The 72,089-nt window shown below is 40.1% G+C and overlaps 2 non-coding genes across 2 annotated transcripts; both read right to left on the bottom strand.

Moving 5' to 3' along the window:
• Window positions 1-44,097: 44,097 nt before the first annotated feature.
• LOC133833344 (small nucleolar RNA R71) lies at window positions 44,098-44,204 on the bottom strand. Its single transcript, XR_009892726.1, has one exon. It is a non-coding gene; the product is annotated as a small nucleolar RNA R71 (small nucleolar RNA).
• Window positions 44,205-57,697: 13,493 nt separating this feature from the next.
• Window positions 57,698-57,804, bottom strand: LOC133833637 (small nucleolar RNA R71). The gene has a single exon (XR_009893007.1). It is a non-coding gene; the product is annotated as a small nucleolar RNA R71 (small nucleolar RNA).
• Between the last annotated feature and the right edge of the window lie 14,285 nt (window positions 57,805-72,089).

Raw genomic sequence — 72,089 nt, 5'->3', positions numbered from 1 at the left:
TTAGCTAGCAAACCACAATATTTTTTGAGGCTTATAGATGCTTAGCTAGCAACCCCAATGTTTACCATGGACATGGGTTAGAGTTGTGATATATGTTTTATAGTATATGTTTTGATATAGTCTTATGTTTATGTTTTATTTTATATGATTGATTAGTAGATTTTCCTTGCTGGGCATTAGGCTCACTCCTTTATTTTTAGTGTGATGCAGGAAAATAGATACTGAGGTGGAATGATTCTAGGAAGCTTGGCATGTGTGTTGAGGCTGAATGGAATGGATGGGCTGCATGTCGATTCGAGGACGACGTTATTTTTAGTCTTTTAAATTATGTTTTTATGTATTTTCTGCATTTAGTTTTGTAAACAATTTTATTTAATTTAAAGTTATGTTTTATTTTAAAACAATGGGATCCCATACCGCACATCTATGTATTTTGAATATTTACTTTGGAGTTTTTAATAAAGTTACGAATATTTCTTATGTATGTTCTCTTCAAAGTAGTAGCTATGTCTAGTAGTTTTAATGGTCCAAGGTCTTAGAAATAGTTGGATCATTACAGTTGGTATCAGAGCAACGATCCATTTTCATGAAGTTCTCCTTGATACACACGCTCAAGCTCCGAATCTAATCGTCAATGTAAGTGTTTATGTTATAGTTGTTATGTTTATGTGTTTAGTTAACGTTTTAGCCCTTATGTTTTTAGTTAAGAATATTTGTAAATTAGTTTATTTTATTTATTATCTTTGCATTTATTATTGTATTTTGTGAAAACCTTTTTCCAAATTAATATCATTTTTATTTTGATGACACGTATGAGTTTGATTTTTTTCTACAATCATAATAAATAATAAATTTAATAAATAATGACCAAAGTTCGGTGATGGTGGATAAAAATCAATGGACTGGGTTCTATATTGAGAGTTTAGGGGGCCATAGTAGTGGGAAAGATTTTACTAATCCCAACCCTCCCTCAGTATGGTTAACATTGGAACAACGACGAGTTTCGAGCATGAGAATTAAGTCATATAGGATGATTAGAAATAGACTTAGTAAATTATAAATATGGCTTATTTTTCTAAGTTTAGAAACACACCATAATCATAAAGAAGGCTTACATAATTTTTCATAAGAAATCATAATTAATAGGTCCTAGTTATCTTTGCTTAGATTAAGTTTTTCCTTAGAGCCTATTAGGGTAAGTTCTAATATGTTCTCTCGACTATTAGAACTTTGTTGTAGATGTCGCTCAGAAGGTCTGCATGCATGAATGCCGATGCCTCCAGCGCCGCTCATGATACTAATGAAGCCCCTCCAGTTCACAGAAGAGAAGCGTGTGCTACCACTACTGCTACTAACCGAAGTGCACTGCCGCCGCCAGTTGACATCACCACAGAAATTGTCAAGCTACGACAACAAGTAGAAGAGCTGCTGCAGTGACAATGACAACAGGCTTAGCCGCAGCCACAGCCTCAACCTCAGCCGCAACTGCATCCTCAACATAGCAACAATAATAGGCAGAAGAGAAGGCATTCTAATAATAAGCAGGCCAGTAGTGACAAAAGAGTACGAACAAGTGATAGGTCAGGTTAAGTAGAATACCCGCAGTTCTCCAAATTCCAAAAAGAAACATCTTGGGAATGTTGTGCAAACACCAAAGGATGTTACAGTTGTGGCCAGGAAGGTCATCAGAAGAAGGAATGTCCACAACTCAAGTCAGAGGAGAAAAGGGACAACAAGATGGTTCCTGCCAAAGTCTTTGCCTTAACCCAGGGAGAAGCCCCTGCTAGTAATAAAGTGGTCACATGTCAGATTCCTATCCTGCAAGAATAGTTTATTTGGGAACAACATACTCGTATATCTCGTTAGGAATGATAGAGAAATTAGACAAACCTTGTAGAACTAGGCTTTTGACATAGTTGCCTTCGGGTGAAAAAGTAGTTCTATCATCACGAATAGTACGAGGTGTACCGATCAAAATCGAGGACGTAGAACTAGAAGGAGGCTTAATAGAGTTAGAGATCAAAGACTTCGACGTGATGCTGGGCATGGATAGGCTAGCAAGGCATGGCGCAACCATCGACTATAGACGCAAGCAAGTAATGTTTGAGACTCCTGACGGTTAGAGACTATGCTTTATGGGAAAGGTTTCAGGACTACGTACGCCGCTTATTTCATCTCTCAAAGCTCAGAGGATGATAGAAAAAAAAGATGTCACGCATTCTTAGCCAGTGTCACGGATGTGGTAAAGGAAACACCACTAAAGGTTGGAGACGTCCACATCATAAAATAATTTCCAGAGGTATTTCTTGACGACCACTAGGATTGCCACCGACACGGGAGATAGACTTCACAATCGAACTAGTATCGGGCACCGAGCCTATATCAAAGGCACCATACTAGATGGCACCGACCGAACTCAAGGAGTTAAAGACACAGCTACAAGAACTCTTAGACTTGGGTTTCATTAGACCAAGCCATTCGCCATGGGGAGCACCGGTTTTATTTGTGAGGAAGAAGGATGGAAGTATGTAGATGTGCATAGATTGCGACGAGTTGTATAAGGTGATAATTAAGAATAAGTACCCGCTACCCCGAATTGATGACTTGTTTGATCAACTTCGAGGGGCAACTGTGTTTTCAAAGATTGATCTACAGTCTGGGTATCACCAGCTCAAGGTACGGGAAGAGGATATTCCCAAGAGGGCTTTTAGAATTCATTATGGACATTACGAGTTTCTAGTTGTGTCTTTTGGTCTTACCAACGCTCCAGCCGCATTTATGGATTAAAGAATAGGGTTTTTTGGACAAATTCGTCGTATTATTCGTCGCCCATATCTTGGTGTACTCAAACGACGAAGCTGAGCACGAGGAACATTTAGGAATGACCTTGTTACTTTACGCCAAGTTTACAAAATGAAAATTTTGGCTTTCGCAAGTAGCGTTCTTCGGGCACATAATATCCAAGGAAGGAGTTGCTGTAGACCCATCTAAAGTAGATGCTGTGAAGGATAGGCCAAGACCAAAGAACGCGTCAGAGGTAAGAAGTTTTCTGAGACTAGCAGGTTATTATTGGAGGTTCGTAGAAGGCTTTTCTAAGAAAGCCACTTTGTTTACCAACCTGACCCAGAAACAACAAAGGTTCAACTGGACGGATAAGTGCGAAGAGAGCTTCCAGTTGCTTAAGGATAAGATATGCTTAGCACCAGTACTTTGTCTACCGACACCCAACGATAAGTTTGTAGTCTACTGCAATGTGTCGAAGCAAGGGTTGGGTGGTGTGCTGATGTAGAATGACAAGGTAATAGCCTACGCCTCAAGGCAGCTGAAGGAATACGAGCAACGCTATCAAACACACGACATGGAGTTGGCACCGGTGGTCCTTGCGTTGAAAATCTGGCGCCATTATCTTTATGGAGAACAGTGTGAGATTTATACAGACCACAAAAGCTTAAAGTATTTCTTCACGCAAAAGGAGCTCAACATGAGGCAGCGCAGGTGGTTAGAACTAGTAAAGGATTATGACTGCGAAATTCTATTCCACCTGGGAAAGACAAATGTAGTTGATGCACTAAGTAGGAAAAGTTATGGAAGTCTAGTAGCGTTAGCTAGAATAGAAAAGCCACTACATTAGGAGCTGATCAATGCCGAAATAGATGTAGTAATTGGTAAATTGGCTAACTTGTCCATCCAGTCAAGTCTGTTAGAAGATATACGGATTGGGCAAGGGCATGATGACACATTAGTATCACATATGGATGCAGTAAAAGAAGGCAAGGCCACATATTTCTCGATCTTAGGGCAAGGGTTTTTGAGATATAAGGATTAGGTATGCGTGCCGAATGATCATGGAATTAAGATGAAGATTTTAGAAGAAGCGCACAATACCCCATACTCACTTCACCCAGGGTCGACCAAGATGACTCATGACCTCAAGGCATTGTATTGGTGGCCAGGAATGAAGAAAGATATAGTAGAGTATGTGTCTAAATGCTTAGTATGTCAGCAAGTGAAAGCAGAACACCAGCGGTCTGCATGCTTATTGCAACCACTTAATATTCCAGAATGGAAATGGGACGACATAGCCATGGATTTCGTGATAGGACTACCACGAACAAGTAAGCAGCACAACTCAGCATGGGTAGTAGTTGATAGACTAACCAAGTCAGCTCATTTCCTGCCTGTCAAGACTACGTACACAGCAGACCAATACGTAGACATTTATGTTTAGGAGATAGTACGACTGCATGGAATCCCTAAAACTATAGTGTCCGATAGAGGATCGATGTTTACATCGAGATTTTGGGGAAGCTTGCAGCAAGCTATGGTTACAATGTTAAGTCTTAGTATGACATTTCATCCTTAGACAGACAGTCAATCCGAGCGTACCATACAGATTTTAGAAGATATGTTGTGCGCTTGTGTACTTGATTTCAGAGGATCATGGAGTAAGTATTTGCCGCTGATAGAATTCTCCTACAACAATAGCTACCAGTCAATGATCGGGATGGCACCTTATGAGTTACTCTATGGAAGGAGGTGTCGATCGCCGTTACATTGGGATGAAGTAGGAGAAAGGCAACTTCTTGGACCCAAAGCTGTTAGAGAAGCTCAGGATGCAGTAGCACTAATTAGAAAACGTATGCTCGCTACTCAGAGCCGTCATAAAGATTATGCAGATGCCAAGCGGCGTGATGTGGAATTCAAAGTCGGAGATCAAGTCTTCTTAAAGATATCTCCTATGAAAGGTGTGAAGCAGTTTGGGAAGAAAGGCAAGCTTAGTCCCCGGTTTATAGGTCCTTTTGAGATATTGGACAAGGTGGGAACAGTTGCATATAGATTAGCCCTACCGCCAGCTTTAGCAGATAGTCACAATGTATTGCACATCTCGATGCTGCGTATATATGTGTCAGACCCATCTCACGTCCTCAAGTACAATACGATAGCACTCCAGGAAGAATTGAGTTACGAGGAACAACCGATTAGCATCCTAGATAGATGGATGAAAGAATTACGGTCTAAGAGTATTTTGATAGTCAAGGTTCTATGGAGTAATAGTTCTGAATGGGAGGCAAAGTGAGAGTTGGAGGAAGACATGTTAGCTCGGTATCCTGAATTTTTTGATAAGTAAATTTCGGGGACAAAAGTCTTTTTAGTGGGGGAGAATTGTAGAGTCCTAGAATATTTACTTAACTAGCTAGATAGTAGTAATAGTGGTGGTGGTGGTGGGCGTAGCAGCCAGCAGCAGCAGTTAGTATTAGTTTGTAGTATGTTAGATTCCGTGGATTTTGGTTCAAGTCGGGACTTAGTAGTAGTAGTGGTAGTAGTAGTGGTAGTAGTAGTGGTAGTAGTAGTGGAAGTAGTGGTGGTGGTGGTGGTGGTGGTGGTGGTGGTGGTGGTGGTGGTGGTGGTGGTGGTAGTAGTCGTAGCAGTAGTAGTAGCAGTAGCAGTAGGAGTAGTGGTAGTGGTAGTGGTAGTGGTAGTAGTAGTGGTAGTGGTAGTGGTAGTGGTAGTGGTAGTGGTAGTAGTAGTGGTAGAAGTGGTAGTGGTAGTGGTAGTGGTAGTAGTAGTAGTAGTAGTGGTGGTGGTGGTGGTGGTGGGCGTAGCAGCCAGCAGCAGCAGTTAGTATTAGTTTGTAGTATGTTAGATTCCGTGGATTTTGGTTCAAGTCGGGACTTAGTTGGAAATTCGTAGCAATAATTATAGATTTTATAAGTTTAACCTATAGTTTAGAAATATTAATTATAACATAAGGTTTAATATTTTTTTCGTAGTTATGATTATTATAGTATAGTATAGGTTTATGATATTAGTAGTCTTGTTTGTGGAAAATGGGGTGATTTCATAAGAATAAGTTAATTATGATATTATTAAAAAGTGTTATCGATCGACCTTACATAAAGCCCAAAAGCCCAATAAGATTTTGGGCTTAGTAAATTCGAAATCAGCTTAGGGAATTAGAGTTTGTTATTTTATGGTTAGTTAAGATATTTGTAGATTAGGTTGTTATTTAGATAATTAAATAGATTTTCCGTAACTTTAGGGTACTGTAACTTCCGACCTATTTTTGACCCAGTTATATTATGAATTTCGAAAACTAGTATTTCTAGAAAGTTGTAGATAATTGAATTATCTTTCTAAAGGTATAAAGATTGTCTAAATCGGAATCCTACAACTCCAGTTATATTGATTTTACTACAGGTGCGTTTAGAGTTACGAGATTTAGGAAGTTAGAAATTAGGATTCTATTTTATTTAAATTTAAATTTGGTATATAGTTAGAATGAAATTAAGTATTTTTTTTAATAAAATAAAGTTCTAGAAACTTTAGAACCTTCCAGAACCACTAAGAGCATGACACTTGTCATAATCATGTTTATTTAAGGATTTAAGTATTTTTTAATAGGATAGTTTCACTCCTCAAACTCTATAAATAGGACCTAGTGCTCAGCCATTTTCTTCATTCTTCAAGTACTGGATCAGAGTCTCCAAGGTGCTAGTGTTAGTATAGAGAGATACACTTGGGTTTGGGATAAAAGCTTTATCATTCTAAGCTTTCTAAACACTTGGGAAGTGAGATATAGTGTGATTTCGGTGTTGAGGTTTAGATCAATCTATAAGATGAACCAAGGTATTCCTATTCTTTAAGTTCAGTTCTTTATAATCATTTAGTTTTCTTTAGTTTCTTTTATTCAGATCCTAACTCTTGTTTATGATTCTTGATTAGGTATTTAAGTTCCTTCTTGGTAAGTTTCTTCTTGATGGTTTAGTTTTCATATTCTTCTCTATTCCTAGAGATTCTCACCTTTTTCTACTGTTGGTTTATAGGAGTTTTCTAATCCCGTTCTTGTTCTCAAATATCCCGGCTCAAAAGTCACCATCTTCTTCCTGCAGTCTATAGTAGCCCCATATCTGACCAGTCAATTCATCCCCAAGATCATATCAAAATCATCCATACTCAATTCGATCAATTCTACTGACAGTTCCCTATTATCCACCATCACTGGCAGTGCTCTAATCCATCTCCTAGAAACTCTCAATTCCCTTGTAGGCAGTATAGTCCCAAACCTCGCCATATAATACTCACTAGGTCTACACAATCTATCAATTGCCTTACTAGAAACAAACAAATGTGTAGCACCAGAGTCAATCAATACAGTATAAGAAGAGCCAGCGCTAGAAAGCTGACCTGTCACCACCGAGGGACTAGCCTCGGCCTCTGCCTGCATCAAGGTGAACACTCGAGATGGGGTCAAGCTGTCCACCTTCCCTGATTCCTCTTTCTTCGCTGTTGGGCAGTCCTTCTTGAGGTGTCCCACCACCCCTCACAGATAGCAAGCCTTTTCCTGACATTCGCCCAGATGGAGCTTCCTGCACCTCGTCCATGGTAACTCCCAGGGTAACTCCTCCATGTCTCACTGCCCTCCCTGATGGCCACCCTGAACACCCCGACCCCTCCTATCAGGACCAGTAGTGGTTGAAGTGTCATGGGTCTTCCTCTTCAGATCATTGGGGCCTCCGCCCCTACCGAACTCTATGGATGGAGGCACTGCCCTGCGAACATCCCGTCTCACAATGCTCTCCCTCTAGATCTTGTATTCTGCCTCTTCAGCAGTAAGTGCCTTCTCAATCGCCTGAGCATACGTGGTTTTCCTAGTTACCAAGGTAATCCTCACATCCCAAGCTATCATATCATTGAGCCCTCAGACGAATCTGTCCCGCCTGGCCGCATCTGTAGGCACCAAGTTTGATGTAAACTTCACTAGCCTATCAAACTTCAGGGCATACTCCATAACTATCATACTGCCCTGTACCAGTCTTGTGAATTCATTTATCTTCGCGGCCCTGATGGCAATTATGCCCTCCCGACATGCTAATCAAGGCCCTTAAGCCTTATTAGTGAATTTTTGGTCGTTACAACAGGGTTTAACCAAAAATCATGCTAAACAGATTCTTAACAACATTTAGAGCCTTAAGGGAGGATGGAGAATAAAAATAATGCAAAGAAACTTTTGGGGCATCTATTTCGACTTTGGGGAAGATTGCCTCCAGGTCTTAAGAAGGAGACCATGGATCATTAGTGGACAACTTCTTAACATACGAGAATGGCTATAGGATGGGGTTTGGCAGAGCATTAGCATCGATAAGGCTGTGTTTTGGGTCCAAGCTCATGGTCTTCCAACACCATGTCTGAACTGGGAAAATGCTCCTACAATTGCAAATAAAATCAGGGTATACCTAGACACCGATAAAGCATCAAGAGTGGAAGCCTTTCAACGTGGTTACTTGAACATTAAGGTGGATATATTGATCTCTCTCCAACTCCAAGCAGGCTTCTTCTTAAACATTGCTAGGGGAAGGAAAGAGTGGATTCAATTTAACTAATATAGACTCCCATCATTTTGTTACAACTATGAGAAGATATCGCATGATGCAAAGTGATGCACTAATCCTCAAGCCTTTGTTTATCCTCCGATCAGCAAGGTGGTGCTGATGTACGTCCCTTGGATTAAGGCTGAAGTGTCAATAAGGAGTTGTTTTGATACTACTTCAAGTGTACCAAAGGGACGTCGGGGAACAACCAGAAGTTTCAAATTCAGAGCTGCCAACGGAGCCCCGGGCTGGCAAGGTGTACATCGAGGAGCGAATTGGAAGTAAACAAAGGATAGCACAAGAGAGCCAGAAGAAAGTTAGTAGCATGCCTGTTACCATTTTTGGTAATTCAAAGTCTAACAAGAGTAAGAGGCTTAGTATGCATGGAGAACCACACCCGATTACAAAACAAGTGAAAATGAACCCTCTAGATGAAGGTATTATCCACAGCTTCATGGCTAACATGACCCCCACAGTAAGTTAAATGCTATAAATACCACATGTTAAGGTGTGTAAGTTAAGAACCCCCCATGACTTTCCAGAAGTCAACAGATTGCCTTGGCCCAATGATGTGAAAATGGATAAGTTTGTAGAGAAGTTGATGGGCTTTATGGAGATTGGTAAGTATGAGGCCCGAAATACCCTCATCCATCACCCTCTAGAAATTTATAATAGAATCCATGAAGCCAGCAGGCCCACAAAAAGAAAAGCCCATTTGTGTCTTACCCCTATCATAGGCCCGAGACCATATGATGAAGAACTAAAGAAGCTAAACGTAGTTACTCTGCCAATCTTCCAACCGACTGAGAACACTCCATTCAAAGAAGGCAAAGGAAAGGTGGGGAGCACTTCAAAATTGAAAGGGAAGAGGCCAAGGAAAGGAACAAGCTCGAATTCAAAAGCCAAGGAGTAAAATAAAGTGAGAAATACAAAACCTATCCCTTGTGAATTGCAACAACATGAACCTAACAATGAGGACATCACAAATAACTATGTTGAGGTCGAAGTTACAATGGATCTACATTTTCAATTGGGCAAGGAGGCAGCCCTTATCAATCCCCCTCCGCCCAAATGAAAATCATTGCATGGAATTGTCAAGGCCTAGTTAGCTCTGCAGAAACCCAAGCTTTCTTTGCTTGGATTAGGAGAGAGAAACCAGATTGTGTTTCTTTTATGGAAACAAAAGTAAGTAAGGAGGTAATGTAGCGTGTTTGTAAACAAATGGGGTATAAAGGGACACATATGGGGTATGCAGTGTGTTTGCATCATGAGAATTTTCGGAAGCACTAGGAAACTTGGGTGGGTTTTGTTTTTGGTGGAATGAAGGGACACAGATCCAAGTATTGGAAGCAGTAAATGAAATTTTTGATGTAATGGTATGGGATGTTCTAGAAAATATTTTTGGGACTTTATTCACAATCTATGGAACGCCTTACACAGAAAAGAAGGTTAGATTCTGGGAAAAGATGAGACATAAAACAAAGATGTGCGAAACTTGATGGGTAATGCTAGATGATCTTAATGTGCTTTTGGACCTCGAGGACAAGTATGGAGGTGGGGGAATCAGTTCTGTTTACCCAAAAATGATTTTTGATGACGTGGCAAAGAATTCTTACGTGTGGATTTACACGTGGGAGAATTGAATGACAAAGGTGTTGTTCGGCCAACGACCAGGAGCACACCTCATCGCCAGCATTAAATTTTTGATACGACCAGGCTGATCGTGAAGCCCGATTTATTTCCTTCTTAAGTTGTAATCTAGTATTAACTGCATTTGAATATTTCTTCATAATGATCCTTGATACGCGATTATTAAGGAAAGATAGGACACATTAGAATGTGTAACCTTCCTTGAGTCTATAAATATGCATGAAATAGCTCAAGGGGAACTTTTGGATTCATTAGCTTTTTTGCTTGAGATTAAGAGGGAAAGAGCTATAGTGATTATTCATCATTCTATTGTAATCCTTCCAAGGTTTGTGAAACTCAAAGAACCCTAGTTTTCTTATCACAACTTTGAAGTTCAATAATAACAATACACTAAGTGGACATAGGTCATTACCAAACACTGGGGCTGAACCACTATAATTTTTTGGTGTTTTTTCCTTTCCATTAGATTATCTTTTCAAGTGTCATTCTATATCTTGTTGTATATTTGACTCCGTGTTGTTGGCTAAATCGAGGGTCAACATTCTGGTGCTTTCATTGAGAGCTTGTGAAAGAATCTAATGGCGAAAACATCCAAGAAGACCAGACAGATCGCTGGCGCTGCATCATCCCAGCCTCCTCCCCCAAATGTGGCTGAGGATGAGCCACATTTGGAGTTTGATGAGGAGGAGTTAGATTCTGAAACCTTGAAGGCAACACTGGGGGTGTTGCAGGATGAGTTGGCCAATCTGAGGGCCAATCAAGAGAATGCTGTAGAGATAATGGCGTCGCAGTAAAGAGAAATAGAACGCCAGCGTCAGGAGCTGAGCGAGTGGCAGGCTGAGATGGATCGTCGACAGAGGGATGCCATGGCCGCCCTTGAAGTAGCCATCCAGCTGGCTAGGAATCAGGCTGCGCTAGCCTCCCAGCCAGACCAGCCACCAAACAGGCCACCTCAAAGGGGTCAATCCTAGTCCTCCGCTCCAGCCAGTAAGCCCTCAAAGGTTGGAGCAGCCGCCTGTGGCTTAGGATGATGTCCCACCTAGGGATCCTGAGCAACAGCCTCCATCTCAGGCTGGTCAAGGCAATCCCCCGCGCCCGAGGCAGAATAGGGCCGGGCAACCGCCCCGCAGCCCTAGACGACCAGGGGATGAAGAGCCGAATCTACCAAGTAGGGGGCAGCGTCCTTCTTCCAATAGGAGGAACTCCGAGACAGGCTCTGCGGTCAGGGGCCCCCCACGGCATAACAATGCATGGGGATCGACCGACCAGCGCAGGGCTCCCCCTAATGCTCGGGAAATTCCATCCTAAGGAGGCAACAAAGTGAATAGCCGGTCACACCATAGTCAGCCACGATTTAGAGATGGCCACGACTACAATGAAGCCAATTTCGACAGAAGAAATGCTGGTCGGAGGAACGAAGAAAGAGGTGGAGGCAGAAGCCCACCACCTCGAGAGGACCAACCAGCGGGCCATAACGCTGGGGAGCAGCCCAGGCAGTAGAACATCCTTAGTTGGCTAGGAGCTAGTGAGAAACAACGAAGAGACGATGATCTGAGGGACGTACTTAACGAACGCCAGGAAATGCACGATGAGTACATTCCTCCCGCACCAGTGGCCCCAGCAATCCTAGAAGCTATTCAGGCCTAGATCGATGCCTTGAACCAGGTGGCACAACAGCTGGTCAGGGGGCGAACATCCCACATCGAGTACGATCGGAGGAGAGGCACCCCTTTTGTACAGAGGATTGCTGTGGCTGAAACCCCCAGTAAATTCAAGATGCCAACACTGCCAAATTTTGACGGGTATGGAGACCCAGTATCTCATGTTATTAAGTTTGAGATAGAAATGGATATACAAAAGATGCCCGCTGCCGCATCTTCCCCGCAACGCTGTCTGACACCGCCCAGGAGTGGTTCTTTAAGTTCCCGCCTGCTAGTATAGTATCATGGGAAATGTTCATAAAGGAGTTTTACAGACAGTTCTATGCGGGTCGCGTGCACCCCACTAAGGCCAACCAGCTGGTCGAAATACACCAGAAAAAGGGAGAGCCCTTGAAGGAGTATGTTTAACGCTTCATGCGAGCTGCAACTGGAGCCAAGATTGTGGGCGATGAAGGTAAGATGATGGCCCTAACTGCTAGGGTTAGACTCCATTCACCCCTCTGGAGCAGCCTTAGAAAGAATGGGGTAAGGAGCACCCAAGAGATCTTAGATCGAGCTGATCGGTACATCAAGCTCGAAGACACGATTGCCAACGAAGGGAAATCACCAACAAAAGACAAGGGGCCCAAGGAAGAACCTGCCAAAGCTGCCAATGGGTCAGAAAAACCCAATGGCAATGACAAAGGCAGTGGGAATAGCAACGGTAGAAATGGTGGAAAGCGGGTGAACAATGAACCCTCGACCTCCGAGAGTAAGCACCCTAAAGGCAGTCGCTATGCACCGATGTTCACCAACTACACTGCCCTTGTCGAAAGCCGAGCTGAGGTCTATCAGGCGACCAGCTCAAACGTGCCCTACAAACGACCCGCACCCATAAGGAAAGATATCTCCAAGAGAGATACAACAAAGTTCTGTCATTTTCACAATGACTACGGGCACGGCACAAATGAGTGTAACCAGCTGAAGGACAAGATTGAGTTCCTGATAAGGCAAGGACATTTAAGAAGATATGTGCGAGCCACAGGAGGTTCTCAACGAGAGGCTCAAGGTGGAAACGAGCAGGCGCCTGCACGCCAATGCTCGCCACCTTTATAGCCACCTCCTATGGCAGGCACTCTACTCACCATCTGCGGAGGCCTGCATCTTGCAGGAGATAGTGGGAAGGCAAGGGAACGATATGCTCGAACCCTGCGCCACGACCAGGACATCGAGATGATGAGTGTTGAGGATCAAGCACCAAAAAAGGCTCGAACAGAGGAGGAACTAATAACCTTCTCTGACGACGACATCCAGCATGTGCGATTCCCACACTCCGATCCACTGGTTGTGGACGTGCATATTGCAAACATGATGGTGAAGAGGGTATTGGTCGATACAGGAAGTTTGGTCAATATCCTATACAAGTCTTTGCTGGAAAGAATGAAGTTGTTCGTAAAGGACTTGGAGCCATGCAACCAAACCATTTATGGTTTTTCTGGAGAAGGGCTCGCCCCAACAGGGTCAATTAGACTCCCAATTATAGCAGGCACCGCACCAGCTAATATGACATTACTCACTACTTTTATAGTAGTTGATTGTCCTTCGGCATACAATGCTGTAATTGGGAGACTGATTTTAGTCAACCTGCGAGCCGTCACCTCGATATGGCACCTTGCCATGAAATTCCCAACAGACGCCAGGATAGGTTGCATATTGGGAAACTAGAGGGAGGCGAGGGAGTGCTACAACACCTCGATCACCAAAGCAAAGAAGGGTTTATCAAGAGACGCTACCGAAAGGAGTTGCAAATGGCAATTGATGTTCAGACCCACTCAGGTGATAATGTCACCAAATAGGGCATTGCCCAAAGTGAGGATAGGGATTTGGATCCTCACTCCTCACTATGGGGATTTTGAAGAAGAAGTGGGACCCATCGAGGACCTTGAAGAAGTCCAACTTAATGAAGAAAATCCGACCAGAGTTGTGAAAGTCGGTAAAAACTTAGAGACAACAACAAAACAAGCACTGGTGGAGTTTTTAAGGAGGAACCAGGAGGTCTTTGCCTGGCCGCACAAAGACATGGTCGGGATAGATCCTGCAGTCATCAGCCATGTCCTAAACATCGACAAGAGTTTTCCACCAGTGCAACAAAAAAGAAGGATGCTCGACAAAGATAGATCAAGGGCCTTAAAAGAAGAAGTCGAGAAGCTGAAGTAGAATGGGTTCATCAGGGTGGCATTTTATCCATCATGGGTCTCTAATCCCGTACTAGTGCCCAAGCCGAATGGCAAGTGGCGTACGATCGTGGATTTTACAGACCTAAATAAAGCTCGCCCCAAAGATTGTTTCCCACTCCCAAGGATCGACCAGCTGGTCAATGCCACTGCAGGACATGAGATCCTCTCATTCATGGATGCATACTCTGGGTATAACCAAATTAGCATGCATCTCCATGATGAAGATCACACTAGCTTTCAGACTGATACAGGGCTCTATTGTTACAAAGTGATGCCCTTTGGTTTGAAAAACGCTGGTGCGACTTACCAGAGACTCATTAACCACATGTTTAAGGAGCTGATCGGCACAAACATGGAGGTATATGTCGACGACATGCTGGTCAAGTCAAAGAAAGTAGAAGGTCATGTAAGGGATTTGCAGGAGTGCTTCAGTGTCTTGAATAAATATCGGATGAAGTTAAATCCCCTTAAATGCTCCTTCGGAGTAGGATTAAGGAAGTTCTTGGGATTTATAGTTAACTCGAGAGGAATTGAAGCCAATCCCGAGAAAATTAAAGCCCTGATCAACATGAAATCGCTAGTAAAGATTAAGAATGTTCAAAGCTTAACCGGAAGAATTGTCGCTCTAAGTAGATTCATTTCAAAGTCAACAGATAAGTGCGTCCCATTCTTTAATCTACTCAGGGGCAATAAAAAGTTTGAATGGACGGAAGAGTGCGAACAGGCTTTTCAAGCACTAAAAACACATATGGCACAACCACCCATCCTGTCAAAGCCGGTTGATAAAGAAACTTTATTCATATACCTGGCAATCACAGAATACGCTGCTAGTGTCGTTCTAGTAAGGGAAGAAGAAGGGGTACAGAAGGTTGTCTACTATGTAAGCAAAATGCTGATTGGAGCAGAACAACGGTACTCACCCATCGAGAAGCTAGCCTATTGCTTAATTTTGGCCTCCAGGAAACTGCGGCCTTACTTCCAAGCTCATCCAATTACGGTCTTGACCGACCAGCCTCTTCGGAAAGTCCTGCAAAAACCAGAGGCTACAGGTAGATTGCTAAAATGGGCAGTCAAACTCAGGCAGTTCGACATATCTTACTTACCACGAGTAACAATAAAAGGACAAGCCCTGGCTGACTTCATTGCAAAATTCACTGAACTTGCGAATAGTGAGCAGATTGAAGAGCCTCAACAAGCTTGAATGTCAGAGCCAAGCCCCCACGTGGAAATTATTTACAGACAGTTCTTCTAACGAGTGCCACGCTGGGGCAGGATTGATATTGATAACGCCGGAGGGGCACCAATTTCACTGCACAATCAGATTTGACTTCACTGCTTCTAACAATGAGGCCGAGTATGAAGCACTACTCGCTGGATTGCGGTTAGCCAGGGACATGAATATAAAAGTGCTTGACATCTATAGTGATTCTCAACTGGTGGTGAATCAGGTCCTGGGTGAATACCAGGCGTGAGGCTTAAAGATGGTTGCCTATTTGAACAAAACAGAGGATTTATTGGCTTAGTTCGACAAATACAGTCTCCAGCAGGTACCTCGCGATCATAATTCCAATGTGGACGCTTTGGCCAAATTGGCAAGTGCGAAGGATACTGACACTCTAAACATAGTGCCAGTTAAACGACTATCTATACCAAGCATCCAAGCAGAGGAGACCACTCTGGTAATCCAGATGGCGGATACGTGGATGGCACCATATGTCGAGTATCAGACGCAGGGCGTGTTACCAAAGGACAGAAATAAAGTCAAGACCCTTCAGCGGCAAGCTGCTAGGTATATCTTGGTCGATGGAATTTTGTACCGAAGGGGATACTCAATGCCACTCCTCAGATGTGTTACAAAGGAGAAAGCCAGAGAATTGATGAAAGAGGTGCATGAAGGTTTTTGTGGAGACCACGCTGAGGGGCAGAGTTTGTAAAAAAAGATCCTGAGGCAAGGATATTTCTGGCCCACAATGAATGAAGATTCGATGGAGTTTGTGCGAAAGTGTGACAAATGTCAGAGATTCTCCAAAATCCCACGGGCAGCCCTTAATGAGCTTAAACAGATGCAAAGCCCGTGGCCGTTGCAGTTTGGGGTATCGACCTAATCGGATCTTTGCCCACGGGAAAAGGTGGTGTCAAATATGCTGTGGTTGTCGTCGACTACTTCACCAAATGGGCCGAAGTTGAACCACTTGCAACCATAACGACCAAAAAGGTGCTGGATTTTGTGATCAAAAACATCATTTTTCGCTATGGATTGCCAAGGAAGATCATCTCAGATAATGGCACCCAGTTTGATAGTGATTTATTCACAGACTTCTGCGAGCGACATAGTATTATCGAGAGCTTCTCTTCAGTCGCTCATCTTGAAGCAAATGGATAAGTTGAAGCAATCAACAAAACATTGAAGGATACACTGGAGAAAAAGCTAGAAGAAGCTAAGGCAACGTGGCCAGAATAATTTCCTGGAGTACTTTGGTCATACAGAGCATCCCACCGAACAACAACAGGTCATACTCCATTCTCTTTGGCTTATGGATATGAAGCTATGTTGCCTGTTGAGTTAGATCCGCCTTCGCATCGCAGAATAACGTACGATCAAGACTTAAACAACCAGCTATTGATGGAATCCCTGGACTCAATCGATGAGAAACGTGAACAAGCCCAACTCCGAGTAGCTGTGTACCAGCAGAAGGTCGCCCGATATTTCAACTCTAAAGTGCAAGAAAGAAAGTTCAGCATTGGAGATCTTGTACTCCGAAGAGTTTTTCAAAACACCTGTGACCAAGCTGCTAGAGTACTCGGACCTAATTGGGAAGGGCCATACCAGATTGAAGAAGTCCTTCACCCAGGCACCTATAAACTTGCTCGCTTGAACGGAGATCTCGTTCCTCGCTATTGGAATGGAGAACACCTACGCAAGTATTACCAATAAACAATTCTTCTTAAAGAATTGGCTTGTATTAATTTTACTTTTTACAAGTTTTGAAAAAGGGTTGGTCATTTTATGTGACTGATCGCTAATAAGTGTAAGATCTTATTGATCACTCGTATAGACATGTTTTGTCTATTCATTATGAGAAATATAAGGGACTGTGTGCAGCCACTCATTTCTTGCCAATTATTGTGTTTATTACAAGTATTTGCTCATTATGTGTGTTGTTTTGCTGTATTACAATTTCAATTATTTTGCTCCGAGCCGCATTGTTCAAACAGGTTTTGGTCAAGGAAAGTGACCAAGGGCCTAAAGATCCTCGATCACTTGGGAGACATATAAGGTACAAGTAAGAAAAGCATATCATTAAAAGGTATGTAAACCCATGAGCAAAATAAGTAAAAGCATGCTAGGGTACTTAGAGTATTTTTCAAAATTTTGTATTTTGTTAAATCAAACCAAAGTGCTATGCTAAGTTCGGTCATGCGAACATATATTATAATAAAATAAAAATGTGTTATAAATATAAAAAACTAATTACTTTACACTGTGAGCAGTACTGCTCAGATGTAATTGTCTGATGAAAAGGAAAATAGTTGCCCATGTAGCAATAAAAAACTAGTCTTTACATCATGACCAGTAAGTCGTGTAATTAAAAGATTCAAAGATAAACGAGGGAGAAGACTAAGAGGTTGGAGGATCTTGAGGGGTGTCTTGGTCGACGACATCTGTAGTGTCATTGTCCGCCCCCGTCCATGCCAGTTGCCAAGGAGATTTCGGGCGAGACAGGTACCCTTGCCCTCTCCTCTTCTGCCAGTCGAGCCACGCAGCGAGCTATCTTGGCTTGCCTTTCACATTCAGGAAGGTAGTTGAAGTCCGCCCCTGGTTATGTTTCCAGAAGTCATAAAAACACTTACTCGTGGCGTTCTTGTACCTTTCCAAATTACTGGCATTGGCTTTCTCAAGCTCCTTGATCCGGCCCTCCAAGGTTGTAGTCTCTTGTCTACTCCCAGCCAAGTCCTCCTCGAGCTTTTTAGCCGTGCAGTAATTGACGCAGTTAGACTCCTTGAAGTTGTCCCTCTGCTCGATGGCCTTATCCAAAGCACTTTGCTTCTCCTTCAACTACTCAGCCAGTTTGTTCTTCTCCCCGAGCACCGCCTCAAGTTGTTCAGCGTAATTCCTCTTCAGCAGCTTTGAGTTCATCAGCGTGCCATTGCTCCAAAGACTTGGACTGCTCGGTGCACCCGAGCGGAGCCAACCGGCAATAAGGGTTAGAAATGCCTGCGATCAGAGCCAAATTTAGGTTGACTGTAGAATATATAGGAAGCTGTCTCAATAGAAAAAGATAACTTACACTGGAAAATTCATTCAAGGCCGGGTTAGGATCTGGTCAACATCCATTTTCTCAGTCGTAGCCATCGCCTCTTGGCAGCGGTTGTGCTTCAAAATTTTTGCGACTCTGTCCTTGACCGATTTGAAGGCATGACTTGTTAAGTCGCCCCCAATGGAAGCAGGACCAGCCTGCTGAGTCTGGTCAGTTGGGGCTGCTGGAGATGGTGTCGACCCGGCAGGAGCAGGGGAAGTTTGCTGCTCGTGAGGAGAAGGTGGTGGAGTTGCATTGGATGAGGGTCCGTCCTCCGGGAGGCCTGCAGTGCGAGATTTCTTAGCCTGAGGCATCTTACTGCTTTCCCCAGGATGCCTCTTGCTCATTTTCTTTTTGCTTGATGGAGCTTCGGGAATCTCGGGGGCACTGTATAAGTCGAACACGCACTCAGAGTCCATATCTAGAAAAGAAGCAAATATTCGAACAGTGAGATAGTACAAATAATTAAGTATGTTATGTCAAGAAAAGAAATAAAGAGAATTTTAAGTGAAATACCCGAGCTATTACTGGTCGCTATATTATATACTCTACTAGTCTTACACTCACTCTCTGGCATGAAGAAGGATGACTCTAAATTTGGAGTGTACTTAAAATGGCCATCCCAATCAAATAAGTGACAGGGAATTGGCAAGCTATCTAAAAGCGAGAGATCAGTACCGTTCTCGTCCGAATATTCGTGGAGGGGCTCGAGAGGTTCGGTGGCTTTCTTTTTCCCTTTTCCCTTTGAGGCAGGGGGAGCAGCAGCCCGCGGGGTGCTAGAAGGTTCCCTGATTGTTACTCCACTGGCCCTCCTCGGAGGAGTCTGTTCCACGTCCGGGTGCTGCTTGGGAACTTCTCCGCCAGTAGCACTCCCTGCTATTGACTCCCTCATGTCCTTATGAGGAGCCAAAAGGCCGACCAGCCTAAGGTTAGCCTCTGTAACCAGATGTTTGACGCTTTTCTCCACGTCATTCATACTGGCCAAGAGGGCTGATCTCAACTCCATGTCTGGAGTGGGGTCTGGTCGCAGCCATGGGCCTGAAAGGCATTAAAAGTCTAAGAAAGTGTAGGGGAAACACTAAATAAATACTAACAACCAGTGGTACAAAGGTTTTACCTCCTTGAGTAAAGGCCAGATTGTTTGCGATCATGTCAATCATAAGGAAATACTCCTGGTAGTACCTCCCCACGTTCAATATGTGAGTGGCGTCGGTCAGGAAGGTGCGCCCAGTTTCCTGGTGACAAAAGTGAAAGAACCCCGTACCTTCTTGGTTGGGATTGGATTTGAGGTCGAACAAATAATTAACCTCATGAGGAGTTGGCACAGGCCATTTTTTGTGACTCTAAAGGATATAGAGTGCTGCAAGCATTCTATATCCATTGGGAGTTATTTGGAAAGGGGCAACCCCAAAGTAGTTGGCCACCCCTTGGAAGAATTGATGAAGAGGCAAGGTAGCCCCTGCCTCAATATGGTATCTCGACCAAGCACTGAAGGCGCCTCCAGGCAAATTCTTCCTTTGGTCTTGATTGGGTCGAACTAATGTCACCCCCAGGAGTCCATATTTTCTAATGTAGTTGGCGATCATCCTGATCATCACCCAGCTCTCAGGTACAACATACCACTCAACATCTGGTTGAATGGCATTTCGGGGCTGAGCATGAGTTTGGATATTGGGGTTAGGGATATTTTCTGCTTGACCAGTGGTCGAAGGAATTTCAGCCCGAGGAGCAGGCTGATTTGAAGGATTAGGAGTTTTCTTTTTCTGGGCTATAGTTTTTGCTCGAGCCATATTTTGGATAAGGATGGATGGAGTGTTTGAAGTGGCACGAGAAAAGGGAATGTCAAGTATTAGCGATAACGGTTCCTCCTCGTTCTCAATCAGTTGAGCCAATAAGTCATCGTCGATCGGTCTTTCTCCTCCCCACTGATCTTGCATGAAAGCTGTGAACAGAGAAAGGAGGAGATAAGACGCAAAGCTTAAAAGCTTGTGTTGAAAGTTGGAATAACGTTGCTCGCGTATACGACCAGCAATATTCTAACAGAAACACTAAGTTCTATACGAGCAGTTTGAAAAACAGATTGAAAAGTGGAAGTAAAAAGTTTTTTGGGAAAAAGCTTTTTCGACTCCGAAGGGGCGGGAAAAACCCAGTTTTTCACCTAGCTTAAAAATCAAATTTTTACTTCGATTTTACGCCCTAAATCTACAATCTCGACTACCAAACTGGCTCCTAACTCCTACGGAACAATATTTCACTACCCTATCAATCATCTGCCAACATGCAAACAATCCCCATACATTTTCAGCCAAGAACACGAAGGAGTTCAGAGATAAAAAAACGCATAAGGTAGTTTCGGATAGCAATTCAAAGGACAAGAAAATTTGTGAAACTTACACAGATAAAGATTGAAGTCCAAAGGTGAGGGCTGTCGAACTTCCGAGTATAGGTGTTTGAAAATTTCTGGGCTCTGGGCCGCGAGTTCTTCAACGTTCTTCAAAAAGGCAAGTAAAAGGTAAAAATGATAACTTGAGGGTTATTTATGAAGACCACGGCACGTTAAAAGAGGTAATCATGAGTTACTTTTTTCTAAGTATGGGGAAGTGGAATGGCCGTCGAACACACTCTTGGGAAACTGAAGGGACCTGATTAGACATGATTGGTCACCTTTTTTGAGAAAGCATGGGTGCTTCTGACAGATTTCATGGGGTATTCGAAGAGTCGGCTTCCTAAGTTTACTTATTGCTGGTCGCGATAAGTAAACTTGGGGGGCAAATGTTTACCCAAAAGTGGTTTTTGATGACGTGGCAAAGAATTCTTACGCGTGGATTTACACGTGGTGTAATTGAATGACAAAGGTGCTGTTAGGCCATCGACCAGGAGCACACCTCATCGCCAGCATTAAATTTTTGATACGACCAGGCTGATCTTGAAGCCCGATTTATTTCCTTCGTATGTTGTAATCTAATATTAACTGCATTTGAATATTTCTTCATAATGATCCTTGATACGCGATTATTAAGGAAATATAGGACACATTAGAATGTGTAACCTTCCTTGAGCCTATAAATATGCATGAAATAGCTCAAGGAAGGGACTTTTGGATTCATTAGCTTTTTTCCTTGAGATTAAGAGAGAAAGAGCTATAGTGATTGTTCATCATTCTATTGTAATCCTTCCAAGGTTTGTGAAACTCAAAGAACCCTAGTTTTTTTATCATAACTTTGAAGTTCAATAATAACAATACACTAAGTGGACGTAGGTCATTACCAATCACTGGGGCCGAACCACTATACTTTTTTGGTGTTTTTTCCTTTCCATTAGATTATCTTTTCAAGCATCGTTCTATATCCTGTCGTATATTTGACTCCGTGTCGTTGGCTAAATCGAGGGTCAACAAGTTCTAATGACACAAAGATTTTAAGAGAATTTCTTGAAGACACGGGTAGTGTGGATTTAGGCTTTGTGGGATGTAAATACACTTGCAAAACAAACTGTTTGAAAGAGGCCTAATTAGAGAAAGATTGGACAGAGTTATAGCTTCGGTAGAGTGGGTAAAATGCTTTCCCAAGGCTAGAGTCCGTAACTTTGCTACTACAATTTCATATCATGGACATATAGTTTTTGATACTCTAATGGATAAGAGTAGAGGAGGAAGGCCTTTTAGATTCTATGAAGCGTGGTCTCGTGTAGATGGCTGCCATAAAGCCATTGAGTAGGTGTGCAATGGTGGTGCAAATTTCGGTACTAGTTCTCATTTGTGTCGGAGTTTGGATGTGACCAAAAGAGCACTTCAGAAATGGAACATAATGCATTTTGGGTCTCTGGAAAAGAAAATTGAAGCTATAGAAAACAGACTGAAACGACTTCATAATCAAGAGATTAACAAGGAGTTGTTAGAAGAAGAAGCAAGACTCATTTTGGTTCTTAAAGAACTTTGGATCTGATAAGAAAGTGTGGAAGCAAAGATCCAAAGAAACTTCGCCAACCCAAGGTGACAGAAATACAAGGTTCCTTCATGCCTTTATAATGATTCGAGGACGTCGAAATCACATTTGGGTCATTAAAGAAAGCAGGGGAAGATTGAAAGAGAATAGAAAGGAGTTGGGGAGTGTTTTCAATGACTTCTATTCATATTTGTTTTCTTATGACAACTCGGTTACAAGATCCCAACTAATGAGGAAATTTGTAAGATAGTTTGGAACCTTCATCCCTTAAAAGCTCCTGGCTCATATGGTTTCTCAGGATGTTTCTAAACAAAATATTGGGATATTATAGGTGTTGACCCTGGTTTTGGTCAACTGACACGGAGTCAAAAATGCTTGATGTGGACAAATATGTTAGAATGAATATAATGACAAAAACAATAAAGCACACAAGAATTTATAGTGGTTCAGCCCCAGAAACTGGTAATAACCTACGTCCACTTGAGCTATTATTGATATGGGATTCAAAGGAGTGATCAAAGAACTAGGGTTCTATGAGTTTCATCAACCTCTGAAGAATAAACAATATATTGTAATGTATTAGCTCTAATTCTCTCGTAAATCTATACTCTCAAATAATGGAAAAGCCCCTCCCTCCCCTCCTTGAACTATCTTTCTCTATTTATAGGCTCAAGGAGGATTACATTAATTGGTTACAGATATTCTCTCCTAATTAATCGGATCATCAGGAATTATTGGAGACAATCTCGGGATTGACTAAGAACTTTACAAAATTATCTTGAAATATGCAGTGTGTACGACCAGGCTGGTCGTAAGAAAAACTCAACTGTTATGCACGCAATATCTTACTGGTCGATACTCTAATAGAACTCTGCCAGGTGTCAGCCACGTGTTCAGAAATCACCTGCCACGTCATCCGTGTCTGTTTTTTGGATAACAATAGGTGTAGGGAATGGTGCCCTTAGAGAAATTGTAGTTGACAAATATTTTCAATAAAATAAATAATTGAATTGAATTATATATATATAAATTATGTCCGATATTATATTGATAATATTAAGTAAATATCAGAAAATTTCAAAGTTTATCTATGTTGTCTTAATCTCATATTGGTATGAGAGGTTCGAGATTAAGATAATAAACTTAAAACAGTTAGCAATAAAATAAAGTTATGAAATCTTTAGATTAATTACTACTAGTACGGTCCACTAGTATTATGAATACACGTGACCTAGTTTCGGGTTACTAGTGTAGTAGGACACTTTAGTGGAAGTACTTTGCATGTTGAGAGAATGTAGAACTGGACCAGATGTGATTTGATAATACTTGTTTAAACACCGTTTCATAGTATTAATCAAACACATTAAACGATGGTCATATACACGATGATCTTAATCCTGAGGTTGCTATGAACTCCTATATATGTCAGTTGATCCTTTTATTCATGCGTTAAGGTTTGTCAGAAGGATCAGGCTAAGAACAATTATTTTGGGGACTCAATGATGTATATGGTTGGAGACGTAGTTTAACAAATATGGAATCTATACCTTCTTATAGATTGAATAATGGTTCCCTATTGGGTTGGCTTTTGGAACTAAAAATGTTATGAGCGCTTACGTGGCAAACTTATTGTGACACAACCTTCACTAGTAAAGTCAACGGTACTCTAGGAACAAGATATAACTAAAAGGGTCAAACCATAATTTTATTCCCTTTTAATTATGAACCATTAATAAAGGATTTACACTGTATGTAACGATTATAACAATGGACACTTTATTCTTTAGTAAAATACTCAATAAATATATGTTTGTAATTATCGAGAGTTCAATCTCATAATTATAGTGGAGTAATCATGAGATTAATAAATATGATTATTTAATCAAAGATCTTTGATTAATAATGTAATATTTATAAAAGCTTGATATTATAGGTCCATAGGTCACCAGGGCGGCTCTATCTGTTGGGGTTTTATGCCCTAATTAAAACCCAAATTCTTTGTAATCTCATTTTATTATCAATAAAAGAATAGAAATCATTTTTTGACTTGGTCAATCACTTTGCTCACATGTTTTATTTTCATGATTATTTGTTTAATATAAACTTCTATTAAATCCCGAGCATATAGCTAATCTTATTTATAGTGACGTAATCACAGTGGAATATAAATATGATTATATGTTCAAAATAAGTTAGTACTAAGATTAGTCAGTGCACCGGATTTACACTGACTCGCCAATCTACGATATGATCTACTTACACATTACAGTGTTATGTTCTTTCCAGAACATTAGCAAAGTAGATAAGATCGGATGTATTTGTTACATCGGACAGGACCGATATTGACCGTTGATAAGATAAGTAAACATACTGTTATTATCTATTCTAGTCATATCATATAGTTGATCATAGGTCAATTCAATCTCAATTCTGAGTGGTTAGTATTCTAACTGATTGTATTATTTGAGTTCTTTTACTTGTTCGTTACCAGCTTACCCTACGGACTAGCCCATACTTACATCTTGGGAACTCGGTAGTATAATTGAGTGGGAGTGTTAATCATAGATATGAACATCTATAGCTTCTGATGAAGAAGTGAAACGATGGTTTCCTTTTAGTTTGGTTCAAGGTGTTAAATGATAGAGATCTCATATCAGTAATTAAATTAGTTTACTGAAATATCATTTACAAGGAGCTAAGTGTTTTAAGGATAAAATACAATGAGGGGTAAAACGGTATTTTAGTCCTATCTCATTGTAGATCGTCTATAGAGGATTGAGTGACAATTATGGTTGTAACAATGGATAATTAATAGCATATCTATATTTGTTATAGAGCGTTCTATGAATTCAAGAGTGCAATTCCAAGTCTATAGTGGAGTCACGAGGAATTAATAAGTTAGTAAATTTATTTGTTAGATTTATGATAACTTATTGGAGCTTGATTTCATAGGCCCATGGTCCCCATTGTACCTTGGATAAAATCATCTAGATAGTCTCAATTAATTGATTTAATCATTAATTAGAATTATCAAAGTTGACCAGGTCAATTTTGGATAGTTTCACAGAGTTGCGTAATTTTGAGAAGAAAAGAGAAATTATGGCAGATTTATTAATTAAGATAAATTGGTATCTAAATTAATAAATAATTTTAAATCAAGGTTCAAATTATAAATAATTAATTTGATAAAGGATTTAAATAATTATTTAATTAATTAAATCAATAGAAAATAATACAGGCCTTGATTTTAAGTCCAGCGGGCTTATAATCAAATGGGAAATTTAACGGGCCTATAGCCCATGATAATTTCGACTTAGGGCTTCAAAATGGCTATTATTTTATTGATTTTTTAATTAAATTAAATGACCTAATTGAGTCTATAAAAGGAGTGCTTAGAGAGAAGATTTTAGAGACGACAGATAAGTCACAAGTCAGATTTTCTAATAGTTTTACATTCTCTCTAAACACAAGTCCTTTCCTAAGCCACTTTTTTATTTTCTCTTCTTCTCTTTATATCTATCTCATGTGTTGAGAATTGCCCACACTAGTCTAGGTGGTTCTAAGGATACATTGGAAGATCGTGAAGAAAATAGAAGATCGGTTCAATTTCTTGATAATACTCTGCGACAGAAATGATACAAGAGTTAGAGAACTGAAGGAATGACTTTTAATTCCGCTGCGTATACTATAAGTATTATATTATTTGTTTATCTTTGAATTCAATTTTAGAAACATGTTTTAGGCTATCTCGTATTAATTTGTTTAATATTAGATATACATGAAAATAAATAAAGATCCTGTATAAGATTTTTCCAACACTATCAACATCATATCAAGGTAAGAATTGATACAATTGTATAACTATAATTTGAGAATTTAAGAAGAATTTTATTGTTCAGGCCAAATATGCAGTTATATGATAATTGGGGTTGAATAATTAATTTAGAATTAATTATTAATTTTTGAAAATATATTTATTAATTTAAATATGTAAAATTTTGAAATTCATATATATAAATAAATAAAATTTTGAAATTAATTATTTTTATTTGAGTGGAGAAAATAAAATTGGTAAGTCAAAAATAGTTTTTGATTTATTGAATTTTAAAAGATTATGATAATGATGATCATCAATTTGAATTTTGAATTTAAAATTTAAATCTTGAAATATGGATGTCATCTTTTCCATAAAAAGATAAACACCTTATTTTGTGGAAGATTGATTTTAATTAAATAATTAAATAAAAGAAAAATACAATATCCCAGAAAAGGATATTGCAGTCCACGCATGACCATGCGTGTATGACTACACTAATATTGTATCAGTGTCGCTTTTATTTTATTTATTTAATTATTTAATAATTTGAAAATAGCTTTTTCAAATTTGGTAAGTTAGATATTTACCTAAATCAAATCATATCATCATTATGATATTATGATATTATTATTATTATTATTATGAATAATATGGTAATATAAATCTCTATATATATGCTATAGAAGAAGAAGAGAAAACACACAACAAATACACAACAAAACAATACAATACACAATTCAAAATAGTTCTTAGAATGTTTGTCAGACAAAAACTCTTTCTTCTTCTTCTTCTTTATTCTAGCCATTCTAAGACCATAATCCAAGTTCTCATGTGTTCAAAAATATTTGTGATTCCTAAAATACAAACCCATGTTCTCTATATGCCCACACACATCTTGAGGTGTAGAGAATACTCCGCAAGATCGTGGTTTGATTGCTCAAAGCTTTGGATAGGAAGATCGAAAATATACAAAAAGAATCAAGGACACTTGATAGGCTTCAAGAGGTAATTGTTTATCTTCTTGATTTTTTTTTTTGTTTATATGTTATATATATTGTATATATATGTGTTGCATGATTAATAATATTGTATGTTAATGTTTATGGATGTTTTCTTGTTCATATAAACATTTTATATGAGTGATGAATTTTTTTTATTGTTGTTGTTCCTAAAACAATGGGCCCACCACACCAATTTCGCTGCGTGCTCTGAATGTTTTTCCAACAATTGGTACCAGAGCAGGTCATTAATTTATACATATTATTAAATTATGTGTGGGATTATATGCATTTTTATGTTATATGTGATATATGTTTGAATGGATGGATAATTATTTTCATGATGATAGATTCTTAAGGATTATTTGTTATGGTGATTTTGGGTATATGAATTGTTCTTAAAATTTCTAGATGAAATATGTATGCCATTTTGGGGCATAGGAATTTTTTCATTTTTTGTTTAAAAATTCTACATAAAAATTATGTTGGAGCCCCAGCCTCGAGCTCGAAACCCGAGTTGCTGCAAGCACTCCAGTCGCACGCCCAGCCGTGCTGCCCAGCCAACGTGCGCCTCAGCCCCTGCCGTGCACCCCAGTGCACCTGCACACCCAGCCACCGCATCCGAGCCAAGCCCTGCCCTGCGCCCAGTCGAGCCCCTCGCTGGACCACCCTCTGCCGCCGCACCATGGTACACAACTAGGTTTTGTTTCTACAAAGCTTAGTGTGATGTTACCATAATTTTTTTAATTATTCATTTAATTAAAAATTTCAAAAATTAAATTAAAATAGTTTTAATTTGGAAATTTCTTTAATTGAAATAATGTTGATTATTTTCCTTAATTAAAAATGTTATAATTGTTATCTTCCATAATTAAAATTATTTTAATTAAAACATCCAAAATTAAAATTATCTTTAATTTTAATTTATTAAAATTAAATTTTTTAATTTTATTTTTGAATTAAATTACCCAAATTCAAATTGGGCCTTAGAAACTTTTGGGTGTTAAAACCCAAAGTTTAATTATTTTAAAAGTGTGTTTAAAATAATTAAATAGTTGTATAATTCTAAATGGATATGGAAAATGGTGGCATTGGCTCAACAAGACTACATCTCAAGGTTCAAGATCAAAGTGTTCTTAATCAAAGTGTTGTAATTTTTTCTAGAAATACCCAAAAATTACCATACCTGCTTTTATTTACTTATTATAAATGTTTGAATGCGATTAAAATATTTAACATTTTTTCATGCATTATAACATGCCATTCATATACCCACATAGTATGCAATTATCATGCATTACATTCTTGTAAAACATGCTATTAGGAACATCCTATATTTTTTGTTATATGTCTATATTTGATAATTCATATAATAATAAATTTAGTCTTAATTAGTTAAGATGGTAAATTAAAATTAAAGTTGTTTAATTTGTTGTTTTAATGAAAAATATTTTATTAAAATAAAAATGATATTCTCTTAATTAAAGCAAAATTAGAATTAGAATTAAGGGAACAATTTTGTTTTGTTTTGCTTAATTGAATTAGTAATTAATACAATATCATTTGGTAAAAATAATTAAATTTATTTTTACAACTAAATTAAAAAAAATATTGATTTTGTGAAAAACACTCTTTTCCAAAATAGTGAGTGGGAGAGGGAGTTATGAAAATAAATCACATGGTCTCCATTATTGGTTGAACGCCGAGAGGCATAGGAAGGGCCTCGTGTCTCCTCTGTTTGCGGCCTCCCTAAGGAAAGACTTCCGAATATGTTTATTCTATCTCAAGGTTGACTTCTCTTATGAGAATATAATTAGTGATGTATTTCAAGTTTGACTGGCCCTAAGGCACACTCTTGAGTTAAGTAATTGATTGAAAGATAATGGGTTACACTCCAAATGTGTATCTAGGCTTTCGAGCACGACTAGTGCATCTTGAGCAAACTAGCGGTAATTCATAAGTCAAAAGAGAAAAAGACGTTTTTAATTTTTCACTTATGAAATTGAGATTTGTCTCAAAATTAATTTAGAGTTAGTCTAACCTACCCTAAGGCGGTCCATTAACTTTTCAAATTAGTTTATCGTGGATTAGTATATATTTTTTTATGTGTTTTTATATGCTGCATTAATGCATCATATTTACTTTTCCAAATAAAATATGATATTTATTATATGTTTTAATTCATTATATTTTATTTATTTATTTATTTCTAGTGACAATGGTTAATTCTCTTAATCCAGATCATGTACTTGAAAAAACTTAGGAAATCAAACAAACCTCATTGACAAACTCTTTGAAAGGATTCCATATAGTCTTAACCACATGGGAAGATGGTAAGATGTAATTCACATTGTCTTCGGAACACAAAACTTGTATGGATCGATCTATGATCCACAACCAGAGGTTCCAAACTTTTCATCCAGCTTTCAAGAACATGAAAAATATGGTGAGTGGATGAGATCGAACACCTGACACGTCAATGAATGTTATCGATTATGCATGGCGTCATTAAAGAAAGATATATGGTTATTGAAACTGTATATGAGATGTGGGTCATGATAAAGGATGATGTTATAACACATGCTCAACTTTTGAAATACGGGGTAAGTTCGATTTACTCAAAAGCTCTTCTTTAATATTTTTGAATGCTTGACTCAAAATTATGCCACTAATAATATTTTTCATATGTTCTTGTTTTCGAGGATGTAGAAATATTTTGAGAAAAAAAGTAGTTGCATTGAAACCAAAGCAAAGAGGAAATGATAAAGACAATTGAATAAAGAAAAGTTAGTTTATAAATTTATTTTGTTTAGTTTAAAACAATTTAAATTTTTATCATTTTGAAATAGTTGATTTTCATTATGAAAGAAATTAATAAGTTCTTTTTCTTTAAAGTAGTTCTAGAATTCTTTCTAGAAACTATGTTATAGATTACTTTATTTGATGAATAAACAAGTTTAGTATTTCTTTTGAATAATAAGTTCAGTTGTTATTTTTGAAATATACTTGTTCCAACTATTTCATTAATGAGTATAAATGATAATTATGAATTATTTATTATTGTGCAAATCATAGATTTAATAAGACATCTTATTCCAACCACAATTAAGTGAAACATATATGTGAATTATTTTTGAGACTGGCTTGTAATTAATTAGACACATAAAATAAATAAAATATAGTCTTTTATTGCAACCATTCAATGGTTCTCTCCCTGTTTATATAGTCTGTTAATTAAAGTTAACCAAAAAATCTTTCTCTAATAAAGGCTCAAAAATCACATAATAGTTTAGCAAATGTTGAACCTTTTAATGTTCAAAGCTAAAAGAAATAATAAATAGTAAGTCAATATTCATTGACATTTATTTTAGGTAAGTCAATATTCATTGAGATTTATTTTAGATATGTTTAACTTTGATTGAATGAAAAGAAAATTTCTAGAAATTTTCATGCAACATTCAAATAAAGTCACTTAGAGACTTGTTTGATCTGATAAAAAAGAAGGCTAAACTCAAATTTGGAATTCAAGTAATTTGCATGTGAACTTGGAATTCAAACTCAACTCACATACAACTAGAATGCTAAGCATAATTAGTATTTTGGGAATGGAATTTAATCATATTAGATAAGATTAAATAGATAATGAGTAATCATTATCGTCTTTATTATTTCTATAATTTTAACACTTGTTATACTCTGTACATGTTTAATTGTACAACATCAAAGACTTAGATGTTGGGATTCATAAGTGGTTATATGAATAAATTGAAAATTTTCCATGGAGTCATTTAGTGAAACAGTTTAATAATGATAAAAGACTACAAACGAGTTTGTATCTCTTTAAATGTTACTTTAGTGAAGTGTGATTATTATAATCACTATATTTTCTAGTTAAGTTTGACTAGAAATAATGATTGCAAGTCAAGTAAGCAAGTTACTGATAATTAACAATGATAAAACCAAAGAATATCACAAATTCTTTAGAGCCTTGTTGTAGTGGGAGCGTTAGTTAGTAACTACTCCATTACAAATGTAAAGCTAGTTAAATTGTGAAACACAATCTAACTGTACTTCATTTACATACTAGTATATGAAATGAAAAAGTTTTTACGGAAAATAATGGTTGAAACACCATGAATCTAGAAATGGAATTTTGAATTCTATGTCAACTGGATTCTTGAACATCCAACTAAAGTTCTTTGAAATTCAGTTTGAAACAGGATATTCAAGATGAAGAGGAGAGTGGAGGAAAGTACAGACTTTTCAAAGTTAGGTTAATAGCCAAAGACTATGAACAGAAAGAAGAATATATTACTTGAATAAATATCTTCTACTATAACAAAACTTGAATCTGTTTACATACTCTTATCCACTGTTTTATGCATGGATTATGAGATTAATTTAAATGTATGTCTAAGTAGTCTTTACTGAATGGCTGACATGAGAAAATTATTTGAAGATCTCAACCAGAAAGATTCTGTTCTGATTCTTATTCTTAATATTGATAATGCTTTAATCATTGGGAATGATGTAGAGAAATCGTCAATAGAAAAGAAATGGTTAGCTGAACGTTTCTATATTTTAGATTTAGAAAAGTCAAGAATGTTCTATACATTCAATTCTATAAAGATTGAAAGAACAATCCTTAGGAACTGTCTCAAGCGACTTATATAGATAAGAAGCTTAAATGCTTTAGTTTACAAAATCCAAGAAACGGTTTTTGCCTTCTCAGTAAGGAGAAAGTATTATCTAAATAATAAATGTCCATTCATTCTTTTACTAGAAAAGAGGACATGACACAGGTATTCCGACAACTCAGTGATAGACTGTTTAATGTATCAAATGTTATGTTTTGACATTTGTTAAATAGTGGGAATAGTCAGTAGTTGTCAATTCATTATGGATTGAGTCATTGAATAATTATAAAGACTTATTTTTGAGTATCTTGAATATAATAGAGATTATATGTATGTTCATTTAGGCAGAGACCTAAAATCTCAAAGGATGAACTGATTTTAAATATTCAAAGATTGATATCAGAATCAACCTCCATAAATGTGGAGCAGACACATTAATCTAGAAAATGTGTTAAACATTTCAGATTTATATGTTTCACCACAAAAGCCGAAATATAATAGCTATGAGCAGTTGAAATAACTATTTGATTTAGTTGAGTTCTTTGCCATTCTTGAAAGAGATTCAGACTAGAGTAAACATCAAGTATCTCATTGCGAAAGCAATGAAGATACAACTATTCTAGAAGAAGTAGAAATCATGAGAGGGTAAAGCACATGAAATGAAGTATCATTTAATTCAAGAAAATTTTACATAATTGATGTAATAATCCTAAAGATAACTTCAATACTGTTTCTTACAAAATTATTACAAAGACTTTGTTAGACAAAATTAGTCAGGAGAATATGATTGACATATTAAAAGAGATGCCTCAATTTTATTTAGGGCAAGTGGGAGATTGTTGGGAATAGTGTCGGCAATTATAGTTGACAAATGTTTTAAATGAAATAAATAATTGAATTGAATTATATATATAGATTATGTCCAATATTATATTGATAATATTAAGTAAATATCAGAAAATTCCAAAGTTTATCTATGTGGTCTTAATCTCATATTGGTATGAGAGGATCAAGATTAAGATAATAAACTTAAAATAGTTCGCAGTAAAATAAAGTTATGGAATCTTTAGATTAACTACTGCTGGTACGGTCCACTAGTATTATAAATAGATGTGACCTAGATCCGGGTTACTAGTGTAGTAGGACACTTTCGTGGAGGTACTTTGCATGCTGAGAGTAAGTAGAATTGGACCAGATGTGATTTATTCATACTTGTTTATAGTATTAATCAAACACATCAAACGATGATCATATACACAATGATCTTAATCCTGTGGTTGCTATGTACTCCTATATATATATATATATATATGTCATCTGATCCTTTGATTCTTGCGTTAAGGTTTGTCAGAATGATCAGGCTAAGAACAATTGTTTTGGAGACTCAATGATGTATATGACTAGGGACGCAGTTTAACAGATCTGGAATCTATACCTTCTTATAGATTGAATAATGGTTCCCTATTGGGTTGACTTTTGGAACTGAAAATGTTATGAGCGCTCACGTTGCAACCTTGTTGTGACACAACCCTCACCAGTAAAGTTAATGGTACTCTAGGAACAAGATATATCTAAAAGTGTAAAATAGTAATTTTATTTCCTTTTAATTATGAGCCATTAATAGAGGATTAATGCTATATGTAATGATTATATCAATGAACACTTTATTCTTTAATAAAATACTCAATAATTTTATGTCTGTAATTATCAAGAGTTCAATCTCATACTTATAGTGGAGTAATCATGAGATTAATAAATATGATTATTTAATAAAAAAGTTTTGATTAATAATGTAATATTTATTGGAGTTTGATATTATAGGTCCATAGGTCCCCAGGGTGGCTCTATCAACACCATATTAAAGTAAGAGTTCATATAACTGTAATTTGGGAATTAAAGAAGAATTTTATTCTTTAGGTCAAGTATGAAATTATATGATAATTGAGATTGAATAATTAGTTTAGAATTAATTATTAATTTTCAAAAATATATTTATTAATTTAAATATGTAAAATTTTGAAATTCATATATATAAATAAATAAATTAATTTTTGAAATTAATTGTTTTATTTGAGTGAGAGAAAACAAAATTGGTAAGTCAAAAATATTTTTTGATTTATTGAATTTTAAAAGATGGTGATAATGATGATCATCAATTTGAATTTTGAATTTTGAATTTAAAATTTAAATCTTGAAATATGGTTGTCATCATTTCCTTAAAAAGATAAACACCTTATTTTGTGGAAGATTGATTTTAATTAAAAATTAAATAAAAGAAAAATGCAATATCCCTGAAAAGAATATTACAGTCCACGCATGACACAGTCTAGTGGAGGCTATTATTGGAAAGGGTAGTTCCCTAGATTGGAAGCTTAAGAGTGTTTATTCTGAGTTGTTGTCTATTATTAAGTGTTTTGATCTCTATTTTGTTAAGTATGTTAGCAGGAAAAACAATAGTGTTGTTGATGGATTAGCAAAAGAGGCTAGAACATCTAGTTTATCTTGCAATTTTTTCCAAGGGGAGGGTACCCCTTGTGGTTCACATCTTTGGTTGTTAGTTTATGAACATGAGTTGTTCTTTCAAAAAAAAACAAAAAAACCGAACGGTTATATTGTACAAAATACATTATCTTAACATTGGTTGGAAAGAAGTGTTACATGCACTGTTTTTAGCAAAGTTCTTTAGATATTTACTTCACGAAGTACTGTAACTATATTTGACATGCAAGTGTGGTACACTGATAGGACAATTTGAAATTAAGAGCATCAGACACCTTAGGGTGCCAACCCCACTTGAGTTGGAATATTATAAAGGGATGAACTTAAAGTAAATCTCACATATTATAATTAAAAATATCAAAACAATTAAACTTAGACGAGCAACAACATTAGTCAACTGCTCAAGTGCATTTTTTATTTTTTTTTGTTAGAGTTGTTTGGTAATGGGGTGGGTGAAATAATTATGAAGCTACAAAGATTCCCTTTCTACAAAGGAGATACATTTTGGGGGGCAAGAATCATCAAATGGAGACTTTACGGAGACGACTGCTTACTTGAGTGACCAAAAACATCGGTTTACTAGAGATGACATGCTTTAGCATAGGATTTTTTTCCTAGAATTCATGTGATATTGAGCATGGCATTATGGAGGACACTTCCAGATACATTACCAATGAAATATTAGCCATTTTTTCTACAAAATAAAATTGTTTTCTATGTAGTGAGGCATGGGAAATAAGTATCTACTGGCCTGGCTTTGGCGTTGTGGTTTTCTGAACCATTTGATATAAGGAGCGATGAAGTAATGGTTGGGTCCCTTTCTGGGTTCATCTACGAGATTATCAAAGGAGTACATAGAGAATAAGTGATCAACAAACTTTGTTATGTTGGTTTCTTATTTATAGCTCTGGCTCGACAAGTGATGCATAAATATAATAAATTCAACAACACTCAAAGTTAATATGAGAATGGAGAGAATGATTACTTCCTCACTGATTGCTTTTCCCCAAAATCCAAGAAGGGTGGATAGAATTATCTTCACTGATGCTTCTTCGAAATAAAATATTGCAACTGAAGCTGTGATCTCATTTAAGAAGGAAGAACAATAAGTTTGGGAATCCGATTTAGGTCAAATGGAGTCGGAAGGGGAGATCAAGGAATTTTTTTTGCGATGGGATGGGCTTTGGGGCAAAGTTGGTCGACTGTAATTGTCATGATCAGACACCAAGGATGCTTTCCAAGCCTTTAGTGGTGGTGTTTGTCTCATAGATTGGAGGTTATGGAGTATGTCGTTAGAAGTCTTAAAGTCAAGTTGTTGGTTTAAAAGATCAACTAATAATCCATTATCTCCACCTGAGATGAGTAAGCGGAGTCCATCGGTGTCTAATATAATTTATGTTATTCACCCAATTGCGAATTGGCACAGTGCATGATCCCTGGTTATCCTCATTTTATTTACCAACCACTAACTCATCGAAATATAAGAACACTTTTGTACATCACAAGTAGAATTTTGGAATGATTGCTTTCATCATTGGTTAGTTAAAAACTTAATTAATTTACTATAAGCCAATTAATTTTGGACAATTTTATACTATTGACACGGTTTTTCGCCATTAGTAGATTAAGAATTCCAATAATGAATATATTAGTACTCTTTCCTAAACTGTAATGAACTATAAGAATTACTTCTCACACTCACAATTTTATGTGGTTAAAATCCACCTAGTCCACGAAACAATATTTTTAATCTCTCACAATTTCGGCAAAGTTTCTGTATTACAAACAAAATAGTCCCTTTTTCTGTCCACTATTTCTGATATTTATAGCGGATATTTCTGAATAGGTTTGGGTAACCATGTGCATATATATGGTAACACAATCAATCAAGATAATTCCGATGTACACATGGATACGATTGCATATGAATGTTACTCCCATTATCTCGGGAAATAAATATGCAATACAACCTAGGCATTAATAAGCGTATAAGGGAGCTCCAAGTCTTTCAGGATCCTTCACTGTGCGTCATGACCAGGTTTCCATGAGATGAACATATTCCTTGAGCTAGAGATTGACGAGTGAATGAACATCATTTCAGATTAAGTTCATAGCATCATAAAGGCGATCTGCCCATTACATTCCTCGAACTGTGTTATCCAGATTTCCGAATAGCGTTTAGATGGATAGCCTCAGGGAAGGAGAATTATCAAAGTCTTTCACGAAAGGTGACCAGAGCTCGCGGATGGACAGAAAAGCTTCGCCTCTCCCGTTTAGTGTCCAGCACACTCTTTCAAGCAACCACGACCCGGAAGTTCGTCATTTCTCCCGGACTCCCGAAGGGATATCCTTCGGGGAAGGTCCTTCCAGGAAAAGCTCTTCAGGTTACCTTCGCGGATACAGTTCCGTGCCTCACACGGAAGAAGACCAAGCGGTCGAGTCACGGAGGAGTCATAGTTGGAATGATACTCATCTGACACAGGATCCCGCCTGACACGCCCGACAGGTCGAGGCTGCACACATCCCAGCACGCCTAAAAGTGCCTTTTCGCCTACTGTTCCGCTGACAGCCTGGAAAAGACGGCTGCCTTTTTACATTCCCCATGTTTTCATGTAATTATACCTATGTAGAGCCTGGTAGCCAGGCGACTACGGTAATTGTATCCCCTATTTATGGCTGGTGTAATTTAGACTCAGGGGGGCAGAGTAAAACCCTAATCCAAAACCCTAGCTATAACGACCTCCTCATTCTACGATAGGAGGAAAAAAAAGGAAAAGGAGAAAAAAGAACAAGGACTCTGCCAAATTCTCTCTAGCTTGATCTTCTTTAAGAGAACCTGAGAGAAACATTGTGAGTTTGTGAGGTTCTTGTACACCAGCCATTTTACTGTAATTCTCTACAAGTATAATAACATCGACTCGTGGACTAGGGCTCATTAACGCCTGAACCACGTAAAAAGCCTATTTGTCTATTTATATTTCTGCACTTCTACAGTTCTTATGCTTTTATTATTTTGTTTGTATTCGTTTCCGAAAAACTCGGTAAACATTTTGGTGCTTTCATTGAGAGCTGTAGGAAGTTGTTAGTCAGCTCTTTTTCTGTGAACTTTTTTTGTATTCACTCCGTACTGAAAAAATGGTGACTACGAGAAAATCTGCGATTGACAAGAATGCTAGGGTCAACCCCGATATGATGATGGAAGATGCGGTACAAAACGACCCCTCGGCGGCCCAGACCAAAGGAGAAAGTACCCATGACTCGGACTACCAAGGTGAGGACCCGACATCCCGCCAGGATCGGGTCAGTACTGAAGATACGACATACTTAGAAGACGAAGAAGAGTATGTCCGAGACGGTTACTACAAAGACGGCTACTACTACGAGAAGGATCCAGAACTGGTCCAAGTAGCCGAAGAACTGGTGGCCACTAAGGCCAAGCTTGCTGAGCAGGAGCGCGTCTCTGAAAAAATGCAGCGCATGATGGAGCGCCTCCAAAGCAAGTTCGGAGATCTAGGCGACTCGGACGAGGACGCCTCTGTTTTAGGTGGTGCTGATGCCACCATGCCGGACCCAGCCGCTGCTGGACCATCCAAAGCCGCCCCTAACAAGGGCAAAGAAAAAGTTGGGGAGCCTGTGCGCACTAACACCCCTGCGCCTCTTAAAGGCGTGAATCACCAGGCCGACTGCCCCCCCCCCGCGTGCAGAAGGTCTCTGACGCTCCTAAGCCCAGACGTCCTTCAGCCCCAAGGGGGCACTCTGTGCCTAAAGGGCCCGGTGCTAAGGCACCCAGGCCTAGGGGAAGGAACAACCGCCCCAGTGATTCCGTCAACCAGGACGGTCGGGCTGCGGACACGCACTCCGAAGATAGCTGGTCCACAGTGGACCTAAGAAGAAGGTTGGAGGCCAAGTATGAAAAGGCCAAAGGAGAAAAGGCCCGGCCTCGCGGAGACGACCTGCGAAATCATCTCAACGACAAGCTCCGGGGACGTGACCTCCCGGAGAGTGATACAAAGAGGCTCGAGGAACAGATCACTGCCTTGACCAAGCTGGTCCGGAAGCAAAGTGGGGCCCTATCAGACTCTGAGGAGGAAGACCCGAAACCATATATTCAGAGGATCGCGGAAACGCCCCTCCCGGAGAACTTCAAAATGCCTCATATAGAATTATATGAGGGGAGGACGGACCCGCGCACCCACCTAGCTAAATACAACAAGATGATGCAAGTGGCACGCGTCAGTGAGGATGCCAAATGCATGTGCTTCTCACTCACCCTTACCAAGTCCGCGGAGGACTGGTGGAAAAGATTAGCTCCCGGATCCATCCACAGTTGGAAGGAGCTACAGTCCGCATTCAGGAGGCAGTTCATTGCTGCCCGGGACCACGACATGGAGGTTGGTTCCTTAACCAACATCAAGCAGCTACCCAGTGAGAGCCTCAAAGCCTTCATTCAAAGAATGATGGAAGCTGCTGCTAAGACCAAGGTCAGCGATGACATGAAACTGATCGCCCTTCAATCGGGGCTTACCGTCGGCTCCCTGCTATGGGGAGAAATGCAAAGGAGACGAGCCGAAACTCTGCCCGAATTCATATCAAAAGCTCAGGGAATCATCAACCTTGAGGATGCCTACCAACAGGCCTTTGGAGTTCCCCCAGCCCCGACGTCCTCCGTGACTGCACCGAGCTTTGCTTCGCAAGCTCCCGCACCAGCCCTCACGCTTCCAGGAGCTCAGTTCACTCCGAGCGTGTATGGGCCTTCCGCGTCTGCTCAGACGCCGAGTCAAACCCATTTCTCTGGTTACGGAGCTGTACAAACCGGATGTAGTATCGCTCTCGGCCCGTCGCAACCGCAAGCGGGAGGCCCAGAACAAAATCTGAGCCAACCGCGGAATAAACGAGGTGGAAGAAACTCCAACCGGGGGGACCATTCAAAGAAACCCCGGAAGGACTATGAGCCCAAGTTCACGGAGTACAGCAGTTTGATAGATTCACGAGAGAATGTCTATCGGGCAACCTGTAATATGGTCAACTACAGGAAGCCCCCGAAAGTGTCTCACGGAGGAAGGCGTCCGCGAGACTCCAATAAGAGGTGTGAGTTCCGCGGAGACGTGGGGCACACCACAAACGAATGCCTTCAGCTGAAGGATGAGATCGAGTCCCTGGCAAGAGCGGGACACCTCGGTCAATGGGTGAGGATACCCATAATCTATCCCGGACAGGGAGTATTTCACGGAACTGCGTATTCTCCGGGACAGAGGGGTACCGCTAGCGCTCCTGGAGCCGGTCACCCCCAAGCTCCTGGATCTCAGTTCCCAGCGCTTCCTGCTCTGACCTCTCTGGCACCCATTGCCATGTTGACTCCAGGACCCGGAAAACCATATCCGCCTGGCCTTGCTCCGCCACCCGTTGACGGACACGTAGCCACCATTTCCAGAGGACCGCACCTCGCCGGAAGTACCCGCAACTCCCAGAAAAGGTACTTGAGGGAGTTAGAACACACCAGGTAGATGTGCGCCTTGGTTCAGTCACCTGCTCAGCATCCCCGAATGATGGATCTTCCCATCACCTTCACGGAAGACGACGCCCGACATGTGCACTTCCCCCACAACGATCCCCTCGTCGTGGAAGCCCAGATCGCCAATAAGCAGGTATCGCGGATCTTAGTCGATAATGGAAGCTCCGTAAACATCCTCTTCAAAGCTGCCTTCCACGCGATCGGATTAACCGAGACAGATCTGATCCCATGCCCCATCCAGCTTCAGGGGTTCAATGGGGATGCACTCATGCCCTTAGGCAAAATTCAACTTCCAGTCACCCTCAGAGGAGACAGCGACGCTTGTGCCTTCAGGCACTGCACATTCGTGGTGGTCGACTGCCACACGGCGTATAATGCCATCCTAGGCCGACCGGTCCTAATCGATTTTGGGGTCGTAACCTCGATACGCCACTTATGCTTAAAGTTTCCATGCGACAACGGGCGTATCGGCACCCTCCGGGGAGACCAACGAAGTGCACGAAGCTGTTATAACGTCTCCGTCCGGTCCGTCTACACGGTCCAGGAGGCGATTGTTGCCGCTCCTTTGGCGGAAAATTTACCAGAAACTGGGGGTGCCCAAGGGGCATACGTGGACGAACTTGAACCTAGATTGGGGGTCGAGAGGGCGATAGAGCCGATGGAGGAAGTCGAAGAGGTGATCCTCAACTCGGGAGATCCCACCAAAGTCATTCAGGTGGGGAAAAACCTTCCATCGGCCATTCGAGAAAAGATCGTGGCCACAGTGAAGAATAATCAGGATATCCTGGCATGGTGCCACGCTGATATGACGAGGATTAATCCTAATGTTGTGTGCCACGCACTCAACATAGACCCATCTGCAACTCTAGTTCACCAAAAGAGGAGGTCGTTAGACCCCGTGAGGGCCGAAGCAGTCAAAGCTGAAGTGGACAAGCTGATGTCCATAGGCTTTCTCCAGGAGTCACACTATCCCGTGTGGTTGGCCAACCCGGTTCTGGTCCCAAAACCCAATGGGTCCTGGAGAATGTGTATTGACTTCACGGACCTGAACAAAGCCTGCCCAAAAGACTGTTTCCCTCTTCCGCGAATCGATCAAATGGTAGACGCTACTTCCGGGTATGAACTCTTATCCTTCATGGATGCATACTCCGGGTACAACCAGATCAAGATGCATGTCGCGGACCAGGAACACACAAGCTTCCTCACGGAAAAGGGTGTCTACTGTTATGTGGTCATGCCTTTCGGTCTCAAGAATGCTGGGGCGACATACCAGCGTTTAGTAAACAGGATGTTCAAGGACCAGCTGGGGAGGAACATGGAGGTGTATGTAGACGACATGTTGGTAAAATCCAAGACCTCCGGGGACCACAGTGACGACCTTGAGGAAGCTTTCGCTGTGATCCGAAAGTACGGAATGAAACTGAATCCGAAGAAATGTACTTTCGGGGTCTCGTCTGGGAAGTTCCTCGGTTTCATTGTCAGCTCCCGCGGAGTGGAGGCCAACCCTGAGAAAATTAAGGCGTTCATAGATATGCCTTCTCCCCGAAAGCATAAGGATGTCCAAAGCGTTACCGGAAGGATAGCTGCTCTCATCCGCTTCGTATCTAAGGCCACTGACAAATGTGTCCCTTTCTTCAATGTGTTACGAGGAAACAAGAAGTTCGAGTGGACCCCCGAATGCGAAGCAGCCTTCCAACACCTCAAGGAACATCTAACTCGAGCTCCCATTCTGTCCAAACCTGTCGAAGGAGAGGCGTTGTTCTTGTACTTAGCTGTGACAAAGCATGCAGTAAATGCCGCTCTCGTCCGGGAAGATGGCCGTTTCCAGATCCCTGTGTATTACGTGAGCAAGAGGTTACTGGACGCCGAGTCCAGATATACAATGATCGAGAAGCTCTCCCTCTGCTTGCTAATCGCTTCGCGGAAGCTAAGGCCCTATTTCTAGGCGCACACCATCAGAGTACTCACCAACCACCCTCTCCGGCAAGTCTTGCAGAAGCCCGAGTCTTCTGGCAGATTACTTAAATGGGCCATGGAACTGAGCCAGTTCGACATCCACTACCAGCCACGTGTTTCCATAAAAGGCCAAGCACTCGCGGACTTTATTGTGGAATGCTCAGGAATGAATGACCTCCCGGAAGATCCTGTCCCGGAACTTCCCACATGGAAGGTCTATGTAGACGGAGCCTCAAATGAAAAAGGAGCTGGAGCAGGGGTGATAACTCTAGGAATTAGAGTTATTTTTATGCGCTTAAACTTGTAATTTTATCAAGAAAGAGTGGGTTAGAGTGTTTTATAGAGTCATTATCTTGGTTTTGTGAAATATTAAAATATAATAAAATAATATTATATAATAGTAATTTGCTGGAAAAATATATCCTTAAGTGTGAAATTCTTATTTTGGCAGGTGGTGGTGAGATTGTGGTCATTTGGAAAGAGATTCAAGTGTTAAATGGTCTCAGCAGGAGGAAATGCTGCAGCATTTCAGCAGCGTAACGTACAGTCAGCCAGCCTATTTGGATGGCCCACATGGACACCACTTATCAGCTCACTTTGGGGAATATTTAAATTGGGCTGCTTGGTGAGGACTTAAGGGCTTATTGGGCTTCATTTTTGGCTTGGACCCATTTATGGTAAAGAGGACAAAAAGACAAAGAAAAGGAAAAAAAAGAATGAGGCCCACGTGATAGGAGAGGAGTGAACTGACCTAGCCAAGGGGGATCATCTTTTCCAAGGAGAATAACGGCTGAAGAAAAAAAGAGAGGAACCCAGCCGCCTGAAGAAAATACACACCCATTTTTGGCAGCCATTAAAGAGTAAAAGGAAGGAAGAAGACTAGGAGAGAAGAGCTATTTGGAGGACACTCCATCATACTATTGGCTTGTTTTTCTTCCCCTTCTTATTGAACTCAACTCTTTCTTGGATTTATTTTGATTTATGGCTGATTATAAGCTGGTTTATTTTGTATTTAAAATTATGAACTAATTTTCTTAAAGTTAGGATAATTAAGGAACCTTGTTATGCAATTGTGAAACTTTGCTATTGATGCTCAATGCTAATTGAGGTTTATTCATTCAAGTAATTTTCATGCTTTATATTTACTATTGCTTGATCACCTTTAGTAGATGATTGAAATAATTAAGATTACTGAAAATGATTTTAATTATTAGACAAAAAACTTGAATGGTGCATGATTAAGTTCTTAGATCTTAATTTTGTGAGGGTATAGACATATATCATTACCATGCATAATCTAACGGAATTGGGGCTTGATAGGAAATTCTCAAAATTAAATTAGCTTAGACATAAGTAATTTAATTAGAGAATTAAACCCATTTGATTTCGACAGAAACTTATGGACATGATTAGAATTCTTGATTAGTAAACTGTCAGGAATGCTGCAGCATTTTCGTAGCATTGCTTCCAGGAATTGCAAACAAGGGGAATTAATTATCCTAGCTTACCATTTTATTGCCAACTGATTTTCCTATTGTATTCCATTAATTTAGGCTTTAATTTCAGCTGTTAATTATTTTTATTTGCTTATCATTAATTTAGTTTTATCATATTGTTTTACTTTTATTTGAAGCCAATTTGTGAGTAATTGATTTTGTGATTTAATTTCCAATTTTCAATCCCTGTGGAGACGATACTTGGGCTTATCACTTTATTACTTGTTTGACGACTGTGTACACTTGCACACACTATTAATTTCGCAACAAGTTTTTGTCGCCGTTGCCGGGGATTGATTAAAGTCATCTATTGTGAAATTAAGTATATCACAATCTGGTTTCAACTGTTTTTTTTACCGACTTGGGTGATTCTCGTGCGATTTCATGTTTATACAGTGTATGAACGAGAATCAAGACCCTGAACTACTTCCCATTGATCTAGAAATCGAGCGTACCTTTAGAAGAAGGCGAAGAATACAAAAGTCGAAAAGGGAAGTAGTAGTGATGGATGCTGAGAAAGGGGCTCAACAGGGAGCTGGCCAAAGGGCAGCTAATCTATCAGGAGTCGCTCATGATCCACCAGTGAATATAGTAGGAGTTGCTCAAAATCGAGTAGCTCAAGGGGGAGTGGCTGCCAACAATGGGAAAAATGCAGTTATTGTAGCTGATGACAGGGATCGTGCTATTAGACAATATGCTCTCCCCCTCTTCAATGAGCTCAATCCAGGCATCGTCAGACCAGAAATTCAGGCAGCCCAGTTTGAATTGAAGCCAGTCATGTTCCAGATGCTTCAAACTGTGGGTCAGTTTAGTGGGATGCCAACAGAGGATCCTCACCTTCACCTTCGCTTGTTCATTGAAGTAAGTGACTCTTTCAAGCTGCCTGGAGTGACAGAGGATGCATTGAGACTAAAGTTGTTCCCATACTCCTTGAGAGACAGAGCCAGAGCTTGGTTGAACTCTTTGCCTTCTGATTCTGTGAGTACTTGGCAAGAGTTGGCTTAACGGTTTTTGATGAAGTATTTTCCCCCCACTAAGAATGCCAAGCTCCGCAATGAGATTACTTCATTTCAACAACTTGATGAAGAATCTTTATATGAGGCATGGGAGCGGTTTAAGGAGTTGTTGCGCAAATGCCCTCATCATGGCATTCCTCATTGCATCCAGATGGAGACATTTTATAATGGTCTAAATGCCCACACTAGGATGGTGGTTGATGCTTCATCATGGTGGTCTAAATGCCCACATATAATGAGGCATATGAAATACTTGAGAGGATATCCAACAACAACTATCAGTGGCCTACTTCTAGAATGTCTACAGGTAGAAAGGTGGCTGGTATTCATGATGTAGATGCCATCACCTCTTTGGCAGCCCAAGTCTCCTCTATTTCTAATATGCTCAAGACAATGAATATGGGAATGAATCAGTCAATGGGGTAGCCCATGGGGACACAAATGGGGCCTATGGAGAATATTTCTTGTGTGTATTGTGGTGAGGGTCATACTTTTGATAATTGCCCTTCCAATCCAGCAGCTGTGTGTTACATGGGGAACCAAAATAGGAATAGCCTTTATTCTAATTCCTACAACCCATCACGGAGGCAACATCCCAACTTCTCATGGAGTAATCAAGGGGCTGGTGCTAGCAATTCTTCTATGCCTCCAAGACCAAATTTCCCACCGGGTTATCCCCCACAAGCACCACAACAAAGGCCACAACAACAAGCAATGCAATCTAGCTCTCTTGAGAACTTGTTGAAGGAGTATATAGTGAAGAATGAAGCCATGATTCAGAGCCAAGCGGCTTCATTGAGAAACTTAGAAAACCAAGTTGGGCAGCTAGCTAATGAGCTTAGAAATAGACCCCATGGTACTTTACCAAGTGACACCGAGAATCCAAGAAATGGGAGCAAAGAACATTGTAAAGTCGTCACTTTGAGAAGTGGGAAGGAGTTGGAGAATTCCAAGGCAAATTCTGGCCATGAGGGTGAGCCCTCTTCAATCCAAATAAATGAGGAAATTCAAAAAGACGCTGAAATTCCTAGTGTAGAAAAATCTGCCTCTGCCCAGAATGCTGCAGGAATGCCACAGCATCAGCCCCCAGACAGCTCAAGTACAAGGCAGCCACCGCCATTTCCCCAACGTTTTCAGAAGCAAAAGTTGGACTCTCAATTTAAAAAGTTCCTAGACATCTTGAGGCAGCTACATATTAACATTCCCCTTGTTGAAGCCCTTGAGCAAATGCCCAACTATGTAAAGTTCATGAAAGACATCCTTACAAAGAAGAGAAGATTGAGGGAATTTGAGACAGTGGCTCTTACTAAGGAGTGTAGCTCATTCTTGCAAAACAAGCTGCCACCAAAGATGAAAGATCCTGGGAGCTTCACCATTCCATGCACCATTGGTAATTCTTATTGTGGCATGGCTTTATGCGATTTAGGTGCAAGCATTAACTTGATGCCGATGTCTATTTTCAAGCAATTGGGGATTGGAGAAGTTAGGCCTACTACAGTTACTCTTCAGTTAGCAGATAGATCCCTTGCTCATCCGGATGGGAAGATTGAAGATGTATTGGTGAGGGTAGACAAGTTCATATTCCCTGCTGATTTTATTGTGTTAGACTATGAGGCAGATAGAGAGGTGCCCATTATTTTGGGGAGGCCTTTCCTTGCGACAGGAAGAACTTTAATAGATGTGCAAAAGGGGGAGCTGACTATGAGGGTCCAAGATGAAAAGGTGACTTTCAATGTTTTTAAAGCTATGAGATTTCCCGATGAGGTGGAAGAATGCTCAGTGGTCTCGGTGGTAGATTCTTTGGCAGTAAGGGAATTGGAGACAAGTAATGTTGGTGATCCATTAGAGAGGTTATTGTTGTTTGATTCGCACAGTGAGGAAGATGAGGAGGAGTACTTAGCTTGGTTAGAGGCTAATTCTCAAGGGCTAAGAACAAGAAACCGATTTGATTCGTTGGAGTTGTCATCTAGGGAGTTCAAGGCTCCTAAACCATCCATTGAAGAGCCACCTGAGTTGGAGCTGAAAGTTTTTCCATCACATTTGCGATATGCCTATTTGGGTCCATCATCCACTTTACCTGTTATTATTTCAGCGGAGTTGAACCATGATCAAGAAGAAAAGTTGCTTGAAGTATTGAGAAAGTTCAAAAAGGCCATTGGGTGGACTATTGCAGATATTCGAGGTATTAGTCCTTCATTGTGTATGCATAAGATCTTGCTTGAAGACAGTGAAAAAAGTTCTGTTGAGGGGCAAAGAAGACTAAATCCTATCATGAAGGAAGTAGTGAAGAAAGAAATCATCAAGTGGCTGGATGCTGGCATTATTTATCCTATCTCTGACAGTTCATGGGTGAGTCCTGTGCAGTGTGTACCGAAGAAGGGTGGGATCACAGTGGTGAAGAATGAAGACAATGAGTTGATTCCTACTAGAACAGTGACTGGATGGAGAATCTGCATGGACTACAGGAAGTTAAACAAGGCCACTAGGAAGGATCATTTCCCTCTTCCTTTCATTGATCAGATGCTAGATAGACTTGCTGGGAGAGAGTACTATTGCTTCCTTGATGGGTACTCTGGTTACAATCAGATAGCAGTGGCCCCAGAAGATCAGCACTAGACTACATTCACCTGCCCCTATGGTACCTTTGCATTTAGAAGAATGCCCTTTGGTTTATGCAATGCTCCTGCGACATTTCAGCGATGTATGATGGCGATCTTTACTGATATGGTTGAGCAATTTCTAGAGGTGTTCATGGATGATTTTTCAGTCTTCGGTGATTCTTATGATGATTGTCTGAGTAACTTGTCTAAGGTGTTGAAGAGATGTGAAGAGACAAACCTAGTCCTTAACTGGGAAAAGTGTCACTTCATGGTTAAGGAAGGTATTTTTTTGAGGCATAAGGTATCTAAGCAAGGGATTGAAGTTGATAAGGTGAAAATTGAAGTTATTGAGAAGCTACCACCTCCTAATTCAGTGAAGAACATTAGGAGTTTCCTTGGGCATGCCGGTTTCTACAGAAGGTTCATCAAAGACTTCTCCAAGATCTCCAAACCACTTTGCAATCTTTTAGAGAAAGATACACCTTTCCACTTTGATGGAGCATGTTTGGAGGCTTTTCAAGAGTTGAAAAGGAGATTAATTTCAGCCCCTATCATTATTGCACAGGATTGGAGTTTTCCCTTCGAATTGATGTGTGATGCTAGCGATTATGCCGTTGGGGCTGTGATGGGGCAGCGAAGGAACAAGGTGTTTCACTCTATTTATTATGCCAGCCGCACCTTGACAGGAGCTCAATTGAATTACACTGTAACTGAGAAGGAGCTACTAGCCATTGTCTTTGCTTTCGACAAGTTTCGCTCCTATCTTGTGGAAACTAAAGTGATTGTCTACACCGATCATTCAGCCATAAAGTATTTGATTTCCAAGAAGGATGCAAAGCCAAGATTGATTCGGTGGGTGCTTTTGCTTCAAGAGTTTGATATTGAGATCCAAGATAGAAAAGGGGTAGAAAACCAAGTGGCTGACCATTTATCAAGAATGGAGCGTGAAGAAGATGCTAGCTCTCTTGTCCCCATCAAAGAAACATTCCCTGACGAGCAAGTGTTTGGGGTCAACCATTCTCATGAGCTCCCTTGGTTTGCTGATTTTGCTAACTATTTGGCTAGTGGGTTGATGCCACCGGAGATGACTAGCCAACAAAGGAAGAAATTCTTGCATGATGTGAAGTCTTATTTTTGGGAGGAGCCCTTTCTATATAAGCAATGTGCAGATCAGATGATTAGAAGATGTGTAGCAGAACATGAAATTGAGGGTATTCTTTTCCATTGTCATACATCTCCTTGTGGTGGTCATTTTGGGGGAGCGCGCACTGCTGCCAAGGTTCTCCAATCAGGTTTCTTTTGGCCTTCTCTGTTTAAGGACTCTTATGCTTATGTGGTAAGATGTGATCGTTGTCAAAGGGTCGGAAATATCTCAAGGAGAGACGAGATGCCTCTTACTAGTATCCTTGAGGTTGAGTTGTTTGACGTGTGGGGTATTGATTTCATGGGCCCCTTCCCACCTTCATATGGCAACTTGTATATCTTGGTGGCTGTTGATTATGTTTCTAAGTGGGTTGAAGCCGCTGCCTATCCGACTAATGATTCCAAGGTGGTCATGAAGTTCATACACAAGCATATTTTCACCAGATTTGGCACTCCGAGGGCTATCATAAGTGATGAGGGAACCCATTTCGTGAACAAGGTGTTGGCTAGTTTATTGGCTAAGTATAGTGTGAAACACAAGGTGGCTACGGCATACCATCCTCAAACCAATGGCCAAGCGGAATTGTCTAATAGAGAAATCAAGGGTGTGCTTGAGAAGGTGGTGAATCCGAATCGCAAGGATTGGTCTAAGAGATTGGATGATGCTTTATGGGCATATCGAACGGCATTCAAAACTCCATTGGGGATGTCTCCTTATCGCCTAGTGTTTGGAAAAGCATGTCACTTGCCGGTAGAACTTGAACATAGAGCTTATTGGGCACTCCAACAACTCAACCTAGATTTGCAACTTGCTGGGGAGAAAAGAATGTTACAGCTTGATGAGTTGGAAGAAATGCGGCTGTTTTCGTATGAGAATGCAAAGCTTTATAAGGAAAATACCAAGAGGTGGCATGACAAGCATATCCAGCCCCGGTCATTTGAGGAAGGGCAGCAAGTTTTACTGTTCAATTCTAGACTCAAGTTGTTTCCTGGGAAGCTCAAATCTAGGTGGTCGGGGCCGTTCACTATTACTAAAGTGTATCCTCATGGGGCTGTAGAGTTGAGAGGAAATGAAGGAGGTGAATTCAAGGTCAATGGACAGAGGTTGAAACACTATTGGGGTGGTGAGGTTGAGCGCAACAAGACCTCACTCGCCTTAGTTGATCCTTAAAAAAATCATATTCTTGAGCTGCTGTGCTTAAAGCTATATCTGGAGAGCAGCAAGAAAAAAAAAATATATATAGTATTCTGTTTTTTTGTTCTTGTTTTTCACATTCTCCCTTCATGGTTCATGTGGTGGAGTTGAATAAATTCATGTTTTGGGGTGGCTGTGAGGTTTCAGGTAGTTTTAATGGTCAATTGCAGCATATTTGGACATGTTTCAGGTCTGGATTTGGTGATGTTTATGGCTGGTTTGCAATTCAGTGGATTTTGGAAGGTCTGGAAGTAATGCTGCGGAAATGCTGCAGCATGGGAGACAGATGAAATTCTGGGAAATTTTTTTTGAGCTCTGAGGTCTTTTGAGGAAATATGGGAAATAGGGGAAACCTTAGGAATTACCCCATATATAAAAATAAATAAATACAAAAATACAAAAAAAAAAAATAATAATAAATAATTTCCCTCATTTCCCTAAATTTCCCATCACTTTCAGCCATCACTTACAGCCACTCTACTCAGACACCGCCGCCCCAGAACTTCTCCCAACCACCACGAAACCAGTCAACCCACGGCCTCCGTCCCACGGCCTTCAACCCGACCCAAACTCCTACGGCCACAACTCATGACCCACCACCCACCTATTTCCGACCTAGCACTCCGCACCTCACCACCCTCATCGACCCAGCCACCACGACCCAGAAAGCTCACGGCCTAGAACCACCCACAGCCATCTCTCCGCCCCACACCGCCTCACCACTCCGACCCACCCAGTCAAAACCAGCGGCCGCACCTCCGAGCCTTCAAGCCGACCCACGGATCCCAACACAGCCACGAACCACCACAAGCCCACGGCTTCAACTTCCACCTATATATTTCTGGGTTTTATCTCACATTTTGGCTCACTCTAGTTTTCTTGGCAGAATATATTATGTACTTTTCATGGGTTTGAGTGCTTTGAGCTGTTGATTTTCTGTGAGAATATGCTCTGATTTGTGTTGAAGTAATTTTTGTTGGACAAAGATCATCTGAGTTAAGTCTATTTGCGAATAGGGGCTAAGAAATTACAGATTGGGGTGTGAGATTGACGATTTTGTGGCATTGTTGGTTGATTTACAGCGCTGTGGTGATCTTTTATTGGGGGATTTTGTTGTATTCATTGTTGTTACCATGCCAAAAACTAGAGGGTCCAAGGCTGCCAAGGGTCCACAGCCCATGAGATTCCATTGTGACGAAGCTGAGCAGCGCTTCAATGAAGTATTTGCCACTAAACAGGTGATGTGCGAGAGGGGTTTTCGGGTTTCCAGTTCTAATGCCGCAGCCTTGCCGGATTATGTTGCCCATGTGATCGCTCAAATAAATTGGACAGCTTTCTGTCAGCAACAAGCTAATCCTGACGAAGAACTGGTTCGTGAGTTTTATGCTAATCTAATTTCATCTGACCAAGTCACTGTGATGGTGCGTGAGCAGCGTGTTCCATTTTCCGCAGCCGCCATCAACCAACTACTCGGATTAGAGAATATGGCAGATGACTATTCAGCCTTATTGGATAACGAGGACCCGGGACTGTGATCCCAAGTACTGAGTGCCATCGCTGCCCCTGGCAGCCAGTGGAAAATTCTTCCTGAAGGAGCGCATAAGTGCAAGCACGGCGACTTGAACCCAGTTGCCTCGGTATGGTTTTATTTCATCCGGTACAGCTTAATGCCTACCACCCATACAACCTACTTGTCATTCTCGCGCTCGCTGCTCCTCTACTGCTTGTTGGCAGGCAAAACAATTAACGTGGGGCGCATTCTTGAGCAGCAAATCAGAGAGCGCTCTCAGAAACGTGCTGGAGACTTGTTCTTGCCCTGCTTGATCTCCAACTTGTGTTTGGCAGCAGGGGTGCCTTTGATTCCTTCTGCTGGTCCCAGTCGCCGTCCTGACCTTGGCCCGGCTTGCATTCAGAAGATACTTAATATGAGTAGTCACTCTCCGGCAGCGACAGCAACAGCCCCCTCTGGTTCAGCCCCCTCTAGTTCAACCCCTAGTGCTAGTGCATCAAATAATCACGTGATGGACCTGCTGCGTGTCATCTATGCCCATCAGCAAGATTATTGGAAATATGCTAAGATTCGTGATGCCTCCATTCGGGATGCAATAGAAAGGCAATTTCCTGACGCCCTGCGCACTTGGGCTCAATTCCCCGAGCACATTCTGGACCATGAAGATAGCACTGAGTCTGACGAGGACGATAACGCCACCAGCGACTAGTGTGGAAGGGAGTTTCTCTTGACCCATTTTCTTACTGCCCTTTCTGTTATGTTTTGTTTATTTTGCTTGATGTTTTCTGTTCTGTTTTGTTATTGTCCATTTTCTTGTTAGTGTTTGGCAGCAATGAGGACATTGCTTTCCTCTAAGTTTGGGGGAGAGTGTGTTTGATTTGCTGTTTTTTTTTTTTTTTACTTTATGTTATTTTCTTTATTTCTATGTGTGGCTAGAGTGTAGTTTGTCTAGAGTCTAGAGTCTAGAGTTAAATGGAATCATTGAATGTAGTGTTGTGCCAAAGTTTGGGGGTTGCTCGATGATAAAAAAAATTTGAAAAAAAAAAAAAATCAATGATAACTTTTGTGTATAAATGAGCCTTTAGTACTTAAGTTTTTTTATGCTAACCAAACTTTAGTGAAAGTGTGAATCCAAATCAATGCACATAGTTCATCCTCGAAAATTCCAAAGTCCTTAGAAAAGTTGAAGTTGCATGAAGGTTCAAGCTTTTAGAATTGGTTCGATAATTCCCTTGAGACGAAATCCTAGGAGGCTTAGCAATTTAGAGAGGATTTAGGCAATTTTGTTGGATCGTTTGAGCCTTTTCAAGCCCACCTTGTTGAACATTATCCCTAGTTAACCCATCTTGAGCTTAATGGCCTATTATTTTTATCACCCATGAAGTTAAATAGCCCACTCCTTTGTGAATATCCTTTTCTTTTTGTTCTCTACCAAACCTTAAGCTTAGTTTGTCTTGGAAACAATTTTGTGAGTTTGGGGAGTAAAAATTGGGGTATCATATCAATGTTATTCATATACATCCATATGCTCAATTTTTATTTAGTCAAAGAATCTTTTTGTTATTTTATTTTCATTTTCATTTCATTATTCAAAAAAAAAAAAAATCAGTATATATTACAGAAAAATCAGAAAAAAAAAAAGAGAAAAAAAAAAAAGTATGTGTTGTAAATAAATAAGTTGTTTTTATGTAGTTGTATTTGTAATAATTGAGCATATGTTGTGTACTCAAAGAAATGGAAAAATGGGGACTATTGGGTATGTTTGAGGGTTCAAATAAGGGGGTAATATGTTGGTGAGGTCCAAGGCAAGCTAGGTTTAGGTTTTAGCTTATAAATGTCCATTTCATCCATACCTTTAGCCTAGCCTACATTACAACCAAAAATAAAGACCTATTGATCTAGAGTGCTAAGCTAACTACATTAGTGGAGAGGGGTTATCGAATTCAACTTATGAAAGCATGAATTGAACCTTAGGATTGTTGCTTAACTTGATCTAGGGATTTGGGATGGATTGGTAAGGACTATTCACACACTCACCGGAATAACATTCAAATCTTGGTTTTGTTAGCATTTTAACACTTGAGGAAATTGGTTTATGAGCACATTGGAGTTATCATTTGCTTAATAAATTTGAGAGCCTGTCCCCCTACTTTGGCATGATCTTTGCAAGAATTGGTTCCATTTGTATGTTGTGTGTTGTTTATTGTTGTGTTGTTTTGGGTTTGTGTTATTAGGTTCATTAGTGTCATCACTCGGGGAGAGCAATGAATTAAGTTTGGGGGTGTGATAACTCTAGGAATTAGAGTTATTTTTATGCGCTTAAACTTGTAATTTTATCAAGAAAGAGTGGGTTAGAGTGTTTTATAGAGTCTTTATCTTGGTTTTGTGAAATATTAAAATATAATAAAATAATATTATATAATAGTAATTTGCTGGAAAAATATATCCTTAAGTGTGAAATTCTTATTTTGGCAGGTGGTGGTGAGATTGTGGTCATTTGGAAAGAGATTCAAGTGTTAAATGGTCTCAGCAGGAGGAAATGCTGCAGCATTTCAGCAGCGTAACGTACAGTCAGCCAGCCTATTTGGATGGCCCATGTGGACACCACTTATCAGCTCACTTTGGGGAATATTTAAATTGGGCTGCTTGGTGAGGACTTAAGGGCTTATTGGGCTTCATTTTTGGCTTGGACCCATTTATGGTAAAGAGGACAAAAAGACAAAGAAAAGGAAAAAAAAGAATGAGGCCCACGTGATAGGAGAGGACTGAAGTGACCTAGCCAAGGGGGATCATCTTTTCCAAGGAGAATAACGGCTGAAGAAAAAAAGAGAGGAACCCAGCCGCCTGAAGAAAATACACACCCATTTTTGGCAGCCATTAAAGAGTAAAAGGAAGGAAGAAGACTAGGAGAGAAGAGCTATTTGGAAGACACTCCATCATACTATTGGCTTGTTTTTCTTCCCCTTCTTATTGAACTCAACTCTTTCTTGGATTTATTTTGATTTATGGCTGATTATAAGCTGGTTTATTTTGTATTTAAAATTATGAACTAATTTTCTTAAAGTTAGGATAATTAAGGAACCTTGTTATGCAATTGTGAAACTTTGCTATTGATGCTCAATGCTAATTGAGGTTTATTCATTCAAGTAATTTTCATGCTTTATATTTACTATTGCTTGATCACCTTTAGTAGATGATTGAAATAATTAAGATTACTGAAAAGGATTTTAATTATTAGACAAAAAACTTGAATGGTGCATGATTAAGTTCTTAGATCTTAATTTTGTGAGGGTATAGACATATATCATTACCATGCATAATCTAACGGAATTGGGGCTTGATAGGAATTCTCAAAATTAAATTAGCTTAGACATAAGTAATTTAATTAGAGAATTAAACCCATTTGATTTCGACAGAAACTTATGGACATGATTAGAATTCTTGATTAGTAAACTGTCAGGAATGTTGCAGCATTTTCGTAGCATTGCTTCCAGGAATTGCAAACAAGGGGAATTAATTATCCTAGCTTACCATTTTATTGCCAACTGATTTTCCTATTGTATTCCATTAATTTAGGCTTTAATTTCAGCTGTTAATTATTTTTATTTGCTTATCATTAATTTAGTTTTATCATATTGTTTTACTTTTATTTGAAGCCAATTTGTGAGTAATTGATTTTGTGATTTAATTTCCAATTTTCAATCCCTGTGGAGACGATACTTGGGCTTATCACTTTATTACTTGTTTGACGACTGTGTACACTTGCACACACTATTAATTTCGCAACAAGGGGTTATCCTAATTTCTCCCCAAGGACATCAGCTCCAGAGCGCCATCCGTTTCACATTCCCAGCATCCAACAACGAGGCAGAACACGAAGCCATGCTAGCTGGATTACAACTGGCCAGAGAAGTCGGAGCCAAAAAAATCGAAGTATACAGCGACTCCCTACTTGTGGTAAACTAAATATCCGGAGAATACCAGACGAAAGGAGAAAAAAATGGCTGCCTACGTGTCTCTCTCCCGCGGCCTCCTGCAGCATTTCAAAGGCTACCAAATCCGCCAGGTCCCCCGGGCCCAGAATTCACTCGCGGACACACTGGCCAAGCTTGCAACAGACCCGGAGATTGAACAATATGGCCTAGTGCCCATCGGGCACTTAGAAGCACCTAGTACTGAGACACAGAGGGTAAATGCCGTCATCGACCATTCCCATTCCTGGATAGGACCCATCCTCAGATTTCTCACTACCGGAGAGCTCCCCACTGATAAAGCTGACGCAAGAAAGCTCCAATATCAAGCTCCCCGATACGTGGTTATGGATGGAAAGCTTTACCGCAGGGGGTTGTCCATACCCTTCCTTAGGTGTGTTGCCGGAACCGAAATCAGCACCATCATCCATGAGATTCACGGAGGCTTCTGTGGCGACCATACCTCCGGACTGAGCCTCTCCAAAAAGATCCTTCGTCAAGGATACTTCTGGCCCACCATGAAGAAGGATTGTGTGGATTATGTCAGAAAATGTGAGCAGTGCCAGAGGTACGCCAAGGTTCCGCGAGCGCCGCCTACAGAAATTACCTTAATGACCAGCCCCTGGCCGTTCGCCGTTTGGGGCATTGACCTAGTAGGTTCCCTTCCAACTGGAAGGGGTGGAGTGAAGTATGCCATAGTCGCGGTAGACTACTTCACCAAATGGGCTGAAGCTGAACCTATGAACACGGTCACGTCTAAGAAAGCACTGGACTTTGTCATCAAGAATATAGTGTGTCGTTTCGGGCTTCCACGAAAAATTGTGTCCGACAACGGGAAGCAATTTGATAGTGAGCATTTCACGGACTTCTGTGCTTCGCATGGAATCATCAAAAGCTTTTCCGCAGTCGCCAGACCTCAAGCTAATGGGCAAGTGGAAGCAGTTAACAAAATCTTAAAAACCACGTTGAAGAAGAAACTCCAAGCATGCAAGGCTCACTAGCCGGAAGAGCTTCCGCGAGTACTTTGGGCTTATCGCACAACAGAGAGAACTTCGACGGGGCACACGCCTTATTCCATGACCTTCGGTTGCGAGGCCGTCATCCCAGTAGAAACCATGATCCCCTCTCACAGGCAGGACACCTACGACCCTACCCGGAACTACGCCCTTCTCCAGGAGTCCCTGGACATGATCGAAGAGCTCCGGGAGCAGTCACAGGTCCAACTCAAAATGTACCAAGGCAAGATAGCCCGACACTTCAACACAAGAGTCAAGAGCCGTACATTCGAAGTTGGGGACCTTGTCCTACGGAGAGTATTTCCTGCTACGCAGGATCCGGGAGTGGGAGTCCTCGGACCCAACTGGGAAGGCCCCTATGAAGTCCAAGAAAAAGTGGGCCATGGGACGTATCACTTAAAGAGACTCGACGGATCTAAAGTCCCCCGCGCCTGGAACGCGGAGCACCTCCGCCGTTACTATCAGTAGGCCCCGGACTATCTAGTCGAAAGTCCTTGGTGGATGTAGCAAAAATGTAAAATATGGAGATAGTCCTCCCAGCTGTAAAACACAAGCCTAACAGACTAATTTAATAAAACACGGAGAGATTCACTCCGCTTTTACTGCATTTTTTATCCCTTTGTTCCAAGCTGCGTTTTAACAAGTGACCACGCGGTCCGGAGACGTCCGGACCCCACGCTCACTTGAGGGGGTATACATGGCTAAGGCATAGCCATACACCCCTTGAACAAAACATACAGAGAACACCACTTATGTGTTAGCATTGTGTTTGAAAATTTTAAATTGTTAGGCATAGGTTGATTTGTCGCCATGAACATATTTGCATTACGTGTCATGTGTGCATTATGTGGTTATGTGAAAATTGCCATGAAAATATCTGCCATTACGCATCATGAAAATTATCTCCTGTGTAGCCCAGCGATGAACAGGACTGGAGGTTGGGGCACATTCAGAGAGCTACGCCGAAACACCCCCCAACTTCCTGACAAGTCCTTCGCAGAATACTCCGCGACCGCTGTAAAGCTTCGCTTCGCAAGCTTCAGCTCCGGGTCCCACAAAGCGAAAAATGGCAAGATCCGCGACCGCTGTAAGCTTTGCTCCGCAAGCTCCAGCTCCGGGTCCCGCAAGGCGAAAAATGGCAAGATCCGCGACCGCTGTAAGCTTTGCTTCGCAGGCTTCAGCTCCGGATCTCACAAAATAATGCATGGCGAGCTCCTCGACCACTGCAAGCTTCGCTTCGCAAGCTTCAGCTCCGGGAGCAGATATGATCGATCCCCCAATTACAGCAGGCCTTGCTTCGCAAAGCCCCTGCTCCGGGATCGCACATGGTAGGCGTGGCGATTTCCCCGACCGCAACGAACCGAACCTTGCCTCGCAGGGCTTCATGCCAGGTCCCTGAAGTCGGCCACCGTGAGGTATGCAACGACAGTTAGTTTTGCTTCGCAAAGATCTAGCCCTAAGTCTAGTGATGCTCACCAAAAGAACTCCCGTTCCGGCACCATGGAACGGGTCACCTTAGCAATCCCAGCGAACAGTATAACTACAAGTCCCGAGATTGGCTATTTGCCTTAGGAAAGATGAGTACGGTGAAAGGAGTCTGGCCGTTGGGACCAAGAAACCTTCGTAACCTAGAAACTACATGGGAAAAGACATAAGCCGTTGGAGCTTCAAGTTAGAAATGCATAGGGTCTGGCCGTTGGAACCAAAACCTAAAGCGCCCCTACAGCAGTTTCTACCATATAAAAATCTCTACCCTAAGCGCAAAATTAAAACTCGGCAGAAAAGGAAAGAAGAATGCTATAATTATTTCAAATATTTCTGCAGTTAGGAAAGAGTACAGGGAGCTTCGCCCCAAAGGAAAATAAATAAATAAAAAATATTTTTTACAAAAGACAAGACCCCAACAACTTCGAAATCAAGCCTGCTATTTTACAAATGGTGCAGTCCTCTGTGCAATTCAATGGGTTGCCCTCTGAAGATCCTCACACCCATTTGTCCAACTTTCTGGAGTTGTGTGGAACCTTCAAATATAATGGGGTGAGTGATGACACAATCAAGCTTAGGCTCTTCCCATTTTCTCTAAGGGACAGAGCTAAAAGTTGGCTGAACTCTCTGCAGCCAAACTCTATTGTCACCTGGCAAGATCTAGCTCAGAAATTTTTGTCCAAATTCTTCCCTCCGTCCAAAGCTGCTAAATTGAGGGGAGAGATAAATAACTTTTGCCAGAATGACGGAGAGTCACTGTATGAAGCTTGGGAATGGTTTAAGGAACTCCTGAGAAGATGTCCTCATCATGGCATTGAACAGTGGATGCTAGTACAGAATTTCTACAACGGTTTATGTCCTACAACCAGAACTATTATTGATGCTGCAGCAGGTGGCACTTTAATGAGCAAGAGCGCAACTGGTGCTTATGAGCTACTAGAGGACATGGCCACAAACAATCATCAATGGTCTGAGGAAAGATCATCAAGAGTTAGGAAGGTAGCTGGGGTGCATGAGCTGGATGCAATCACTGCTATAACAGCGCAAGTATCCTCTCTGACAAAGCAGTTACAACAGAGCAATGTATCTGCTAATGCGGTTCAAATGGCAGTGAGGTGTGAAATGTGTGGTGGTGCTCATTCTGTCGATCAGTGCCCTATCTGTATGAATAATAACACCTCAATGGATCATGCTCAAGTTCAAGCGGTGGGAAACTTTCAAAGGCCGCTCAATAATCCATTCTCCAACAACTACAATCCTGGGTGGCGAAATCATCCCAATTTTTCGTGGAAGAATAATCAAGGCCAACAACCTCAGTTTCAGGGCCAATTTCAGAATAATATGCCTCAGCCACCTATGAATCAAGCTTCATCATCACAACAGCTTAGGCCTCAACAATCAATGCCTCAACCTGAGAGGCCTAATGAACTGCAAGCTGCCTTGTTGACTCTTACTAATACTCAGACTCAATTTATGACTGAGACCAGATCCTCTATTCGAAACCTTGAGACACAGGTTGGGCAGTTGGCCAATATGCTCAATAACAGACCCCAAGGAAACTTGCCTAGTAATATTGAAGTAAACCCCAAGGAGCAAGTACAGGCAATTACTCTGAGGAGTGGGAAGCAAACTACGCAACCTAGATCTCCACAGGCAGTGGTTCAGAATAAAGGGATGGGTGAACAGTCTGATTCAGAAAGGGTTACTGAAGACCATCAACAGTCAGAACAGAGTCCGCCAGTTGTTATTGAGCAGCCAGTTAGAGTTCCATACCCTCAGAGGCTTAGAAAGACTACACTTGATAAACAGTTTTCTAAGTATCTTGAGGTATTTAAAAAGCTGCACATAAACATTCCTTTTGCTGAGGCCTTGGAGCAGATGCCCAGTTATGTTAAGTTCATGAAGGAGATTCTGTCAAAGAAAAGGAAAATGGAGGACTATGAGACTGTAGCGCTCACTGAAGAGTGCAGTGCTATTTTACAAAAGAAATTACCCCAAAAGCTGAGAGATCCGGGGAGTTTCACCATACCTTGCACCATTGGCAAGTTTGAATGTAAGCACGCCTTATGTGATCTGGGGGCAAGTATCAATTTGATGCCCTTATCAGTGTTCAAAAGACTTGGTTTGGGGGAGGCAAAACCCACAACTGTCACTTTACAGCTCGGAGAACGATCGTTAACACATCCACGAGGTATTATTGAGGATGTTCTTGTGAAGGTGGATAAGTTCATATTTCCCGCTGCCTTTATTGTTCTAGACATGGAGGAGGACACAGATGTCCCAATTATTCTTGGTAGGCCATTTCTAGCCACAGGCCAAGCTCTTATTGATGTTCGCAAAGGAGAGCTTAAGCTTAGAGTTCAAGGAGATGAGGTGGTCTTTAATGTCTTCAAGTCTATGAAGTATCCGGTGGCTAGTGATAGTTGTTTTAGTGTGGATGTGATAGAAAAGGCAGTCTCCAAAAGAAGGGTGAGCAGTGATGCCTTAGAGGCAGTATTATTGGGTGATGAGGGCGATGATGATGATGATGCTGAGATCAGAGAATGTGTAAAATGGATCAACTCGTTCTTACCATATTGGAAGAAGTTTCAAGAACTAGCAGATGCGACTGATAAACCGCTTACCTCCATTCAGCAGCCACCCCAGTTGGAATTAAAGGTCCTCCCAGATCACTTGCGCTATGCTTATCTGGGAGAGAATGAAATGTTACCTGTCATTGTGTCAGCTGACCTGTCAAAGGTAGAATTGGAGAAACTATTGAGGGTTCTAAGGGAGCATAAATTGGCCATTGGGTGGACCTTGGCAGATATTAGAGGAATCAGCCCATCGATAGTGATGCATAAAATTTTGTTGGAGGAGAATAGCAAGCCATCAATAGAGGCCCAGAGACGACTCAATCCAGCTATGAAGGAAGTAGTATTGGAGCAGATTCTTAAATGGTTGGATGTTGGGGTGATCTACCCAATTTCTGATAGCGCATGGGTGAGCCCTGTGCAAGTGGTACCTAAGAAGGGTGGAATGACTGTGGTGAAAAATGAGAACAATGAACTCATTCCAACAAGGACTGTAACGGGGTGGCGGATTTGTATAGACTACCGCAAGCTTAATAAGGCCACAAGGAAGGATCATTTTCCTTTGCCTTTCCTTGATCAGATGCTTGACAGATTGGCAGGCCATAGCTACTACTGTTTCTTGGATGGGTATTCTGGGTATCATCAGATCGCTATTGCACCAGAGGATCAAGAGAAAACAACCTTCACATGTCCTTATGGCACATTTGCTTTCAGGAGAATGACATTTGGACTATGCAATGCCCCTGCAACATTTCAAAGGTGCATGATGGCCATATTTTCAGACATGGTAGACCAGTGTATTGAGATATTCATGGATGATTTCTCTGTTTTTGGCTCATCATTCGACCTCTGTTTGGGTCACTTGGAGAACGTGCTGCGTCGTTGTGAGATGGCAAATCTGGTGCTGAATTGGGAGAAATGCCATTTTATGGTGAAGGAAGGGATTGTTCTTGGCCATAAAATTTCAAGTGAGGGAATTGAGGTAGACAGAGCAAAAATTTCTACCATTGAAAAGCTGCCTCCACCAGTTTCAGTCAAAGGCGTTAGGAGTTTTCTTGGTCACGCTGGGTCCTATCAGAGATTCATCAAAGATTTCTCAAAGGTGTCCAAGCCTCTCTCGAATCTGCTTATGAATGGAGTTGTTTTTTATTTTAATGACGAATGTTTGAGGGCGTTCAATTTCTTGAAAGAAAAGCTTATTTCTGCTCCAATTGTGATAGCTCCGAATTGGGAATTGCCTTTTGAGTTGATGTGTGATGCCAGTGATTACACAGTGGGGGCAGTTCTGGGACAGCGGATTGACAAGGTATTCAGGTCTATTTACTATGCTAGTCAAACTCTAAATGATGCTCAGCTGAATTATGCCACTACAGAGAAAGAGTTGCTAGCTATTGTGTTTGCTTGTGATAAATTCCGACCATATCTTATTGGTAACAAAGTGATTGTCTACACTGATCACTCTGCCATTAAATATTTGATGGCAAAGAAAGATGCCAAGCCCCGCCTGATTAGATGGATTCTTTTGCTTCAAGAATTTGACTTGGAGATTCGTGACAAGAAGGGCAGCGAGAATGTGGTGGCGAATCATCTCTCTAGACTTGAGTTGGAGGAGACTGAAAATAAGAAAGCAGTGCAAATCAATGATCACTTTCCTGATGAGCAGTTGTTTGGGGTAAGTGAAACTTTAGCTGTCCCTTGGTTTGCAGACATAGTGAACTTCTTGGTTGCAAAGATTGTGCCTCCTGAAATGTCAAAGCAGCAATTAAAGAAATTCTTTTCTGAGGTGAAACACTACTATTGGGAGGAACCTATTCTCTATAGGCACTGTGTTGATCAGATTATCAGAAGGTGTGTTCCTGAAGAAGAGATGCAGTCCATTCTTAATCACTGTCATACTCAACAATGCGGAGGGCACTTTGGAGCATCAAGAACAGCAGCCAAGGTATTACAAAGTGGTTTGTATTGGCCTTCATTATTCAAGGATGCCAATGTTTTTGTCAAAGCTTGTGATAGGTGTCAGCGAACTGGTAATATCTCGAGGAGAAATGAAATGAATTTACAAGGGATTCTTAAGGTGGAACTGTTTGACGTTTGGGGCATCGATTTCATGGGGCCTTTTCCACCATCTTACAACAATGAATACATTTTATTGGCATTGGATTATGTATCCAAATGGGTGGAGGCTGCAGCAACTAGAGCCAATGACGGTAAAACTGTGCTTAATTTTCTGCAGAAACATATTTTTACTAGATTTGGCACTCCCCGAGCTCTGATTAGTGATGAAGGGAAACACTTTGTGAATAAGCAACTGGATGCATTGTTGGCTCATTATGGAGTTTATCACCGAAAAGCTTTGCCTTACCATCCTCAATCAAATGGGAAAGCTGAAGTTTCAAACAGAGAAATAAAAAGCATCCTTGAGAAGACCGTTGACAGTTCAAGGAAAAATTGGTCGAAAAAGTTAGATGATGCGATTTGGGCTTACAGAACTGCATTCAAAACACCAATAGGCATGTCTCCTTACAGGTTGGTGTTTGGTAAAGCGTGTCATCTGCCAGTTGAATTGGAGCACAGGGCATTCTGGGCTATGAAAAAGTTGAATTTTGATTGGAGTGCCGCTAGTGAACGAAGGCTGTTGCAATTGAATGAACTTGACGAGTTCAGAAATGAGGCTTATGAGAACGCCAAGATTTATAAAGAAAGAACAAAGGCTTGGCATGACAAGAACTTAATCAGAAAAGAGTTCCAACCAGGGCAGCATGTACTTCTTTTCAATTCAAGACTGTGACTGTTTCCTGGAAAATTGAAGTCAAGATGGTCAGGGCCATTCACTGTCGTCCAAGTCTTTCCATATGGTTCTGTGGAAGTTCGGGGCAACTCCGGTGATTCCTTTAAAATCAATGGTCAGAGATTGAAGCCATACTTGGGTGGTAGTTTTGATCAAGCGAAGTCTCTCCTCCTTCTGAAGCCTCTCTGAAGAGGGGTTCAGTGTCCGGCTAAATGACGTTAACGATAGTGCTTGTAGGAGGCACCCTATGTTTTACTTGTTATTTATTTTACTTCTGTATTTGTAAACAATGGATAGTTGGTTTATTTTTGGACTTTTAGAATCGTGAAAAACGTGAAAAATAAAAAAAAATTTAAAAAGATAAAAAAAAATCAAAAAAATAGGAAATCCTTAAGGGCCGCGGCATTGGGGGTTCCAGAGGCCCACAGATTTTTGAAGTATAGGGGCGGGCCGCGGCATGGATGAGGAGGGCCGCGGCATTGAACCCCAGTTTTCCCAGAAAATCGAGGCAGGCCGCGGCATAGGTAAAAGAGGGCCGCGGCATTGAACCCCAGAAATTTTATGCGGGCCGCGGCATGGTCAAAGTAATGCCGCGGCCCGAGTCCGAATTTGGGATAAAAAGCCCTAATTTGGCCACATTCTCACTCATTCTCACTTTCAGAAATTATTCTCCTACTCAAAACATCTTTTTCTCTCTATTTCTTGAGACTTCCATCAGCCAAGGAGATAAAAAGAAGAACTTTTGTGCCATTCAAGTAAGTGTATCTTACCTATTCTAGTGCTTTTGATTGGAGAATAGTTTGCATTGTGGTATTTTGGTTTGCTCTGTGCTTTTCTTGTGAGATGTTTAAGGGGTTTGTCGATTGTTTATTTGGGAATTAGTGTATGTGCTGTTGATTGTGTTAATCATAAGTTTTGGGGGAGTGACACCTAAGGAAAATTGTACTCAAGGTCTTGAAAACCTATTTGGGAGTAGTTTGTTCTTGTTTTGAAAGACACTATGGGTCCGAAGAAAAATCCCTCTAGAGGAACCACCTCAAAGAAAGCCTCCTCATCGCGCACTCAACCACCATCAACACCACCTGCCCCAGCTGATTATGACACGAATTTATTTGTCAATAAGGACGCAGCTGATTTATTTAAAAAGATTTATAAGAGATCGGTGGTAAGGGAAAGGGGGTTTGAGCTTAATGAGGCCACTACTGTACAAAACCCTGGTTATGACATTATCAAAGCTGAGATAGTGCGCCGTAAGTGGGGTTTCCTTTGTGACTCTACTCATGTGGGCTCAGCCAACTGCTCTCAGTTATATGAATTTTTTGCCAATTTCTCATATCAAGATGCAGAACATAACAATTTTATCAAGGGTAAATTGGTGCCTACAACCTCTTATGCATTTAACCAATTACTGGGCCTTCCCTCATTGTCTGCACAAGAGGATGAACATTGGAAATTAACCCATTTTGAGGAGCCTGACTATGATGCTGTGGCTGCCGTTTTGAGTATGGAAGGGGCATGTTTCAATTATCATAATGGGAGGCCCAAAGAGTTGTACAGGTGGCAGCTAAACCCAATTGCGAAGGCGTGGGTTTATTTTGTGAGTGCACGTTTACTGCCGACTTCTCATCTGTCTTCTATTTATAGAGAGCGCTGTTTGTTGGTGTATGCTATCATGACTCAAATGAAAGTTGATGTGGGTCGCATTATTCGCTATAGCATTCGCAACATCAGCAGGTTCAATACTACAGCTGGTGTCGCCCATGGTACCTTCCTCTCGACCCTCTGCAACACTTATGAGGTACCAGTTTACAACAGGGATCTAGTCCGGAGGCCAATGGGGGCAATCAATCAGACTTTGTTTACGGCATTTCCTTCGGCCTCTCTTACGCCGCCTGCCCCTAGCCAGCAAAATAAGCGCAGTCGGGCTGATGACACAGTGGACATCGATCAAGTTGAGGAGGAGGAAGCAGATGAACCAGGCCCCAGTATCCCACCTTCGCATTTGGCAATTGGTGGACCGATTGATGAGCACACGCAGCGTACGCATGACCGGTTGGATTACCTTATTCAGCAGAATCAATACTTAATCCAATCGAGTCATGCGCAAAATCAGCACTATAATGATTTCACGGTGCAACAAAATGAGTATGGGCGAGTTCAAATTGAGGAGTTGAATGCGTTAGTGACGAGGTGGACTATGAGCTCCGCTGATGAGAATTATTTCACTCCTCCGCCCCAGTACACTCCATACCAGTGGCCACCTCCACCACCTCCTCCGCCATACTGATGTGGCATCAGGTAAGTTCTCTTTCCTTGTTCTTTTCTTTATCACATTGGGGACAATGTGCATTTTAAGTTTGGGGGAGAGCTTATTTTGTTTTGTTTTGTTTTGTACGTTGTTTAGTTTAGTGTTTAGTTTGTTGTGTTATTTTCTGTGTTGTTCAGTGTAACTGTTAAGCCATCATTCTTGTCTGTTGTTGCTTTGTCTTTGCTCGTGAAAAGGAAATTGAATTCAACTGTGTGCTTGGTTCAATTGTTTTAGAGTTTAATCTAAAAGTTTTGTGGGAAATTTTTAATATGTTTTGAAAATGCAACATTTTGGATTTTATTATATGAGTTTGACTAGGGTTGGTGGAATGATAATTTGACTTTGATAGAACTTGCATTATTTGGCCTTTGAGGCGAAATCATTGATGACATGTGTTTAGAAAAGTGATTTAGGAAATTTTATTGGATCGATTGTGCCTTTCAAGCCAACCTTGATTTAATCATCCATAGTTACCCTTTTTGAGCCTTAAACTTGGTTTTTGTTCTTGATTATACTATTTGAGCCTAAATTTCCTAACTTCATCATTTTTCCTTTTCCTTTGTTATCATAAGCATATAATTTGTGGGAAAGTGGAATGAAAAATAGTGAGGTATTAGTATGATTTGAATGTAGTATGATTGTACAAAAAGAAGAGAGAGAGAAGTTTTTGAGAAAATAGAAAAAAAAATCACTTTGTCACACTCCTTGATCATATATAGAAAATATTAAGTTTGGGGGAGTGTGATTTGAAAAAAAAAAAGTGATAAGTATAGAAAAAATGATACAAAAAGAAAAGAAGAAAATGATGAAAGTATGTAATCTCTCTCTCTAATTGTATAAAAGGGTGATTTTTGATGTGGTGAAGAGAAATTTGGCTGGTTTCAAGGTTTTTATGCTTATGGTAATGATTGAGCCTAAATGACAATTTCATCTACCCTTGCTTAAGCCTAACGCTATAACCTGTGAAAGTCCTTTTGATTTCAAAACACGTGTTGTTGACATTAGTGGAGAAGGTCAAGTAATGCAAGCATATTGTAGAGTTGGTTTGTGGAGTTGTCTGGAATGAGTTGAGCATATATGATAGAATCCAAGTGTTGTAGTCATTTTCATGATATATTATTGATTTTCCTAATTGAACTGTACAAATTGGACTTTAAGGCAATTGAGCTGAAATTCTTGTTATAAATATTGCAATTGAGATTTCATGAGTTTTGGCTAAGCAGTGTAGATGGTAATGATGGTTTAGCTTGTTCGTTTGTGTTTGTTTCTTTTTGTTAGTTTAACTTGCTCTTTACTCGAGGGCGAGTAAAGGTTAAGTTTGGGGGAGTTTGTTGAGTCTAGTTTTTGTTATGTTTTGGTGATGTTTTTAGTAGTCTTTTATTTCGTTTTTCTTTCATTTAGTGCGGGTTTATGCTTTGTTTGTTTGTTTTTGTGAATATCAGGAGGAATTGAGCATGTGGAAGAAAATGCCAAAGAAAGGGAAGAAATAATCAAGTTTTTCATCATATTTTGATTAAGAATGGTTCTCAACACAATTTGGAAGTGTTGGTGAAATTTTGGGATGAAAACTTGAAGAATTGAGAAATTTCTTAAGAGCCACGGCATGAGAAAAGTGGAGTCGCGGCTAGGGGGAAAATAGAAGCATTGTTTTTCTAGGAAGACCTCGGGCCGCGGCATAGATGGGCATTTTGCCCAGAACTCGTTGATGCGGGCCGCAGCATGGCTTCAGAGGGCCGCGGCATGGAAAGGGCTTTTTGCCCAGGAATTTGGACACGGGCCGCGGCATAGTGTATGTAGAGCCGCAGCCCGCCTCTTTAAAATTTGAAACCTTAGGGTTTAACTTGGCGAGAAAGAAGAAAGAAGAGGTACGGACGAAAGGGAAGAGGACTGGTTTTTGAAGGCTCAAGCTTAGAGTATTTTTACATGTTTTTCTTCTTCTTGATGTTATCTTTAATTTCTGTTGTGATTAGCACTATGGCTAGGAACTAATTTTCTGTTTAGGATGTTTAATTGAATCACTTGAATCCCTGTTATGAACTAATGCAATTTTTAATATTCTTCATCTTCACTCTTCTTCAATTCCATATAATCTGTTCTTTTAAATTGATTATTGATTGGCCATCTTTAGTCATTTACATATGTTTTTAAGTCAAAATTTGAGAAGTGAGATTTAATTATGCTATGGTTATATTGGACATAATTCTAACTTAGAACGAAAGTATCTGAATTAATTGTGTAACTGTTATTAAGTTGATTGAGATTAATGCTACCTGCGTGGTTCAATTTACCATAGAAATATAGGAAATTGTCATCTAGGTTGAGTTTATAATTCATAGTATGATTATAGGCTGCTTTATCAACTTGTTAATTGAATTAGGTCAAAAGAAGGAGAATTCACACTTTGCATTAGGGAATAATAGGGAGGATAGTTGATGAGATTGAATATCCTAATTGTTTCTCAGTGATTAAATTAAAAGTTTTTCCATTAGTTGTTATTCTATTCAATTTTCAATTATTGTTTTTGCAATTTGTAGTTTCTTTTGCTGTATTTATAAAAATCAAGAATTTCAATTCATCAAATAGAACAAGAAATTAATTGACTGGTAATTGGTAAATCAGTCCTTGAGGACGATACTTGGTTTTACCATTTTATTACGAGTTTGCGACTGTGTGCACTTGCATAGCTATAAATTTCGCAACAATATGCCATGATAAGACAAGTGTTATGAAGCATGTAATTTTTATGTTTTGATATGAACTGTATTACATGTGTTTGTATAATGAATGAAAAGAAAAGGTTGCTAGTGTGCTGAACACAACGCAACAAAGAAGTTACTAAGGATATGACGTAACTCAAAGGGCGGATGCGCCAAGGTTATTCAAGGTCCTGAGTTCTTGTTTACCTCATAGAGGAGGTTTTACCAGCCTATGGTACACTGGTTACCTCAATATGTGAAATAGACAACAGAGGTGCCATGATCACAAAGAGTATGTTTATGATGTATGAATGTGATGTATGACTATGATTTCATTTGTGATTATGAAATATGAGTATGGTGATGTTATGTATTGCCGTGATTTAAGATACATGTTCTTCTTGTGTTTTTCCTTGATATTGTTGTATTGTCATACTTTTTTTTTTATAAAAATGAGGATTATTCTTTGGAGGAAATCCAAAAGCATGTTTGAATCAAGGAAGAATCGATATGTAGAGACAAACATGTGGAGGGGTCTAATGGAGAGACTTCCAAAGCAAATGTGGTATCATAACCAAAATATTACAAAAAGAAAGGGAAAGGCAAAAAGGGTATGGAGAATCCTTTGGGCCCAAAAACCAACCCAAACAAGTTCAAGGGTGAGAAAGATCCTTGTTTTTTTTTATGGGAAAAATGGTCACTATGCTAGAGACTATAGGCATTATAAAAAACCAACAAGGACCTAAGGTAAATGCAATCAAAGAGGAAAACATTGTTGTTATACTTAGTGAGGTGAATGCGGTCCAAGGCAAGGTGAAGGGGTGGTGGTATGCCACATGTGCCACCATCCATGTCACCTATGACAAATAATTGTTCAAGACCTTTGAAGAGTTATAGGGAAACCATAAGATTCAAATGGACAATGAGGGCAAATCCAAGATACTTGGCAAAGGTACTATTGAAGTCTTTTTCATCACCGGCAAAAAAGTCACATTAGTGAATGTGCTTTATGTTCCGAAAATGAGTAGAAACTTGGTGAGTGGAGATTTTCTAGAAAAACCCGGGATTAAAGCCTTCTTTGAGTCTGGTACACTTATACTTACCAAATCAAATGTATTTTTGGGAAATTGGTACTCTTGTGAGGGTATGGTTAAGTTGTGCACCAATGATGTAACTTTCAATGTTATCAATAAATATGCTAATTCCAATTATATTGTTGAGTATGATTCCTTATTTTTATGACATCATAGACTATCACATATAAGTTTCTCAACTATGAAGAGAGTAGTTAAATGTGGTATGATTGCATGCAATATTAAAAACTATGGAAAATATGAAACATGTGTGAAGGCTAAGTTGATATAGAAACCATTTCCTATTGTAGAAAGATAATCAAATTTACTTGATTTAATCCATAGTGACCTTTATGAATTAAATGGTGTTTTAACTAGAGGTGGTAAAATGTATTTTCTTACTTTTATAGATGATTTTAATAGATATACCTATGTTTTTCGTTTAAAGCTTAAAGATGAGACTTTTAATGCTTTTAAAGTTTATAAATTAGAAGTTGAAAATCAACTTAATAAAAATATTAAGGTGCTAAGAAGTGATAGAGAATGTGAGTACCTCTCTAATGAATTTAATTCATTTTGTGAAGAAGATGACAAAATTCATGAGTGCACTGCACCATATACACTACAACACAATGGTGTTGTCGAAAGGAAAAATAGAACAAAGTTATGTTCAAGTGTCATTAAGTGTGCTTTTGTTGCTTATGCCAACAATAATAAAAGCTTATAGGCTATTAGACCTAGAGTCTAATATTGTGATAAAAGTTTAATTTTTTTTAGAACATGTTATGTGACAACAATTCTCAAACCTCAACATCTTTAAAGGAGAATTTTTTATTTGAGAACGATTCTCTAGCATCTACATCCAAGAATGATTCTCAAGAGGATAATTCTCAAAGGATAGTAGAGCAACTCATTGAACTTAGAAGAAGTCAAAGGGTTAGAAAAGAGAAAAGTCTAGGATTAGATAAGATATATTCTCAATGAATTTCTTTCTACATGGTAGAAGGAAATAAAGAAGAAGTCATTAGGAAAATTACAATTTTACTTCTTGTTGAGGATGATCCTAAGAGTTATAGAGAAGCAATGCAATCAAGAGACAGTGCATTTTGGAAAGAAGCCATCAATGATGAGATGGATTCTATTCTTTCCAATAACACTTGGCAATTGGTAGACCTCCCATCAAGGTCTAAGCCAATTGGATGTAAGTGGGTATTTATGAGGAAATACAACATCGATGGAACTATCCAAACCTTTAAATCTAGATTAGTAGCTAAAGGGATTAGGCAAGGGGAGGGTATTGATTATTTTGATACTTATGCGCCTGTTTCAAGAACAACTTCAATAAGGATTTTATTCGCTTTGGCTTCTATACACAACTTGTATGTTCATCAAATGGATGTCAAAACAAAATTACTTAATGGTGACTTCAATGAGGAGATCTACATGGAAGAACCCGAAGGATTTGTCCTACCTAATAATGAGCATAAAGTTTGTAGACTTGTAAAATCCTTATATGGGTTGAAACAAGCTCCAAAGCAATTGCATGAGAAATCTGATGAAGCCATTTTGTCTAATGGATTTAGACATAACAATGGAGACAAGTGTTTGTATTCAAAAACTTGTAAGGGATATGTGATCATTATTTGTCTATATGTAGATGACATCCTTATCTTCAGTGATAGCATGATAGGGATAATAGAGACGAAGAGGTTTCTATCATCAACCTTCAAGATGAAAGATCTTGGAGAAGTTGATACCATAATTGGTATCAAAGTGAGAAATAATAGTGAGGGTTTTGCTTTAGGACAAGCCCACTACATTGAGAAAGTATTGAATTTAACCATCTTAAGGTTAAAGAAGGCAATACACCATTCGACCATAGTGTAGAACTAGAGAGAAATGAAGGAAAATCAGTGGCTCAATTGGAGTACGCAAGTGCTATAGGGAGTCTTATGTATGCCGCCCAGTGTACTAGACTCGATTTAACATTTCCAGTAAGTAAACTTAGTAGGTTTACAACTAATTCAAGTGTGGATCATTGAAAGGCAATTGGGAGAGTCCTAGGTTATCTTAAGAAAACCAAGGGACTAAGCCTTCACTACTCCAAATTTTCTTCAATCTTAGAAGGGTATACAGATGCAAGTTGGATCTCCATTCTTGGGGACAATTTGTCCACCACTAGTTAGGTATTTATACTTGGTGGGGGTGCAATTTCTTGGGGTTCCATGAAACAAACTTGAATATCTACTCCACTATGGAAGCAGAGTTCATAGCTCTGGCTGCCATAGGAAAATAGGCTGAATGGTTAAGATATATCTTGATAGAGATTCCTCTCATCGAAGAGAATGTATTCACCATATTGATACATTGTGATAGCCAAGCAACATTGGCTCGGGCATACAGTGGAGTGTATAATGGGAAGTCTAGACATATTATTCTAAGATACAGATATGTAAGAAAATTGATTCAAAGAGGAGTCATCTCAATATCCTATGTGAGAACAAGTGAAAACTTGGTGGATCCTTTCACTAAGCCATTAACAAGAGATTTAGTGGCTACCTCATCTCAAGGGATGAGACTTAAACTCAATAAAGAGATTCACGATTGACGGTAACCTATCTTAACACTAGTTACATAACTAGTGTTAGGTTCAATAGGTAATAACAAGTCAATCAAGTGAATATAAGTAGTACTCAAAATAGTCTCATCTGAGATATGAGTACTTGTGAGTTACCAAATTGAGGGTTAAAACCGAGAGGTTTTTTAATAGAACTTATTCTTGAGAAGACAAGTATTTAAGGGTAACAAAATATTATAAGAGTTCTACCTATATAGACCTAGGGGTGGTGCCGCCCTTTAAGAGAATTGGGAGTATCCTCAAGAACATTTATGAATGGAAAGTGCACATGGCCATTAACGGTGCAAAGTGCGACATTGAGGTCTCAAGTGAACATAGCGAAGGTGTGTGTGCTATAACTAGTTTGTTACTAAGGAAATTTGGTTCAGTGCCTAGCGCAACCAAATTTTCAACAAACCTTGTGGTAATTACACTATAGTAAAGTTCAAGTTGAAAGACATTTTACTTTAAGCATCAATGCAATGACTATAAGAGATAGTAATTATTTAATCAAGTGGGGGGAAATGTTATTGTTGAATGCCTTTTTCACTGCCAACTTAATCTGAAAGATTAAAGGATAAACAAGGAAATACACAAGGTTTTACGTTGTTCAGGTTCTAAAAGAGCCCTAGTCCACGAGTCTTTATTATTTAGTGAGCTTGAAGCTTGAGGTACCAAGCTTCAATGGTGATTCTCAGGCAGTGTATATATTGCACTGAGTACATAGTTTCTCTCTTTAAAAATTGAACCCTTTACAAGGAGATACCCCAACCATATTTATAGAGGCGGGGGTCAATAATGCTAATCATCTCATATAAATATCAGGGTATTAATGTTAAGTTAATACACGAAGAATTGTGTTACAATAAAGACTATGGCCCACGCGAATTCTATGGGGCCCATTGCAGAAAGTCACACACCAATTTTATGGGTAACATATCGGTGACTGTCAGGTTGCAGCGCATGCTTGCCCATGTCAAGAGACGCTGTAGGAAATGATGATTGTCGAGTGTACGAACTCGACACTACAAATTGAAGATCACCA

The sequence above is a fragment of the Humulus lupulus genome, chromosome 4 (assembly GCF_963169125.1).
Source record: "Humulus lupulus chromosome 4, drHumLupu1.1, whole genome shotgun sequence".
Taxonomy (NCBI): Eukaryota; Viridiplantae; Streptophyta; class Magnoliopsida; order Rosales; family Cannabaceae; genus Humulus; species Humulus lupulus.
Note: the sequence above shows the minus strand (reverse complement) of the source record. Positions and strands in the feature narration are given on the sequence as shown.